Below are 72,089 nucleotides of genomic sequence, written 5' to 3' on the forward strand. Positions count from 1 at the left end.
TCAGTAACAGCACAAAGGAGGGCAATGTAAAGGAGGAGAAAAGTTTTTTATACTATTGAAATTAAGTTGGTATTAATTAATCAAGCATAGATGCTTATACTTAAGATGCTATTTGTAATCCTTAGAGCAAGCATTAAGAATATAATTCAAAAATATAGTAAAAGATAAGGGGATTGAAATTTTACACTAAAAAATATCTCTTTAACAACAGCAACAACAAATGAGTCAGTAATAGAGGAAGAGGAATTAGGGAAAAAAATGTGACTCTTGGAAAATAAATCTCAAATGTTGGACATAAATCCTACATGAATTACATTTAATATAAAAATTACAAAATTAAATATTAATTACATTTAATATAAAAATGTTAAACATTCCATCTAAACACAGAAATTTCAGACTGGATAAAAAAATGAAAAACATGATCCAAACATATGCTGCCTACAAGTGACCCACTTTAGAGTCAAGAAAATATATAGGTGAAGTGTAAAAGGGTTGGAATAGATATACCATAACAGTAACAAAAAAACAAAACAACAACAACAAAGCTGGACTGGCTAAGAAAATATCAGAAAAAAATATATTTTAAGATGAAAATTTTTACTAGAGACAAAGACATTTTAAAATGATAAAATGATTATTCCATCTAGAATGCATAATAATTATAAACTTATATGCACCTAACAACAGAACTTCAAAATATAATGAAGCAAAATCGACACAACGGAAAAGAGAAACAGATAGTTCTACAATAATAGTTGGATACTTGAATACCCTTCTTTCAATAGCAGAACAGACAGAAAATCAACAAGAAAATAAAAACCTAGAACAACACTATCAATCAAGTAGACGTAACAGCCATCTATAAAACATTCCACCCAACAGCATCACAATATACATTCTTTTCAAATGCACATGGATATACTATATGCTAGGCCATAAAACAAATTTCAGTACATTTTAAAGGATATAAACAATACAAAGAGTGCTCTCAGATGACAACAGAATGCAATAAGAAATCGTTAACAGAAAGAAATTTGTTGAAAATCACAAATGGAAATTAAAGAATATATTCCTAAATAATTCATGGGTCAAGTAAGAACTCATAAGGGGAATTAGAAATAATTTGAGATGAATTAAAATGAAAGTATAACATATTAATACTTGATTGGTCCCACATACTCTTCTGAAAAGCAGAGGGGTTAGACAAAGAGATCTAAATTAATTAAAAAATCATTTATTATTCTGGGAATAAAAAGAACTGGGCTTAGTCTCAGTTTTGCCTTTATCTTTGTGTCTGTTGATTATCTTGGAATAGTCATTACATAGTCAAAATACAGTTGCCAGCTCAGGAATCAAATACTGTCATCTCTAGGGCTACCATAACAAGATACCACAAACTTGTTAGCTTAAAAGAACAGAAATTTATTTTATCACAGCTCTAGAGGCCAGAAGTTCAAACTCAAAGTGTTGAGAGGGCCATGTTCTTTCTGACGCCTCAAGGGGAGGATCCTTCTTTGTCTTAACCAGATTCTGGTGGTGGCCATCAATCACTGGTGTTGGCAGTTTTTTGATTTGCAGCTGCATCACTCTGGTCTCTTTCACTGTTGTCACATGGAATTGTCTCTGTGTGTTTCTGTCTCTGGAAACAATTTGAATAGAAATTTCTATTTTAAAAAAACAAACTGTTGATTATTATGCTCTATTTAGATAGTTCCTCTAACCCACACCCACCTCCATTTCCCCATATGTATTTGAGAAGGAAAGAGGAACTCCTCTGAGCTATCATATTGGAAAGAATCAATAATACAATGTTTTACTAGAGATGCCTCTTATCTAAAATATTTGAATTAAATATAAAATCTGGGGAAATTATCGCCCAGTTTCCCTCTTCTAGAGGCATGTTCTAAATGATAGGCAGCAGAATATTTTATACCCATGAGGTTTGCTGACATTATTGATTTGGTCCAGGATCTGTATTTTCTCTCTAAAGAAAACAGTATTCTCTCTTTACTTTCTTTAATATATAATGTTGGTGTCTTAAGTTTATTGTCAGAGAGGATGCTTTTAGTTCAAATGATTTGGCTGTATTTCACCAGTATTATTACAAGATAGTCAAACAATGGCTAGGCTCCAGGATAGACCTCGGTCCCTTTGTTCCACTGGGATACTGATCTGAAAGCCACTGTTTTCTTATATTCCAAAGACCAAATAAATAAAACAAATAAATAAACAAAAAAAAAAACAAGTCAATGTAACTATTTTAAAACCAACTCTCTTTTCTTCCTCATCCATGTTAATTCTCTTCTACCTAAAATTGCTTCCTGGAAGTGATTTTTATGTTTCTTAGACCTTCTTTATGTATATATCCACACTAATGCATATAAAACTGCCTTGTAGATCTTATACTTTTTCCATTTGAATAACTATTTTCACATGTCATATAGAGTTTATCCATTGTCCTAGGTATGCATTTTTCCTGTGTGTTTGAGCATCATAGGAAGATAAATTCTACTCTTGAAAATGTTAACTGGTCACTGAGACACAGAAAGCTATTATTCTTACCAGTTTTAATAGTGAGTAGATTCTGTAGGGGTGGAATTTTAAGATGTAAGTATACTGTTTTTCTACACTCAAATTCCGTTCCCCTTATCATAGAAATCGACCAGTGAAGTGTGCTGCTGACTTTTCAGAATCCATGTACATATAATCCATTAGGGTATTAGATATAACATTGGTCAGAAAAGCATACTGTGAAATGTTGCTTTTATTTAAACTCCCACTATTTTCACTACATGGTTTCAAGATTTTACTTCATTATTGTCCTCTGGTGGTGGGCTCTGTGAACTGCATATTTACGGGTCTGGAGCACATATCTTCCCGGAGGTATACAACTCCTCAGGTACCAGCTAAAGAGTAGATGATAAGAAGCATTCAGATTTATTAAAACTCATTAAGAATATCAGTAGCCTGACTGTTGTTTCTAAAAATATAAAATATTTATCCTTCTGTTGTCAAACAATCATATTTCATGAAAAGAAGTATAAATCCTTTTTTGCTTGCAATAGAAGAACAATAATCAAAGATATTCTTCATTTGGACCAAATACCTTCTCTGAAAATATAAGTTAAAATAGGAGTTGAAATTTCCAAAATATTCTTTAGGAAATAAAACTCCACATATAATTTCAAATTATAATTTAATCTTACCTTAAATTTAAATATCTATATTGAATTTAATTTAAGGAAGGAAGGAAGGAAGGAAGAAAGAAAGAAGAAAAGAAGGAAAGAAGGAAAGGAAGAAAGAAAGGAGGGAGGGAGGGAAGGAGGGACGGGAGGGATGGTGGGAGGAAGGAAGGAAGGAGGGAAGGAAGGAAAAAAGAAATAAAGAAAGAAGATAAAGTAAAATAAATATAATAAAGTTATTAAATTAAAAAATAATTATTAAGAAAAAAATTAAGAAAAAAACGGACGGATAGAACGTTAGGACAAATGGTGGAAGCAAAGCTATGCAGACAAAATCTCATACAGAAGCATACACATACACACTCACAAAAAGAGGAAAAGGGGAAAAAATCATAAATCTTGCTCTCAAAGTCCACCTCCTCAATTTGGGATGATTCTTTGTCTAAATGAGGGAAGGCAGGGAGGGAGGGAGGGAGGGAGGGAGGAAGGAAGGAAGGAAGGAAGGAAGGAAAGAAAGAAAGAAAGAAAGAAGATAAGGTAAAATAAAATAAAGTTATTAAAATAAAAAATAATTATTAAGAAAAAAAAAACGGACAGATAGAACCCTAGGACAAATGGTGGAAGCAAAGCTATGCAGGCAAAATCTCACAAAAAATCATACACATACACACTCACAAAAAGAGGTAAAGGGGAAAAAAATCATAAATCTTGCTCTCAAAGTCCACCTCCTCAATTTGGGATGATTCGCTGTCTATTCATGTATTCCACAGATGCAGGGTACATCAAGTTGATTGTGGAGCTTTAATCCGCTGCTTCTGAGGCTGCTGGGAGAGATTTCCCTTTTTCTTCTTTGTTCTCACAGCTCCCAGGGGCTCAGCTTTGGATTTGGCCCCGCCTCTGCGTGTAGGTCGCTGGAGGGCGTCTGTTTTTCACTCAAACAAGATGGGGTTAAAGGAGCCGCTGATTCGGGGGCTCTGGCTCACTCAGGCCGTGGCGGGGGAGGGGCACGGAGTGCGGGTCAAGCCTGCGGCGGCAAAGGCCGGCGTGACTTTGCACCAGCCTGAGGCTCACCGTGCGTTCTCCCGGGGAAGTTGTCCCTGGATCCCGGGAACCTGGCAGTGGTGGGCTGCACAGGCCCCCCGGAAGTGGGGTGTGGATAGTGACCTGTGCTCGCACACAGGCTTCTTGGTTGAGGCAGCAGCAGCCTTAGCGTCTCATGCGCGTCTCTGGGGTCCGCGCTTTCAGCCGCGCCTCGCGCCCGTCTCTGGAGCTCCTTTAAGCAGCGCTCTTAATTCCCTCTCCTCGCGCAGCAGGAAACAAAGAGGGAAGAAAAAGTCTCTAGCCTCTTCGGCAGCTCCAGACCTTTTCCCGGTCTCCCTCCCGGCTAGCCGTGGTGCACTAACCCCTTCAGGAGGTGTTCACGCCGCCAGCCCCAGTCCTTTCCCTGTGCTCTGACCGAACCCCGAGCCTCAGCTCGCAGCCCCGCCCGCCCCGGCGGGTGAGCAGACAAGCCTCTCGTGCTGGTGAGTTCCGGTCGGCACCGATCCTCTTTGCGGGAATCTCCCCGCTTTGCCCTCCGCACCCCTGTGGCTCCGCTCTCCTCCGCGGCTCCGAAGCTTCCCCCTCCGCCACCCACAGTCTCCGCCCGCGAAGGGTCTTCCTAGTGTGGAAACCTTTCCTCCTTCACAGCTCCCTCCCACTGGTGCAGGTCCCCTCCCTATTCTTTTGTCTGTTTTTTCTTTTTTTCTTTTGCCCTACCCAGGTATGTGGGGAGTTTCTTGCCTTTTGGGAGGTCTGAGGTCTTCTGCCAGCGTTGAGTAGGTGTTCTGTAGGAGTTGTTCCACGTGTAGATGTCTTCTGGTGTATCTGTGGGGAGGAATGTGATCTCCGCGTGTTACCCTTCCGCCATCTTCCCCTCCCAGGTATCCGTTTTTTCTAGACTTTTCTTTCTTCAGCTCACAAAGGGGCCCTTGAGGATTAAGCAGAGGAACGTCAGGGTTTCTTCCAGGCCAGCTTCAGCCCTGGGATGTTCAGGGCAGACTCTCATTACAAACCTCAGTTTCTGAGGCTTCTGGCTTATGGCCATTTAGTATAGAAGGAGGCTCCTGGCTGGGGAAGGCTCAGACAAAAAGATGCAGGTTCTAATCTGTGGCAGTGGGCAGTGGTGGTGGGGAGTGGCGGTCAGTGCAGGAAGAGGCATTCGCTGCCTTAGGCATTTAAACCATTGCCTTCTCTTCAGGATGGATCACCTGCAAGATTCTGTGGGGTCCGCCTCCTGGCACCATGCTACAATCGCCGGATTTTGGGTCCGCAGCAACCCAGGTCTTCGTCCGACATTTCCGGACAGTGCTTTCTCTTCGGAGCACGTCTGGGGACTGGCTTCTCTGCTTCCACCTTAGCTGGCGTGGCCAAAGGAACATCCCCGTAGGCCCGGAAGCCACCAACCAGGCAGTATGTCTCCCCATGCCGGCCTAACTGCGTTTCTCCACACCCGCGGTAGACGACATGGTAGTGACCAGGTGTAGGACGAGAAACGGGAGCCACTGCTGCTGCTAAGAAAATCAGAACTGATCAGTCACTTCTGCTGTGCACAGTCTCCTGCCAGAATTTCCCTCTCTCAGGTCTCTCCCAGTTTCTGGCTGAAGACCTTTAATCTACTTGACGTCCAAAACACAGCCTTGGCCCATCACCTCTATGAGTCCCTAGAGAAGGGACACTGGCTGCGAAAGCAATCCCTAGAGCCTAAGGCTGCAGCACATGAGGAAGTCTCTTCACCGTTTCCAGAGAAAACAGTAGAAACCGAAAGTAATTGCAATCATGATCCACTCCATCTCTCCCTTCCACAACAGAGAAAACATTTCTTGCAGTCTGTCACTTCTGAGGCTTTCATGGAAATGTCTTTCAAGTTTTGGAAAAATATAATCTAATAAAATTGGTTAAGAACACCGCCCACCTTGGCAACTCCTCTTGGGCCCAATTTATACTGCCTGTTTCAAACACACTGAACTCTAGCCTTCTGATGCTTTTTTTTTTTTTTTGTGGTACGCGGGCCTCTCACTGTTTTGGCCTCTCCCGTTGCGGAGCACAGGCTCCGGACGCACAGGCTTAGCGGCCATGTCTCACGGGCCTAGCCGCTCCACGGCATGTGGGATCTTCCCGGACCAGGGCACGAACCCGTGTCCCCTGCATCGGCAGGCGGACTCTCAACCACTGCGCCACCAGGGAAGCCCCGTCTGATACTTTTATGTTGATTAGAACAAGGCCAAATACTGAGGCAGACTGATCAGGAGACTCAGAACCAGGTTCTGGGTACCAAGTCTAGGCTCACATCAACACAGGCTCCGGGACACCATCTTCTCAGCCCTCTAGTCTCATTAGCACTTCATCACCCCCGCTTTATTCTTCCGGTCTTCCCATCAATACGGCACCACCCTCTCCCCTAGTACTCAGCAAGTCAGTAAGGGATGTGTCTGAGGGGACCGATAGAGACGCCTACATGATAGCACAGTGGTGCCTGGGTTTGAAGGTGAGGTTCAAGAGTGGCCCTCTTCCTCAAACTGCTCCATTTACCATTCGCCAACAAAAATGCACTTGTCATTTGCTAAGAGGCCAATCAGGAAAGGGTCTGAATGGAATCATCCTGTAGCCCAAAGGGGAAGGCTATATTTATAAAGCTCATAACCGTCCTGCACACTAATCCAGGAATGACCTTTCACTTGTCTTCAGCAGTGAGCACTGTGGGTCACTGAAGGTGTCCCAGGTCAATGGTATTACTTAGAGCTGGGAAAGTGCTCAGGTGTGTGTGGTGGGCAAGCCCCACAGGAACATGTGGCAGCCAGGGGAGGTTGTGTGTACACCATGCCTCTTGTACAGATGCCCGGTCTCGGTGTACCTGCTGCACTGCCCTCCCAGGGAACAGAGGACAGGTTAGAGTAAATAGAGAAGATCTGGTCAAACATTTTCTCTCAAACAACCAAGGAGATTGGTATCTCGTGGAGAACTTTCTCCAGGGAAAGAAGTTTCCTCCAGGGTAGGGAAGTTTCCCTGAGGGTAGCACATTTGCATAGTTACCCTGCTATGGAAACTCTGAGAAGACCTGTGAGGTCATCACTACCCAGTGAGGTCATATAAGGAACCTGTGATTTGCGGGGCAGTCTTCAGGAGGAGGGGCAGTTTTGTGGAGGAGAGCAGGGTGGAGGAGGAGGTACTCTGCCTGGCCCCTCACACATGGGCTTTCCCACACATGCCCTAGTCTAGTAGATACTCCACGTGGGGCGTGCCGGTGGGCTGGCACAGCCCCAGGGGCCCCAGGAGGGAAAGAGAGACAAACATTCTGAGATTGGCTTGAGAGGCAAGATTAACGTAAAAGACAGCTAGGTTGTATAGCACTGACCGTAAGAGGCAGAGATTTGTGTGGACTGGGGAATCAGGGAAGGCTCCTTGCCAGTGGGCCTGAAGGACAAGTGAGATTTGGACCCATGGGGAAGAGAGGGAAGACATTCTGGTTTGGAAGAATAAAAGCAAAGACACACTCTCCTCAAACCTGTCCTGCCCCAAATATAAATTCATAGCACCTTCATATTTTTACAGCTGAGAACTTAAAAAACCAAGAGGTTAAGGGGCCTACCCAGTGTTACACAGGTAGTGGAGAGGTGTTCCGCTCAATGGTTAGGTTCATGTTCGGGCTCCAGATTTATAGCTGATAGGGATGTGAGGACAAGCTCATGCCATTTCAAACATTTCCAAGTGATACCGAGAGAGATGTTAAAGGTGCAAAATGAGGGTGCTGAATGACTTCACAAAGTGGGAATGGTGGGCCCATTTTAACATGAAATTGAAAACAAATTCATGACAAAAGGACATAATACAAAATGACAACATCATCATTACACTCCCCTCTCCCCTGGAAGTAAAATTCATTAGAATCCGCTCTCTCTCTGCCATGAAAGGATGAGATAAAGGCTCAGCAGCAGCCCCAGTGAAAAACATGGTCAACAGGGTGAAGAGGTGTTACTAAGACGATTTGGTGCTACTCAGGGGAGCAAAGAGAGAACTCTGCCCTTAGCCTGATCAGGCTACGGGAAGGAACCACATCTGGGGCAGCCTTGGATAGTGTGGCAATGTGAGAGAAACTTCTTTAGGAGGGGACTCCCTGCTGCCGACCTTGAGAAAGAAAATATGGGACATTCGTTTACTGTGGCTCTTGCAGAGGCGATGTGCCCAGAGGTTGGGCCACACTGCTTGAGAATCAAAGCACCTTGTATTCCTGTGCTGCTTGAAAGCTCCAATCGCCGGATTTTGGGTCTGGGGCAACACAGGTCTTCGTCCGACCATTCCGGTGAGTGCTTTCTCTTCAGAGCACGTCTGGGCACTGGCTTCTCTGCTTCCACCTTAGCTGGCGTGGCCAAAGGAACATCCCCGTAGAGCCGGTAGCCACCAACCAGGCAGTATGTCTCCCCATGCCAGCCCAACTGCGTTTCTCCACACCCACGGTACAGGACATGGTAGTGACCAGGTGTAGGACGAGAAACGGGAGCCACTGCTGCTGCAAAGAAAATCAGAACTGATCAGTCACTTCTGCTGTGCACAGTCTCCTGCCAGAATTTCCCTCTCTCATGTCTCTCCCAGTTTCTGGCTGAAGACCTTTTAATCTACTTGACGTCCAAAACACAGCCTTGGCCCATCATCTCTATGATTCCCTAGAGAAGGGACACTGGGTGAGAAAGCAATCCCGAGAGCCTAGGGCTGCAGCACATGAGGAAGTCTCTTCACCGGTTCCAGGGAAAACAGTAGAACCCGAAAGTAACTGCAATCATGATCCTCTCCATCTCTCCCTTCCACAACAGAGAAAACATTTCTTGCAGTCTGTCACTTCTGAGGCTTTCATGGAAATGTCTTTCAAGATTTGGAAAAAAATAATCTAATATAAATTGGTTAAGAACCCCGCCCACCTTGGCAACCCCTCTTGGGCCCCATTTATACTGCCTGTTTCAACCACACTGAACTCTAGCTGTCTAATTCTTTTATGTAGATTAGAACAAGGCCAAATACTGAGGCAGAGTGATCAGGAGACTCAGAACCGGGTTCTGGGTCCCAAGTCTAGGCTCATATCAACCCAGCCTCCAATGACACCATCTCCTCAGCCCTCCAGGCTCATTAGCGCTTCATCACCCCCTCTTCGTTCTTCCGGTCTTCCCATCAATATGGCAACACCCTCTCCCTTAGTACTCAGCAACTCTGTAAGGGATGTGTCTGAGGGGACCGATATAGACGTCTACATGACAGCACAGTGGTGCCTGGGTTTGAAGGTGTGTTTCAAGAGTGACCTTTCACTTGTTCTCAGCAGTGAGAACTGTGCGTCCCTGAAGGCGTCGCAGGTCACTGGTATTACTTACATCTGGGAAAGTGCTCAGCTGTTCGTAGTTGGCAACCCCCACAGGAACATGTGCCAGCCAGGTGAGGTTGTGTGTATATCATACCTCCTGTAGAGTTGCCCGGTCTGGGTGTACCTGCTGCACTGCCCACCCAGGAAACAGAGCACAGGTTAGAGTACATATACAGTATCCGGTCACACATTGTCACACAGACATCCAAAGAGATTGGTATCTGGTGGAGAACTGGTAGGGAAGTTTCTCTGAGTGCAGCCCGTTTTTACAGTTATGCTACCATGGAAACGCTGAGAACTCCTGTGAGGGCATCACTACCCAGTGAGGTCATATATGGAATCTTTGACTTGAGGGGCAGGCTTGAGGAGGAGGGGCAGTTTTGTGGAGGAGAACAGGGTAGAGGCAGAGGTACTCTGCCTCGCCCCTCACCCCTGGGCCTCCTCACCCATGCCCTAGTGTAGTAGACACCCCAGATGGGGCATGCCGGTGGGCTGGCACAGCACCAGGGGCCACAGGAGGGCAAGAGAGACCCATATTCTGAGTTTGGCTTGAGAGGCAAGATTAACGTAAGAGATAGCTAGGTTGTATGCCACTGACCCTAAGAGGCAGAGATTTGTGTGGACTGGGGAGTCAGGGAAGGCTCCTTGGCAGTGGGCCTGAAGGACAAGTGAGATTTGGACACATGGGGAAGAGAGGGAAGAGATTCCAGTTTAAAAGAATAAAAGAAAAGACACACTCTTCTCGACCTTATCCTGCCCCAAATATAAATTCATAGCACCCTAACATTTTTACAACTGTGGACTTACAAAATCCAAGAAGTTAAGGGGCCTACCCAGTGTTACACAGGTAGTGGAGAGGTGTTCTGCTCAATGGTTAGGTTCATGTCAGGGCTCCGGATTTACAGCTGATAGGAATGTGAGAACAACCTCATGCCATTTCAAACATTTCCAAGTGATACTGAGAGAGATGTTAAAGGTGCAGAATGAGGGTACTGAATGACCTCACAAAGTGGGAATGGTGGGCTCATTTTAACACGAAATTGAAAAATTCATGACAAAAGGACATAATACAAAATGACAACATAATCATTACACTCCCCTCACCCCTAGAAGTAAAAATCATTAGAATCCTCTCTCTCGCCATAATGAAAGGACGAGATGAAGGCTCAGCAGCAGCCCCCGTGAACAACATGGTCAACAGGGTGAAGAGGTGTTACTAAGACGATTTGGTGCTACTCAGGGGAGCAAAGAGAGAACTCTGCCCTTAGCCTGATCAGGCTACGGGAAGGAACCACATCTGGGGCAGCCTTGGATAGTGTGGCAATGTGAGAGAAACTTCTTTAGGAGGGGACTCCCTGCTGCCGACCTTGAGAAAGAAAATATGGGACATTCGTTTACTGTGGCTCTTGCAGAGGCGATGTGCCCAGAGGTTGGGCCACACTGCTTGAGAATCAAAGCACCTTGTATTCCTGTGCTGCTTGAAAGCTCCAATCGCCGGATTTTGGGTCTGGGGCAACACAGGTCTTCGTCCGACCATTCCGGTGAGTGCTTTCTCTTCAGAGCACGTCTGGGCACTGGCTTCTCTGCTTCCACCTTAGCTGGCGTGGCCAAAGGAACATCCCCGTAGAGCCGGTAGCCACCAACCAGGCAGTATGTCTCCCCATGCCAGCCCAACTGCGTTTCTCCACACCCACGGTACAGGACATGGTAGTGACCAGGTGTAGGACGAGAAACGGGAGCCACTGCTGCTGCAAAGAAAATCAGAACTGATCAGTCACTTCTGCTGTGCACAGTCTCCTGCCAGAATTTCCCTCTCTCATGTCTCTCCCAGTTTCTGGCTGAAAACATTTAAGCTACTTGACATCCAAAACACAGCCTTGGCCCATCACCTCTATGAGTCCCTAGAGAAGGGACACTGGCTGCAAAAGCAATCCTTAGAGCCTAGGGCTGCAGCAGATGAGGAAGTCTCTTCACCGTTTCCAGGGAAAACAGTAGAACCCGAAAGTAACTGCAATCATGATCCTCTCCATCTCTCCCTTCCACCACAGAGAAAACATTTCTTGCAGCCTGTCACTTCTGAGGCTTTAATGGAAATGTCTTTCAAGTTTTGGAAAAGAATAATCAAATATAAATTGCTTAAGAACCCCGGCCACCTTGGCAACCCTTTTTGGGCCCCATTTATACTGCCTGTTTCAAACACACTGAACTCTAGCTGTCTAATTCTTTTATGTAGATTAGAACAAGGCAAAATCCTGAGGCAGAGTGATCAGGAGACTCAGAACCGGGTTCTGGGTACCAAGTCTCGGCTCACATCAACCCAGCCTCCTGGGACACAATCTCTTCAGCCCTCCAATCTCATTAGCACTTCATCAACCCCCCTTCGTTCTTTTGGTCTTCCCATCAATATGGCATCACCCTCTCCCCTAGTACTCTGCATCTCTTTATGGGATGTTTCTGAGGGGACCGATATAGACGCCTACATGATAGCACAGTGGTGCCTGGGTTTGAAGGTGAGGTTCAAGAGTGGCCCTCTTCCTCAAACTGCTCCATTTACCATTTGCCAACAAAAATGCACTTGTCTTTTTCTAAGAGGCCAATCAGGAAAGGGTCTGAATGGAAGCATCCTGTATCCCAAAGGGGAAGGCTACATTTATAAAGCTCAGAACCGTCCTGCACACTTGTCCAGGGATGACCTTTCACTTCTCCTCAACAGTGAGCACTGTGGGTCACTGAAAGTGTCCCAGGTCACTGGTATTACTTAGAGCTGGGAAAGTGTTCAGGTGTATGTGCCACAGGAACACGTGGCAGCCAAGGGAGTTTGTGTGTACACCATGCCTCTTGTACACATGCCCGGTCTCAGTGTACCTGCTTCCCTGCCCTCCCAGGGAATAGAGGACAGGTTAGAGTAAATATAGAAGATGTGGTCAGATATTCTCTCTCAGACAAAAAAAGAGATTGGTATCTGGTGGAGAACTTTCTCCAAGGAAAGAAGTACCCACCAAGGTAGGGAAGTTTCTCTGAGGGAAGCACGTTTGCATAGTTACCTTGCCATGGAAACTGTAAAAAGGCCTATGACGGCATCACTACCCAGTGAGTTCATATGAGGAAACTGTGACTTGAGGGGCAGGCTTCAGGAGGAGGTGCACTTTTGTGGAGGAGAGCAGGGTGGAGGGAGATGTACTCTATCTGGCCCCTCACATCTGGGCCTACCCACCCATGCTCTCGTCTAGTAGACACACTAGGTGTCGTGTGGCAGTGGGGCTGGCACAACCCCAGGGGTGCCAGGAGGGTAAGAGAGTCCCACATTCTGAGTTTGGCTTGAGAGGCAAGATTAACGTAAGAGATAGCTAGGTTGTATGCCACTGACCCTAAGAGGCAGAGATTTGTGTGGCCTGGGGAATCAGGGAAGGCTCCTTGGCAGTGGGCCTGAAGGACAAGTGAGATTTGGACCCATGGGGAAGAGAGGGAAGACATTCCAGTTTAAAAGAATAAAAGAAAAGACACACTCTTCTCGACCATGTCCTTTCCCAAATATAAATTCATAGCACCCTCACATTTTTACAACTGAGGACTTAAAAATACCAAGAGGTTAAGGGGCCTATCCAGTGTTACACAGGTAGTGGAGAGGTGTTCTGTTCAATGGTTAGGTTCATGTCGGGGCTCCAGATTTACAGCTGATAGGAATGTGAGGACAAGCTCATGCCATTTCAAATATTTCCAAGTGATACTAAGAGAGATGTTAAAGGTGCAAAATGAGGGTGCTGAATGACCTCACAAAGTGGAAATGGTGGGCCCATTTTAACATGAAATTGAAAACAAATTCATGACAAAAGGACATAATACAAAATGACAACATAATCATTACAGTCCCCTCACCCCTAGAAGTAAAAATCATTAGATTTCTCTCTCTCTCCACCATGAAAGGATGAGATAAAGGCTCAGCAGTAGCCCCTGTGAAAAACATGGTCAACACTGTGAAGAGGTGTTACTAAGATGATTTGGTCCAACTCAGAGAAGGAAAGAGACAACTCTGCCCTTAGCCTGATCAGGCCCACAGGAAGGAACATTTGGGGCAGCCTTTGATAGTGTGGCAATGAGAGACAACCTTCTTTAGGAGGGAACTCCTTGTTGCTGACCTTGAAAAAGCAAAGATGGGACATTCGTTTAATGGCAGTATTGCAAAGGCGATGTGCCCAGGAGGTAGAGACTGCTTCAACTACCATTTTAGAGGTTGGACCACCCTGGTTGAAAACCACAGCACCTTCTATTCCTAAACTGCTTGAATCAGCGGGTGCACGTTAGGACACGCGAAGTCAGGCCCCATTGGAGCAGACTGCCTTTGGGAGTGGTAGAATGTAAACTGTGAAGGGGAATGCTCTGGAGGAGCTTTGTCATGGCAGGTGGGCCAGCATGAGACCATTCAGATGCTCCAAGGCTCCAGAGATTACTTGGCTGGGAGCATCCCTCTGATGTGGTGGGGGGACTTCTACCTTAATAGGACCTGGCTGGGCATCTGGCGGAGGCAGAATAAATGGTTTATTAACTTACAAGAGTGAGAGACTCACCTGTGGGGTTCCACAAAAGCACTTAAAAAGACTTGTACCTGGATTCTTGGGCCAACCCTAAGAAAACTTATCTAGATGTGGAGTAGGGCTCAGGAAGCTGCACTTTTAATAAGCTTCCTAGGCAGTCCCACCACAGTGGTCCATGGATAGAGTGACCAAATTATTGTGTATTCTCAGTTGCTTTTGGGAATCAAAGTGGGCGATATGAGAAACTGCAGCAGCCCTACGTATAAACAGGGAACATTCAAGGCAAACAGAGGTGTTTAGTTATTCTATGCATGAATCAGATTTCAGAAAAGCTAGCCTGGGTGTTAAAGAGCACAACCCTTATGACAGTCAGACCAGATTCTGTCCTACTTACGTGTGTGATTTTGACCAAGTTCTTTTATCCTTCTGACTGTTTCTTCATATGGAAAAGAGCTATGGCTGTACATTTAGCACAATATTCTCTTTTGGCAAAAGTTGCTCTGGGTCCATTTGTGTTCTCTGCAACTTAATCCCTTCCAGTGTGCAAGTATTTTTAAGTTGTTTGGTGAAGTATTACATTTGACTTTCAACTGTTCATTACTTTGGGCAAAGCTTATGTGGTGCTGCAGAGACTAGAACCTATGCAGAGATAGTGAGAGGATATTATAAGCTTATTCTGCCAGTTTATAAGAAAAGTTTAACTTTTTCTCCTCTTCCTCCACCTGCCACCAAGAGATGAGAAAGCAGGCAGAGCCTGGAAATGCACACCAAGCAATACTTCTGGGGAGCTAGTTGGAGCACGAGGGCTGCCGCCTGAGCGCAGCTCCGCTGAGCGGGGCGGGTCGGCGGCATGTCCAGCAGCTACTGGCGGAGCCCGAGGGTGTGGGGCGCGGCCCCGGGTGGCGGCTGCACTGGAGCGGCGAGTGAGGGCCAGGGGCCGTTCTGGCGCGGCCGCCCCATTACCAGACTGGCCGAAAGCCCTCCTGGTTCCTTCGCCATTCCCCGCTGCCGGGAGCCGGGAGCAGCCCGGAACCGGGCACCTGCGGCCGCAGCCCGGAGATACACCAGAAATACATCTACACGTGGAACAACTCCTACAGAACACCTACTGAACGCTGGCAGAAGACCTCAGACCTTCCAAAAGACAAGAAAGTCCCCACGTACCTGGACATGTGGGTGAAAGGCTCTTGGTGCTGCAGCCAAGAGTCAGTTCTGTGCCTCTGAGGTGGGAGGGCCAACTTCAGGACACTGGTCCACAAGAGACCTCCCAGGTCCACATAATATCAAATGGCGAAAATCTCCCAGAGATCTCCATCTCAACACCAGTACCCAGTTTCACTCAACGACCAGCAAGCTAGAGTGCTGGACACGCTATGCCAAACAACAAGCAAGACAGAAACACAAACCCACTCATTTTAGGAGAGAGACTACCCTAAAATCATAATAACTCCACAGACACCCCAAAACACACCACCAGACGTGGACCTGCCTACCAGAAAGACAAGATCCAGCCACATCCACCAGAACACAGGCACTAGTCCCCTCCACCAGGAAGTCTACACAACCCTCTGAAACAACTTTAGCCACTGGGGACAGACACCAAAAACAACGGGAACTATGAACCGGCAGCCTGCAAAAAGGAGACCCCAAACACAGTAAGATAAGCAAAATGAGAAGACAGAAAAATACACATCAGATGAAGGAGCAAGATAAAAACACACCAGACCTAACAAATGAAGAGGAAATAGGCAGTGTTACTGAAAAAGAATTCAGAATAATGATAGTAAAGATGATCCAAAATCTTGTAAATAGAATAAACTAAATGCAAGAAACATTTAACAAGGACCTAGAAGAACTAAAGATGAAACAAACAATGATGAACACCACCATAAATGAAATGAAAAATACTCTAGATGGGATCAATAGCAGAATAACAGGCAGAAGAACGAATAAGTGACCTGGAAGATAAAATAGTGGAAATAACTACTGCAGAGAAGAATAAAGAAAAAAGAATGAAAAGAACTGAGGACACTCTCAGAGACCTCTGGGACAACATTAAACGCACCAACATTCGAATTATAGGGGTTCCAGAAGAAGAAGAGAAAAAAAAGGGACTGAGAAAATATTTGAAGAGATTATAGTTGAAAACTTCCCTAATATGGGAAAGGAAATAGTTAATCAACTCCAGGAAGCACAGAGAGTCCCATACAGGATAAATCCAAGGAGAAATATGCCAAGACACATATTAATCAAACTGTCAAAAATTAAATTCAAAGAAAACATATTAAAAGCAGTAAGCGAAAAACAACAAATAACACACAAGGGAATCCCCATAAGGTTAACAGCTGATCTTTCAGCAGAAACTCTGCAAGCCAGAAGGGACTGGCAGGACATATTTAAAGTGATGAAGGAGAAAAACCTGCAACAAGGATTACTCTACCCAGCAAGGATCTCATTCAGATTTGGTGGAGAAATTAAAACCTTTACAGACAAGCAAAAGCTGAGAGAGTTCAGCACCACCAAACCAGCTTTACAACAAATGCTAAAGGAACTTCTCTAGGCAAGAAACACAAGAGATGGAAAAGACCTACAATAACGAACCTAAAAAAATTAAGAAACTGGGAATAGGAACATACATATCGATGATTACCTTAAATGTAAATGGACTAAATGCTCCCCCCAAAAGACACAGATTGGCTGAATGGATACGAAAACAAGACCCATATATATGCTGTCTACAATAGACCCACTTCAGACCTAGAGACACATACAGACTAAAAGTAAGGGGATGGAAAAGTTATTCCATGCAAATGGAAACCAAAAGAAAGCTGGAGTAGCACTTCTCATATCAGACAAAATAGATGTTAAAATAAAGACTATTAGAAGAGACAAAGAAGGACACTACATAATGATCAAGGGATCGATCCAAGAAGAAGATATAACAATTGTAAATATTTATGCACCCAACATAGGAGCACCTCAATACATAAGGCAAATACTAACAGCCATAAAAGGGGAAATCGACAGTAACACATTCAGAGTAGGGGACTTTAACACCCCACTTTCACCAATGAACAGATCATCCAAAATGAAAATAAATAAGGAAACACAAGCTTTAAATGATACATTAAATAAGATGGACTTAATTGATATTTATAGGACACTCCATCCAAAAACAACAGAATACACCTTTTTCTCAAGTGCTCATGGAACATTCTCCAGGATAGATCATATCTTGGGTCACAAATCAAGCCTTGGTAAATTTAAGAAAATTGAAATTGTATCAGGTATCTTTTCCGACCACAATGCTAGGAGACTAGACATCAATTACAGGAAACGATCTGTAAAAAATACAAACACATGGAGGCTAAACAATACACTATTTAATAACGAAGTGATCACTGAAGAAATCAAAGAGGAAATAAAAAAATACCTAGAAAAAAATGACAATGGAGACACGACGACCAAAAACCTATGGGATGCAGCAAAAGCAGTTTTAAGAGGGAAGTTTATAGCAATACAATCCTACCTTAAGAAACAGGAAACATCTCGAATAAACAACCTAAACCTGCAACTAAAGCAATTAGAGAAAGAAGAAGCACAACAACAAAAAAACCAAAAATTAGCAGAAGGAAAGAAATCCTAAAGATCAGATCAGAAGTAAATGAAAAAGAAATGAAGGAAACGAGAGCAAAGATCAATAAAACTAAAAGCTGGTTCTTTGAGAAGATAAACAAAATTTATAAACTATTAGCCAGACTCACGAAGAAAAAAAGGGAGAAGACTCAAATCAATAGAATTAGAAATGAAAAAGGAGAAGTAACAACAGACACTGCAGAAATACAAAAGATCATGAGAGATTACTACAAGCAGCTCTATGCCAATAAAATGGACAACCTAGAAGAAATGGGCAAATTCTAGGAAACGCACAACCTGCCAAGACTGAATTAGGAAGAAATAGAAAATATGAACAGACCAATCACAAGCACTGAAATTGAAACTGTGATTTAAAATCTTCCAACAAACAAAAGCCCAGGACCAGGTGGCTTCAGAGGCGAATTCTATCAAACATTTAGAGAAGAGCTAACACCTATCCTTCTCAAACTCTTCCAAAATATAGCAGAGGGAGGAACACTCCCAAATTCATTCTACGAGGCCACCATCAACTTGATACCAAAACCAGACAAGGATGTCAAAAAGAAAGCAAACTACAGGCCAATATCACTGTTGAACACAGATGCAAAAAACCTCAACAAAATACTAGCAAACAGAATCCAACAGCACATTTAAAGGATCATACACCATGATCAAGTGAGGTTTATTCCAGGAATGCAAGGATTCTTCAATATACACAAATCAATCAATGTGATAAACCATATTAACAAATTGAAGGAGAAAAACCATATGATTATCTCAATAGATGCAGAGAAAGTTTTGACAAAATTCAACACCCATTTATGAGAAAAACCTTGCAGAAAGTAGGCATAGAGGGAACTTTCCTCAACATAATAAAGGCCATATATGACAAACCCACAGCCAACACCATCCTCAATGGTGAAAAACTGAAAGCATTTCCACTAAGATCAAGAACAAGACAAGGCTGCCCACTCTCACCACTCTTATTCAACATAGTTTTGGAAGTTTTAGCCACAGAAATCAGAGAAGAAAAGGAAATAAAAGGAATCCAAATCGGAAAAGAAGAAGTAAAGCTGTCACTGTTTGCAGATGACATGATACTATACATAGAGAAACCTAAAGATGCTATCAGAAAACTACTAGAGCTAATCAATGAATTTGGTAAAGTTGCAGGGTACAAAATTAATGCACAGAAATCTCTGGCATTCCTATACACTAATGATGAAAAATCTGAAAGTGAAATCAAGAAAACACTCCCATTTACCAATGCAACAAAAAGAATAAAATATCTAGGAATAAACCTACCTAAGGAGACAAAAGACCTGTATGCAGAAAATTATAGGATACTGATGAAAGAATTAAAGATGATACAAATAGATGGAGAGATATACCATGTTCTTGGATTGGAAGAATCAACATTGTGCAAATGACTCTACTACCCAAAGCAATCTACTGATTCAATGCAATCCCTATCAAACTACCACTGGCATTTTTCACAGAACTAGAACAAAAAATTTCACAATTTGTATGGAAACACAAAAGACCCCGAATACCCAAAGCAATCTTGAGAACGAAAAACGGAGCTGGAGGAATCAGGCTCCCTGACTTCAGACTATATTACAAAGCCACAGTAATCAAGACAGTATGGTACTGGCACAAAAACAGAAAGAGAGGTCAATGGAACAGGATAGAAAGCCCAGAGATAAACCCACGCACATATGGTCACCTTATCCTTGATAAAGGAGGCAGGAATATACAGTGGAGAAAGGACAGCCTCTTCAATAAGTGGTGCTGGGAAAACTGGACAGGTACATGTCAAAGTATGAGATGAGATCACTCCCTAACATCATCTACAAAAATAAGCTCAGAATGGATTAAAGACCTAAATGTAAGGTCAGAAATTATCAAACTCTTAGAGTAAAACATAGGCAGAATACTCTATGACATAAATCACAGCAAGATCCTTTTTGACCCACCTCCTACAGAAATGGAAATAAAAACAAAAATAAACAAATGGGACCTAATGAAACTTAAAAGCTTTTGCACAACAAAGGAAACCATAAACAAGACCAAAAGACAACCCTCAGAATGGGAGAAAATATTTGCAAATGAAGCAACTGACAAAGAATTAATCTCCAAAATTTACAAGCAGCTCATGCAGCTCAATAACAAAAAAACAAACAACCCAATCCAAAAATGGGCAGAAGACCTAAATAGACATTTCTCCAAAGAAAATATACAGACTGCCAACAAACACATGAAAGAATGCTCAACATCATTAATCATTAGAGAAATGCAAATCAAAACTGCAATGAGATATCATCTCACACCAGTCAGAATGGCCATCATCAAAAAATCTAAAAACAATAAATGCTGGACAGGGTGTGGAGAAAAGGGAACACTCCTGCATTGCTGGTGGGAATGTGAGTTGGTACAGCCACTATGGAGAACAGTATGGAGGTTCCTTAAAAAACTACAAATAGAACTACCATATGACCCAGCAATCCCACTACTGGGCATATACCCTGAAAAAACCATAATTCAAAGAGAGTCAAACCATAACTCAAAAACAGTCATGTACCAAAATGTTCATTGCAGCTCTATTTACAATAGCCCGGAGGTGGAAACAACCTAAGTGCCCATCATCAGATGAATGGATAAAGAAGATGTGGCACATATATACAATGGAATATTACTCAGCCATATAAAGAAACGAAATTGAGCTATTTGTAATGAGGTGGATAGACCTAGAGTCTGTCATACAGAGTGAAGTAAGTCACAAAGAGAAAGACAAATACCGTATGCTAACACATATATATGGAATTTAAGGGGAAAAAATGTCATGAAGAACCTAGGAGTAAGACAGGAATAAAGACAAAGAACTACTGGAGAATGGACTTGAAGATATGGGGAGGGGGAAGGGTGAGTTGTGACAAAATGAGAGAGAGGCATGGACATATATACACTACCAAACGTAAGGTAGATTGCTAGTGGGAAGCAGCCGCATAGCACAGGGATATCAGCTTGGGCCTTTGTGACCACCTGGAGGGATGGGATAGGGAGAGTGGGAGGGAGGGAGTTGCAAGAGGGAAGAGATATGGGAACATATGTATATATATAACTGATTCACTTTGTTATAAAGCAGAAACTAACACACCATTGTAAAGCAATTATACCCCAATAAAGATGTAAAAGAAAAAAAAATAACAATACTTCTGTGTCAGTTTGCCTTTTATTCCTCTCCCAGTACTTCACAGAGAGATTTCACCAAAAGTGCCTAAGCTTGCCATGGCCATTGTTGTGAAGAAAGTTTCTCTCTATTGCTAGTTACATCCCCTTTTCCTTCTCCTGGGTGCTTAATGGATGTTTGTGGGCAGGGAATAAAATTTAAACTAAAACATCAAAACAAAAAACAAGAAAACAATTGTTCAAGTGTTATTATTATTTTTTTTACATCTTTATTGGATTTCCTCCTTTACCTGATTCCTTTTAGATGTAAACATTTATACGGTGATCCTATGGTAAAGTTTTTTGTGAGTCACCAGTTTGTTCTATATGTCAAACAACCTAGTGCCTTCCACATATTCTTCTCCTGTAACTCAGAGCAGAACAAGACAGGAAACGTGTACTCTCTCAGAGACAAGACTCTGCCAACATAGGCCAACTTCCTGAGAAGATGAGGGTTCCCATATTTTTAATTTGCTGGTAACTTATTGTAAAGGCAGACTTATTTTGTTCTTTGTTTGTTTTGACGGGACACCTAAGTTAGCTTGAAATTACCTTTGATTTCAAACTCAAGACTAAACTTTATCAGACAGAACAGGAATCTGCCCAGTTCTGCCACTTGCTAACCAGGTAACATTGGGAAAGTAACAGTAACTGAGTGTTTGCTACTAAAGCACCCTTCAAACTGCTTTACTTAGATTCATCCATTTAATCCTCAAAAAAAACCTTTGAGGTGAGACCCAAGGAGACAAAGTAACTGTGTGAGAGAACAAGTAACCCACTCAAGATCACAGAGCTGGTAAGACAAAGAACTAGGATTAAACCAAGTAACCTTTTTGCCAGACCCTGTACTCTTAACCACTTTACTGGTGGGTTTAAAATTTTTTTAATGTAACCCACTATAAGAAATATGTTCTACAGGGCTTCCCTGGTGGCACAGTGGTGGAGAGTCCGCCTGCCGATGCAGGGGACACGGGTCTGGGAAGATCCCACATGCTGCGCAGCAGCTGGGCCCGTGAGCCATGGCCGCTGAGCCTGCGCGTCCAGAGCCTGTGCTCCGCAACGGGCAACGGGAGAGGCCACAAGGGGGAGAGGCCCGCGTACCGCAAAAAAAAAAAAATAAATAAATATGTTCTACAACACAACCCAATACATATATATTTTATCAATGAAGACTCACCTATAACTTGAGAGTCTTTGTTATATGTATAATTGAAACCAAATTTTATGAAAATATATTCATTTCATGCAGTACACTGGTATTTTTCTACTGTATTTTATTGTTTACAATTGCTTGTCAATCCTCACCAAACTGATTTCAATTTCCACTGAGACTCATGACCTGAACTTTGAAAAACAAGGTACTACATTTCTTTTTACCACCATGGGAATTTTGTGAGGATTAAATATGATAATGTGTACAAAACCTTTAGCACAATGCCTGAGACAGACTGTGCACCCAGTGCATGATAGTGATTATTACTGATCTTGTAAATTAGCAGTAAGTAAGGGAGGCAAGGACACTTAGGGGGAAAACCTGACTGGAGTATAGGTGAATTTATGGCCTGTTGGCATCTTTCCCGGGCAGTGAGATAGGGAATTTCCCCGGTATTTTAAATTAATATTGTAATGGAAATCCACATTTAGAAAGAGACCTGGCTTGTAGCTAACTCTGATTTCCTCTTCTTCACTATAAAGGACAATATATAAGTTGCTATGCCTCTCTGCTGGAACCCTCAGTAAACCCAATTTTTTCATTTATGTTCCCATCCCACACTACTCTGGACACTATGAGCTTTACGAAATTGGTCTTCAGCTGGGGAGGTACACTCATTTCCTATTGATGCTTTATTAATTATCACTACCTTAGTGGCTTAAAACAACACAAACTTATTATCTTACAATTCTAGGGCTCACAAATCTGAACCAGATCTTACTGGGCTAAAAGCCTTTCTGCTGGCTCTGGGAGACAATCCCTTTATGTTTTCCAGCTTCTTTTTAGATGCCAGTATTCCTTGGCTCTTCTTCCATCTTTAAAGCCTGCAACAGCAGGTTGACTCCTTCTCACATCAAATCACTCTAACTCTGACACGGATTCTTCTTCCCTGAATCTTCTGCCTTCGTCTTCCATCTATAAAGGATCCTTGTGATTATACTGGGTCTACCTGATAATCCAGAATAAGTTCCCTATTTTAATATCTTTGATTTAATCACATCGGCAAAGTCCCTTTTGCCATGTAAGGTAACATTCAGAGGCTCTGGTGATTAGGATGTGGACATTTGGAGGGGCAAGAGGGTCAACTATTCTGCCCAGCACAGGAGACAAACCTTACAAAATAGCAAATAAGATTTAACAACAACAACAATAACACATAACATTTATTGAACATTTACCATACAGTAGGCGTTGTGCTGAGTGCTTTACTTGCTAACTCATTTCCTTGTTGAGAAACCAAGGTTCCAAAAGATCAGAGTGTCAAACCTAGGTGTGCCTGACTTCAAAGGTCATGCTCTCAACCACTTGACTACATAGTTAGGTACTAGATGTGTGTACAGTTAGTGGTTTGCAACTTCTCCCCAGCAAGTACTCCTTTTTGTCTTTCCCCACAAGAACCATATTTTGAAAAATTCTGTATGTTAATTTTTTTCATTAACCAAAGAATTGTAACAGCTGATAGCTTTGAGCTAACCTCTTTGCCTCTTTGGATTTATATAGTTCCAGCCAAATAATGCAACTTAATATTTTATTTAACATATTTTGGCATCATTTTGGGATACTGAAGCATAACCCACTTTGTAGATGCCTAGGAGTTCAGAGAAGAAGGAGATCAATGGGGGTGGGTGGAGCAGTCAGAAGAAATAGGGTCTGACTTCAGTCTCAAAGAAGCAGAAATTTCAGATAGACTAGAGAAGAGAGAAGATCATGAATGAGAAGTGAGAACAAGTACATGTAGGAATGAGACATAGGGAGCTTGTTAGGATAACTGGAAAAAAGAAATTAAAGAAGAATAAATAAAACATTGAGGCTTTGAAAGATAGGTAAATAAAGTTAAATTTAACCAGACAGGAAAATGCAGAAGCTGGAAAATTTCTGAGCAGGAGCCCTTGGGCTTGGGGAGATTAATCGGCTAGAACAAAGAGCATGAAAGGAGGAAGTGAGAGACTGGCAATTGTAATTCACCTTCCAGGAGGGAAATTGGTGGCTGGGAGGCATAGAGAGGGGTAGAGACTAACTTTTCACTATACCCCTTTTGATTCTCCTAAATTTTATACAATCTACATGTATGAACTAATGTAATATATAGATACACATGTAATACATACACACATGTAATGTATATAATGTATAAGTAACATATAGAAGCAGACATGTATGTAAGACTATCATTACTGACCCAAAATACCATATAATAAAACTACACATCTACTTTTAGCACACTTAAGAATTAAGGATAAACCACTCCTCAGTTGTACTCTGCACCCCGCAACGCCTGCCCTGAGTAGAGCAACTTCAGCGATTTTCTCATTGGTTTAAAAAATTGATCCTTTAGTCTCTGTCTACCTACCTCATCCTAAGCATCAACTCCAGGTTGGGCTGCTGCCCAAGCAATTATATATTGCTCTTACATGTTTGCCCAACTTGAACGAGAACCTACTTCAGAACTGACTCAGAAATCTCACAGGATGTTGTCATTCACCCCCAGGATCAATGATCAATAAGAGAGTTATAAGGTCTATTCCTCCTGACCCAGCTCAACGTCCTGACTCAGACAATGCCTGCTAGCTGGCCTCATCCCCACACCCTAGGCTCCACTTCATCACCAGTGTATTGGCATCAATATTTATCTTTTCAAAGGAAATTTTTTATCTCATAAATCAATAGGTATCCTGTTGTTATCAGTTGTTTTGTTTTTAAGAGCTAATTAATGAAATAACTTCATCAACGATTTTGTGGGAAGATGTTGAACCTTTGTACTTTCTGAATAATCTATGTTTTATTTGTAGTGTTAGAAAGCTCAGCAGTGAAAGCAAGTACCCCATAATGCCCAGGCACACAACCTGCTGCATTAGTGCTCTGAGCAGTAACTGAGACAAATGGAGGACTATAGAATTATTCTAATGTTTTGAGGTTTAGGGAGAGTTGCATTAGAAAACAATTCCTTAGTCATACTGTGACTTCATTACATTCAAAGCCATAGTGGCTAGCTCTTATAGTTTAGAAGTTATACATGAAGATTACATAAATAAATACAAGATACAGCAGGCAGAGGAGAGAGATAATAAACCAAAACTGACTGACACAGCTAGATCCTAAAAGCCAGTTTGGTTACTCTTTGAACATTTTTTTGCAATTTTCATGTGTAAGATAACATGCTATATTGTACGAATGAAAGTGTTACATCTAATTATTTGATCTGCCTGTCTTATGTTAGTCAGTGGAGAAATATTTATTGAGCTCCACACAGATGAGTAATTTTAGAAACCATGTTAGTAGGGAAACATCCAAGGGTGGAATAAGTGCTAAGCCTCTAAAAACTGTTCTCTCTTTTCTTAAAACTCCTGGGAGGCAGGAAATACCCTGTGTTTTTCTATATGTGCCTTGTCCAGTGTTCACCCTCAAATGACACTAAACTAGAATAAAGAAAACCTTAAAGAAGAGCCATGATTCAAAACTAAAATTAATTAGTATGTCACAGTTCATAAAGTACTTCCCTTACGGATGAGGAAAGCAAGTTTCAGTAAGGATAAGCAATGCAGGTACTAAAATAGAGACTGGGGTTAAAACCAAACATGATCTTGTTAACGTGTTTTTATATGTGTGATTAAGGCCAAGCCTTTGCCCATCTACCCACAAATTATAGATAAGATGTTACAAACTCATATTATGGAACCTGACTCTTAAAACATTTTATCGCCCAGAGTGTAGTGAGGTACAGACTTCATTCACCATGCTATTGCTTCTTTGCAACATACACACCCACCAGTTGTCCTGGTGGGACATGGTTCTCATTCTTGGATTTTGTAGCCCTCTCTAAAATGTAACAAAAACTCTCTGGAAACAGCTAAAAATGATTCTCTCCTTTGAACTGACCTTCAGGTCACCTCTTTCTGTAAGTTTTTCTCAATCATTTACACTCTACAAAATAATAGTGATTAAATTCCTCATTCACTAACTCTCTGGTAACCTCCATACTGCAGCATGAATATAATTGAACCTCTTTACTGTGTTTCTGTTAAATATTTGTGTGCATAAACATATGTACACTCTGCTACGTTTCCAATGATAGCTTCTTAATAACAGATATTTCAGGCATTTAATTCAGATGTATGCACCATTTGAGTACTCACTAAATAAAAATATATACAATGCTTTTATTCTAATAAGTTCATTACCTCATCACAAAGCAAATATAAAGAAAGCTGCAAATTTATGATAGTCGGCTCTGACTTTTACATGTATAGGTCCTGGTTTTACTGTGATTCTAGGATACTATATCGTGTACCTCATTAATAAGGGCCCTCTGATAAACCTGAAATAAACCATCTGGTTTACTCCCAGTTCTATCACCTTTTACTTGTAATACTTGAAGCTAGTCAATCTACTCTTAGACTTAGTTTTCCCATCTTTAAAATGGGAATTGTTGGGGAGAACACTTACCACCATCCCCTCATTCCAGGTATTTTCTTCCAGGAGGAGTTCTTTCACTGGAATAACGTACCCAGGCTCTCGCTGTACCATCCATTCCCCTTCCCTCATCAGGCCAGTACTCCTTCCTAGGGGAAGAGAAGTATCTTACCTGACTTGTAGGTTTGGTAACATAGTACCTCATCTTTTTTTCTTTGGAATCTTCCTGCCTTTATAATAGCATTTATTAGCCCCATCATATCTTTGGAATCTTCCTGCCTTTATAATAGCATTTATTAGCCCCATCATATCTCAATAGGGGTAATAGTTACAACACAAGCTTGTCTTAATGATATTGTATTTGGTAGAATGTAAAACATTTTTATGCGTGAGAAGTTAGTATTTCAATTTTAATACTTCTTTCATCTATTTCATAATAAGTTTTTAAAGAAGATTGATATATTCATTCAATCAGATGACTAAGTTTTCACTAAATCTACTAAAAGGAATAAACTTAATACCTAATTATGCTTGAAATAAAATATCTTCCATCCAACATATTCAGTTGTACATGGTTTCTTTAATAATATTTTAATTTTCTAAATAGGTGAAAGAAAATACTACTGCTACTTAGACTACAGTCTAAGAGTTTAGAGATACAGTTTTAGATTTAGAGAGTTATCAGAATATTGGCTGCAAAGATTTTTAAAAATCTGGTACTTTTGTCATAATTTTACCTTTGTGTTGGTGTATTAAGTGAGTTACTCTATGGAAATTGCTTAGAAGAGTCCCTGACACGTAGCAAGCATTATATAAGTGTTAGGTTGTTGTTTGTTTTTTTTTAATTAATTAATTTATTTATTTATTGGCTGCATTGTGTCTTCGTTGCTGTGCGCGGTCTTTCTCTAGTTGCAGTGAGAGGCAGCTACTCTTTGTTGCGGTGTGTGGGCTTCTCATTGCGGTGGCTTCTCTTTGCTGTGGAGCACAGGTACTAGGCACGTGGGCTGCAGTAGTTGTGGCACGTGGGCTCAGTAGTTGTGACTTGCAGGCTCTAGAGAGCTGGCTCAGTAGTTGTAGTGCACGAGCTTAGTTGCTCCACAGCATATGGGATCTTCCCGCACCAGGGCTTGAACCCGTACCCCCTGCATTCGCAGGCGGATTCTTAACCTATAAGTCTTAGTTATTATTGCTGTTGTCGATATTGTTGTTGTTGTTGCTGTTTTAGAAATTCAGTACCTCATGTCCATATCCCCATAATCCACAAAGGACTTGAAGGGTGATATTATGGTCAACCAGAATCTCTTCCTCAGGAGTTCTGGGCTATGAAAAAGAAACTACACCATAGCTAAGTCCCTAGAGAAGTTAGAGGAGCCAGTTCTTTAACTGAAATGCAGACAGTGAGGGCTCCAGGCTGGGTAATAACTGCTCTATGAATCTGCCAATGTCTTCTATCCAAAGATCACCAGGAACACATCTGCAGTTCTATAAATCTGGGTTTACTGACTCATTGCAAGCAGGAGTTATGTGTACCATGAGGAATCAGGACATCTCAGTAAGAGGATGTTAGAAATAATTTATTATAGGATTTGGACTTCTTGTAGGTGATTCTGAGGAGCATTCAAGGAAACGGGTATCTTCCCTGCATTGGATGCTGTCTGGAAGCAGGAGTGATCCTCTGATCAGGTATCTCAATAATTTATATCTAGACAGTGAGAATAATGAAATTGAGATAAAGCTATAATTGGTAAAGAAGAAGCAGGCACTTATTATTAGCCAGGAAAGGGCAATGTTTGCTCATTTTTGTGGTTTGAACAATGTTTTTACCTCTGTCTGTTCAAACATGATAATGAAGTGGTCTTATTTTTTCTTGCTCCACTACAGTGACAAAATAGTCCTATCTGAGGTTGGTGTTCTATGAAAGTGTTTATATTGAACAGGAGAATGCCACAGATTCACTGGGAGTGCCAGGCCAGCTCCCAGCTAATAAGGGCTGCTTTTCTCTTTCTTAAACTAGGTAAGAATGTTGCTTGAAGGGCAGAGATGGCCAGGATAATAACTATTATTATTATTATTTACATAGATTGACAGGTTTATAACTTATAAAGTTCTTTTATATTCATTGCATAACTTGAGTCTCTCAGAACAATCCTGGGAGACAGGTAGGCTATAGGGCCTCCACATCGCACAACTCTCGGGGGCCCATTCATAATGTATTCCACGTGAATGGCACCTCCCCAGTGTGAACAGTGTCCTTGGCAGGAGTTGTGCAACAAGGTTTCCCTGGCAGGGCAGACATTTCTATTCCTTTTTACAATTATAAAAATTAAGTCAAAGAAGCTTCCTGAGTGTTCCTTAGTTCCCAATAAACCTTAGAGTTCTCTCTGGCAACCTGTTCAGCTGCTGACATTGGATCCCTGCTTCAGTCATGTTTCTGATTCCAAATTGCACCAGCTGGCGCTGTTATGACCTAGACCAGTGGTCCCCAACCTTTTTGGCACCAGGTACCGGTTTTGTGAAACATAATTTTTCCCCGGACTGGGTGGGGGGGATGGCGAGCAATGGGGAGCAGCAGATGAAGCTCCGCTCGCTTGCCAGCCGCTCACCTCCTGCTGCGCGGCCCAGGTCCTAAGAGGCCTGTGCACCTGTACCAGTCTGCGGCCCGGGGGTTGGGGACTCCTGAACTAGACTATTGGCTACTACAATAAGAAAAGCTCTGCCTTCTTCCACAACTTTGTCTATGCTTGCCCAAAAAAGGATACTAAAAATGGTACTGAACTTATAATCTCTTTCATATAGCCACTGCCTAAAGCAGAAAAAAAAAAGTGTGTCTTTGTCTGTGTGTGTGTGTGTGTGTGTGTGTGTGTGTGTGTGTATTGCCTAAAAACTATATCTTAGTATATTTTGCCTACAAGCTAGGAGTGACAGATGGAGAAAATGATTTTGAGTTCTGAAGACATTTGAAAAAGCAATATCCTGTTTAATTCAGGAGCTAAAATTTTTAAATGCAGACTGAGCTACTGGTAACACATCTTTCCACACTCTTGGAAACCTGCCAAGTAAAATGTCAAAAGAAAATGGAATTTCCCACGAAATGTCCATTAATAATAAATTTTTGTCCATCACTGTCTTTTTGTAGCTGGGAAATTCCCTCTTGCTACTAAATTCCTCTCCTGAGACATCATATAAAGTGAAACTGAAAATGTAATACCCTAGTGATACAGCAAGCACTTCCCGGAAAGAATATGAGCTTTAATTCAAATAGATTTGTGCAGGAATCATGTCTCTGTAGTTCAAAAACTCTATGACTTTGGGCAGTTTGCCTTACCTCTCTTCATTAAATTACCATGCAGTCTTCTTTCCCCTAATTTCTGAGTGTGCCCTGGACTTCTCTATCAGAACATTTATCACACTCTACTGTAATTGTATGCTTAGGTTCTCTCTCCCTTAGAACATTAAAAGCATTTTAAGGACAGAGACCATGTGTCTTTTGTTATCCCTGTATTTCCAGCACCTAGCATTATGGCACATAATATTTGTTAAATTTATTTATTGTCTTAGGGAAGGTGAACTGGAGATCTGAAGAATCAGGAAGCCTTACTTCTCATTTACATACCTTTTTATAATTCTTGTGGTTCTTTGTTATGGCAGTCCCTGGAAACTAATACACCCAGGTACAGCTTTTTAAAACTTTTTATTTGGAGATAATAATAGACTCACAGGAAGTTGTAAAAATAATACAGAGAGGTCCCACATATCCTTCACCCATTTTCCCCCAATGGTTACCAGATGCTTTCAGACCAAAGAATAGAAAAAACTAGAATATGAGATGTTTTAAATTCTTGCATTTGTACTTTTTTAAGTGGTTTATTTTTCAACTTTTCTGTCTTGTTTCTAATTTAAAAGACTATGAGATATATCCCCTCTTTTTTTGGATTTCCTTCCCATTTAGGTCACCACAGAGCATTGAGTAGAGTTCCTTGAGCTATATACAGTAGGTTCTCATTAGTTATCTATTTTATACATAGTAGTAATAGTGTATATATGTCAATCCCAATCTCCCAATTCATCCCACCCCCCCACTTCCTCCCTTGGTGTCAATACATTTGTCCTCTACATCTGTGTCTCTATTTCTGCTTTGCAAATAAGATCATCTATACCATTTTTCTAGATTCCACATATAAACGTTAATATATGATATCTGTTTTTCTCTTTCTGACTTACTTCACTCTTTATGACAGTCTCTGGCTCCATCCACGTCTCTACAAATGACCCAATTTCATTCCTTTTTATGGCTGAATAATATTCCATTGTATATATATACCACATCTGTTTTATCCATTCCTCTGTCCATGGACATTATATGTATACATATAGCTGATTCACTTTGCTGTACAGTAGAAATTAACACAACATTGTAAAGCAACTATACTCCAATAAAAATTAATTTTTTAAAAAATTAGAAAAATAAATAAATAAAAAGAACTTACAGGAATAAAAGGCATTGAAGTTAAAAAAAACAAGCAAAACAAAAAAAACAGACTATGAGAGATTTCAAGCATGCCATTTCAAGCTACCATGTCCCTAAAACAGCACATGCAGATATAAATAACCTTTATTCTCAGTAAATGGAAAATATGACTTAATATGATTCTACAGAATTTTGAATAGATGAATTCAACATATAGGTGTGAGGCTTGTTTTTTAGCCTGATTTGCATAATTATTCTCATGTTTTTTGTTTCTCATTTAGTTGATGTAGTTTAGCATCAGTAATCTTTAGGTTTCCTGTCATTAGCCATTCATTATGGGCATTAATTAAACAATGTACATATCACTAAGAATACATATTTTTTAAGCTGTATAATGGTGAAACTATCATGAAAGCTAAAGTTTGAGGTTGTGATAAAAAAATTGAAGCCAGATATTTAGAAGGTCTGCAATAAAAAGAATCTTAGCATTTAAATGAGTTTAGAAGCACTGAAATACAGGAATCAGCAGATCAATATTATACTATCTATCTCGAAAAGAAATGAAAGAAGGTGTGTGGAAAAACAGCACTCTCATTTGTCTGCAGAAAAAGAAAACTGGAACAACCTCAGTGAAGGTCAATTCAACAATACAAACCAAAATTACAAATGAACATAACTCTTTTGTCCAGCAGTTCAGCTTCTAGGGCATATATATGGATACACTTACACATGTATGAAATGACATATGTAATGATTACTTATTGCAGCATAATTTGTAACAGTAAATATGTGGAAACCAGCTAAGTGTCCACCAATGAGGGGTAAATTATGGCATATCCATCATTTAAAAAAAAAAAAAAGTTGAGAAAGCTTTTTATGCATTTGTATGGAAAGATATCTGAAATAGATTACTAAGTGAAAGACAAGCAAGTTGAACAGGTATATACTGTAATACTAATTAAATAAAAGTAAGAGACATAATATACACCCACATGTATTATTTATTTTGTATTTAAACCTATTAACCTTTTATTGAAGTATAACATATATATATATACAGAAAAGTGCACATTGTGTAACCTCAAAGAATTTTCATAACTGAACATACCCATGCAACTGGCACCAAGAGTCTAGGTCCTAGATAAAGAAACAGAACATTTCTATCACCCCAGAGGCCTCATCCTGTCCCTTCTAGTCACTATGACCACTCTACAAGAGTAGACATTATCCGGATTTCTAAAAGCATAGGCTAGTTTTGCTTGTTTTTGTACTTAATAGGAATTGACTCATAAAATGTATACTCTTCTGTGTCTAGCTTTTTCATCCAGTATTGTATTTGTGCAATTCATCAATATTGCACACTGCTCAATATCATTGCTGTTTAGTATCCCACTGTGTAAAAAAATGGGCCACAAATCATTTACCCATTCTACTATTTATGGATATTTGGGTAATTTCCAGTTTGAAGCTATTATAAATAGCACTACTATGAACTTTCTAGTATATGCATATGCATGTCCATATACCTAGGCAAGGAATTGCTGAGGATCTGCATATCTGCAATTTTAATAGTACTGCCATACAGTTTGCAAAATTGATTGTACCAATTGACACTCCCACCAGCAATGTGCAAGAGCTCCAATTGTTACAAAACCTCACCCACACTTGCTATATTCTGTCTTTTTAATTTTAATTATTCTTGTATTTGTGTAGTGATACTGCACTGTGGTTTTAACTTGCAGTTCTCTAATGACTGATGAGGTCGAGCACCTTTTCACATTCATTTACTATTTGCTATTTAGATATACCCTTGTGTGAAGTATCTAGGTGTTTTGCCTAATTTTCTATTGAATTATCTGTCTGTTACACTTTTAAATTTTGAACCATGTGAATACTAATTTTCAAAAATTTTAAAGTAATGTAATTAAAAATATATATAAATTTTATAGTGCTCTATGCTGCATGTTCTCTCCTTCGAGATTTATAATATACTAGTATTTCAGAAGCTCTAAAAAGTCTTAAAATTTTCACCACACAACAGTCGGAGAAACGCTGTTTCCATGCTTGTCTAATTTTTAGTTTTCATGGAATTAATAATTGCTTTCTTTTTTTACTTGCTTATATTTTTAAGTTCTCTCGAATTTTATCACGTATTTCATTAGATCTATCAAACATCTATCAATATAACTACCCAAATACTCAAAATTAGTAATCTAAATAAATTCAATTACACTAACCAGTCTTTCTTCTTGGAGTCTGCCATCTTCCTTCTCCGGTGAAAATGACTGCTCTCTAATTCTGCCACATATCTTTCACCCTGGAATTTCCCTTCACATTCTCCTGGTCCTTTTTTCTGGGTCCCACGTCTTTCTCTTTCTTGTCTTGCTCTCATGTTTCGTTGGAGCACATCCTCTAGTAACTTTCCCTTAAAAAAAAAAAAAAAAAGGCGGATGGATGGATGGAAAATAAATGTTTTCATCCTTGTATATGTGAAAATGTTTTTATTCTACTCTTACTCTTGATGGGTAGTTTGACTATAGGATTCTAGGTTGGAAGTTATTGTCTTACAAAACTTGAAATTTCACTGTAGTGTTTTAGCATAAAAGTGTTATTGTTGAGAAACCCAATGCCATTCTAATTCTCATCCGTTTATTCCTGCTTCTTCCCTCTGAAAACTTTTATTCTTAGTTTTCTGATCTTTTTAATGGTGTGCTTTAACATAGGTCCTTTTTCAGTCACTGTGGGTAGCTGGTGGGTCCTTTAAATATGAAGGATTTTATTTATTCATTATTCTCTTTATTCTTAGTGTTCTCTTTATTCTTAGTGTTCTGATCTTTTTTTTTTTTTTTTTTTTTTTGCAGTACTCGGGCCTCTCACTGTTGTGGCCTACTCCCGTTGTGGAGCACAGGCTCCGGACGCGCAGGCTCAGCGGCCATGGCTCACGGGCCCAGCCGCTCCGCGGCATGTGGGATCCTCCCGGACCGGAGCACGAACCCGTATCCCCTGCATCGGCAGGCGGACTCCCAACCACTGCGCCACCAGGGAAGCCCTGTTCTGATCTTTTTAATGGTGTGCTTTAACATAGGTCCTTTTTCAGTCACTGTGGGTAGCTGGTGGGTCCTTTAAATATGAACATCTTTGTCTTTTGGTCCTGGAAGAAATTCTTGAATTATTATTTTGATCATTTCCTCCCTTCTTAATTTTTGTTCTCTTTCTCTAGAATTCTGTTTGTAAACTGACTGGATGAATGAATGGGAAAAGTTTTCTGAGCACTCTGTAGCAAAAAGCTTATTAAGGAATGAACCACAGATTATCAGACCATATCTTTAAAGCTAAGTATTTTATTTTAAATTATCAAATTTTAAAACACACTCTTTCATTACAGCTTCCATTTATTGTAAAATGTAACACTGCTACTCTCATTTCAGGCAATACAAAAATACAGGAAGCACTGATTTTCTGTAGGCAGAAATCCCTGATTGAAGTCAGGCATTCCCTATTACTTTTGCTTTAGAATTCATTAAATGCCTAGCATGGACTTGGTATTGTGTATAATATTTGCACCACACTTTGCAAAATAGCCATTTCAGGTGTAGAAAAGTGTTTGTTTAAGGTAAAAAGATCTTTGCAGTCTTTTTTGGTTGGCATTAAACACCGCATTCTTCCCAGATCTATAAGAAAGAAATGTTTGCAGTCTTACCTGGAATCAAGGGAGGGACTCTCTCAAGGTTACTTTTCAATCTCTGTCTGTAATTATGGACGTCAGGAGAGAAAAAAAAAAGTCAGAAAAATAGGTCCCTAGTAGAGAAGCACTCAACAGGAACTAAACATCTGAACGTTTAGACAGGATTAAACTCTGACAGGGCTTATCAGCCACCCCCACACGACTGAAGTAGTTGGAAGTGAGGTTAGACTGGAGTCCAGATAAGCAAGTGAATCTACACCCCTACCTGACTCACCGGGCTGAGAAGCGCGGAGCCCTAGTAAGTCACCACCGCACGTCCTCAAAGGGCTTTCCGCGCAGGAAATGGCAGCTGCCACACCCACCCCGCTACCTCTGTCTGGTGTTTGGCGACTCCCGGAAGACGCGCCGATGGGACCAGGGGAGATTCCTCCTGGGTGGGAGGGTCCGCTGACTGGGTGTGAAGCTGCGGAGAGGAAATTTCCCCACAAGAAAACCTTTCCAACCTTGTGGGTTGGGGGGAGAGAAGAGAGCGCCCCTGGCTCACTTCCCCACTCCCAAGCCCCCGCCCGAGCCCCGCCGGTGTGGCACACGTCGTCTGGTCGCCACAAGGCGGAGATCTCGGGCCTGAGGCCGAGGCCGGAGCCTTGCTGGCAGGATCGCGGGCCAGTGGCCCTCATCCCCGCCTCGGCATCCGCCGCTGACGTCGCGTGAGAAGCCTGGGGAGGGAGGAGCTCCGAAAGGCGGGCTCGGGTGGCTGGCAGCGCCTGGGAGGGCCAGGTCGGAGAGAGGAAGCTCCTCCCCTGTGCGCCCCGCCGCCGCAGAGTTGACCAGTCTCTAGAAGAGAAGAGTCCGCTCCGGCTCCGGATAAGCAGCGGCTTGGCGTGCGCTGCGCGGAGAATGGACGGCCTCGTGACCTCATGTCCGGCAGGCTGTAGTGCCTGCCGAGCCGGCTCGCGCAGGGGGTGGAGCCGCGGGAGCGGCGGGCACTTCCGGAATCGATCGGCTGCTTGAGTGCCCGCGCCACCCGCTACCATGAACGAGGAGGCCATCTGCAGCGTCCTGCCCACCATCCCGTACCACAAGCTCGCCGACTTGCGCTACCTGAGCCGCGGCGCGTCCGGCACCGTGTCTTCTGCCCGCCACGCAGACTGGCGCGTTCGGGTGGCCGTGAAACACCTGCACATTCACAGCCCGCTGCTCGACAGGTAGGGCGCCCTGGCGGCTCCACCGCGGAGCCCCGAAATCTGCGTTCCCCACCCCACTGGCTCTAACCCCCGGCAAGCGGGCTCTGAAGCCCAAGCGACGGTGACCACTTGGGATCGGCCGCACACCTCGTCACCTCTAGGCAGCCGTTCAACGCTTGGGCTAACATGTTGGGGAGAGCAGGCTTCTCTGGAGATGCAGCAATCACGCTTCTTTTCACTGCCCTCTCCTTTTTTTCTTACTCCTGGGCCTCCTTTCTCCAGACACCAAAAATCAGCAATCACAGCCCAACTCTAAACGTCCTCTTTATTGAAGTTGGGTTCTGTTTGCTTTGTTTTTCCCTTTTTTTTTTTCTTTTTTGAAGTCGAATTCTAGGGCTGCACTGCCCAATAGGTAGCTCTTAGCCATAGGTGGCTATTAACTTTTTTTAAAAGTGGCTATTAGAAAATTTCAAATTGTATATGTGGTTCACATTATATTTTTATTGAACAGCACTGCTGTAGAGTCTGGGACACTTTGGTTTGGGCTTTTTGTTGTTTTTGGTTTACACATGTAGGCATGAAAGTTTAGATATCAGACTCAATTTAGTTTCTCCTCTTACCGTCACAGGGAAGGAAGCCTGTCTCTAGAGGAAACTTGTATTATTTTTGCTAACAATAAACTGAAATCAGAAAGCTGTTAAATGACCAAAACTTTTGAATGTCTCTCCCATCCTGGACCAAGTTTAGTGCAATGTCCAGATTTCAAGGGAAGGCTAGATTAGTTCCTGTTTCCAGAAAAACCTTTCAACCATATATATTAATCAGTGAGTCTAGTCACTAGTCTTGTGTATTTTCCTTCCAATAGGAATTTAACTAGGCCCTGCATTCAATTCTTAGTGAGTTAACATCCATGACTGCAACATTCTCCTCTCCTCCCCCTATATCTAAAGTGAAAATACATCATGCTAGATGCCTGATTAGCCAGAGGCTGTCAGTATCCAACAGCAGATAAATTCCTCAGCTTCAGCCCTGCTAATGGTATTGACTTTCATCTGCCTGTGGCTTTTACTTGCTCTCTTGCTATCAGGCTTGGATGGGCTAGATCTCACAGTATGTTTGAGACACCTCTAGAAATTGTTCCCGCTTCTTGTGTACCATAATCCTGATTTAGTGATATACAGGGTATATTTACCCTGGGTCTTGAATTCTGTGGAGCAATTACTGGGAAATTATGTGTATGTAGTCAACTTTGAAGGGTGGTGGTTGATTAGAGAGGGTAGATGTATTTTAGAATCAACTATTAAAATATGTGGAAATCTAGCACTGATGGACTCCTTAGGTATTTTAAAGGAGATTGATCCTCCCATTTTGGATGCTGCTTCTCAAGATTTTAATTTATCTAAGTTTTGTGCCATTTGGGGCCAAGAAATGAAGGGAGTTCCCTCTCGTGCTCATTAACAATTTCATCATCTAAAATTCTTCACTAAATCGGGTAGGAAATTAATTCTGCCGTCAAAGACGCCATAAGGACCAGTGCAACACTCTGGCATTACTGCATCACATTTTTTCTTCCACTTGTTTCCTAGAATGTTAACATTAGCTGTATTTATGTAGTCTGAGCATAGGACTGGGCTCTGCAGTTGACTCACAGGATGTCTTATGTCCTCACTTAATGAAGTGGGAATAACAGATACATGTACTTCTTGGGCTCTGGTGTGGATAATGTTTGCATTGTTCTTTGAGATCACAAAAGAAAACTAAGTTTATGTGCTGTAACATGTTCTTATTTTAGTGATTGGTGAATTATTCTCTGTAACCTGACTTCTGCCCATGAGAGGACCTTCCCCAGCAATCTCCCAACGCCTCATGAATAGGTGAGTCTGATAGGTTGTTCAAATACCTTGTGTAAACAGTGTAACTGTTTTGTAACTGAAATTTGTTATGGGTAATTTTGGTAATATGTCTGTAAAAGCTGTTTTACATTTTTATTTTTTTAATATAAAAACCTAGTTTTAAAGTGTTCTGGCTTTTTCTGTTTTCCCACTCATTCTTCCTGAAATCTGACTTCAAGAATTTTCCTTCTCTGATTAAGCAGTGAGTGGAAAAAACAAAGGCTTTAGCGGCCCACAATTGCAATTCAAATCTGACTCCAAATCTGCCACTTATTGTTGGCATGACCAATAGAAATTATTAATTTATGTGAGCCTTCGTGCTCTCATATATAAAGTAGGGATAATGAAACCAACTGTAGTAAAGTGGCCAACAAATAATAGGATCACAAGAGAAGGAAGAATGCATCATACTCTTCATGGGAGGGGGAATTAGTACATTAAGTATCAATAAGATATCCCCTAGCATGCCCTCTCTATAATTCTTTCTCAGAGTATCCAGGAACCTTCCCAGCAAAGGTGCTACTCAATAACTGTCTTGTTGACCTACATTTCATGAGGCAAATACAGACCTGTTTCAGCTTAGGAAATATAAATTTAATTAAAGCAGGTCTCACAAACTGGTAAAATGGGTTGCCTCACAGTTGGGATATTAAGTGGCTGAAGAGCAGGGAGAAGAAGAGAAACTCTTTATGCATTCTTGAAATTCTTGAATTTTGAAACATGTAAGTATATTACCTCTTCAAAACATAGATGACTAAGATGTTTTTGCTTTATTTTGCTTATTGTTTGTTTTTAAAGGAGGCTTCATAGTCTGGTCTGGAATGTCTGTTGCTTTTCTTATTTCAGCAGCCATTCATCAAGAGCTTGGGTGGTTTAAGCACCAACTAATCATCATTGTTTACCTAATAAGCTTCTCCTAGAGACAGTTCTCTTTCTATCACTGCTGCTACCAATACCAAATCATCCATGGAAAAAAATTGGTGACAAATGCAGTTCCCTTCATATATATGTACACACACACATACGTACACACACACATACATACACACACATATACACATATATATATGTATATACCTCCCTTAGTCAATCAGGTCAATCAGTCAGCCACCAGAGCCTGGGTATTCTATTCAGCTAGTGTTTTTCTTTCTATTTACACTGCAACCTTTATAGTTTCAGACTCTCATTGCTTCACATCTTAACTAGTATTATAATCTTCTAATACCTGGCTTTCAAACTCTACCTCCTTCTGCTGATCCTACACCTTGCTGCCAAGTTAATCATCCTAAAAGTTTGTTCCACTCCTGTCACTCCTGTGCTCAATAACCTGTAGTCACAACTCAGTGACTACCAAATCAAGTGTAAATGCTCTCACCTGGCTTTAAGGCTCTGAGATGAGGCCCTACCCTACCCTATTCACCTTCACTCCCTTTACACACGCTGTTACACATCCTGATTCATATTAAACAATTTGTCATTTTCCAGATATAGCCTGTACTTTAACTTCCTTGAGTTAATTTGATACACATCTATTAGACAAATTCTGTGTGCCAGGTACTGTTCCAGATCCTGGGGAGACACAGATGAAAAAGAAAGGCAAAATCTCTCCCAGCTTGGAGAGGGACCACATATCTTGGATGCCCTTTTTCCAGTGGTTGAAATTCTATCCATCCTTAAGATACTGTTGACATCTCTCTCTAAAGGCTGTAGCAACTCCCTTAGCCCAGATTTACTAGTTCTCTGAGCTCCCTATATTTATTTATTTATTTGCTTGCTTATTTACTTGTTTTTGATGGCGCTTATCATATTCTGCCTTATATTTTAAGTATTTGGTTTTCTTTTTTTATTTGCTTTTCTTATTTTTTAACTTTATTGAGGAATAATTGACAAATATAATCGTATATATTTAAAGTGCAAAACATGATTATTTGCTATACATATACATCATCATGGAATAATTACCAATATCAATATAATTAACACATCCAAAGACATACAAGTGACCAATAGGTATATGAAAAGGTGCTCAACATCACTAATCATTGGAGAAGTGTAAATCAAGACCACAGTGAGTACTTATTTTTCTTAAAACGATTTCTGGACAGTTTGAGGTCACAGACTATGTGTTTTGTTTTTTGGTTTTTTTAAACTTACTAGTCTCCATAATGCTGAGCACAGTTCTTTATTCATAATAAATGTTCAATATTTATTTGTTTTATGAATGAAAAATCAAATGAACCTGGGATCCAGAGTTAGCCCAGGGATCCATTATAAGCATTTACCTGTTCTCAGTGTCCTTTTCCTGTGTTCCAGTATATAATTTCTAAGCATTATTGACCCTTATGCAACTATTATCATCTAGTCATTAAAATCTACAACATTTAAGTGTTTTAATATTCAGGATATTTAGAAAATTTTTACATGGTATGCAACCATAAAATTTAATATAATAGTCTAATCAAATGTGATCATTTTAATACAACATAAACTTAATGTAATTAGTTCAAGCACCTATCATTCTAATATAGACTTTATAAACTTAAACATGGTATTCTTTCCCTTTCCTGAGAAGAGTACAATAATAATCTGTATGTAGCACTTTTTTCTGTCAGTGGCTTATACAGGTATTTTGGTCTCTAAACAGACCTATGGAATATATAGGGTAGATATTATCCCAACTTTAAACACGAAGAAACTAAGAGAAGCTGCATAATTTACATGAGGTCAAAAGCTAATGAATGAAAAAATCCAGGATTAATTAATATTTATGGGCTTGATAATTGTGTATTTTTCCTTACTTTGAAATAATTACACATTTTCTTTCTTTAGTGAAAGAAATGATGTCTTAAGAGAAGCTGAAATTTTACACAAAGCTAGATTTAGTTACATTCTTCCAATTTTGGGAATTTGCAATGAGCCTGAATTTTGGGGAATAGTTACTGAATACATGCCAAATGGGTCATTAAATGAACTCCTACATAGGGTAAGTATTATACATTTTCAGTCGTTATAATTCTGTTATTCAACCTATATAGTACTTTCGTTTTACAAATGATCAGATTATTTGGGGATATATAGATGAATCAAAATAAGAATAATGAAAAACTTCACCATTTATGGCTTCTTTTGTGTTGTTAAAAATACTGTGGGGCTTCCCTGGTGGCACAGTGGTTGAGAGTCCGCCTGCGGATGCAGGGGACATGGGTTCGTGCCCCAGTCCGGGAGGATCCCACATGCCGCGGAGCGGCTGGGCCCGTGAGCCATGGCCGCTGAGCCTGCGCGTCCGGAGCCTGTGCTCCGCAACGGGAGAGGCCGCAACGGTGAAAGGCCCGGGTACCGCAAAAACAAAACAAAACAAAAAAATACTGTGGAGTCAGACCCTGCATTCTAAGTGACCTAGATTATTTTGCTTAGGTTACTGTTCCTGAGGTTTACATTGAATTCGAATATCCACATGTATATATATGTAAGAGAGGAACAGGAGAGAGAAAAGAAAAACTCTGCACACCATACAATTTATTGTTAGTTTAAGCCAGATTTCATTTTATGTTAAAGACAATGTAGGGTTCAAATTAAATGTTAATAATACCAGTTCATAAAGTTCTGAATTAATAGACCAAATAAATCTGAGTATCAAATACATGAGCTTTTCCAATAATAGACAATGGCATGAGCCATGTACCTTTTTCCCAAGGTATCAGTTATCTGGCTTTAATTGTGAATCCCATCAGTAAATAGATACGGCCCGGTTGTGGGGGGTGTCCAAAATATGTGTATCCATCTATTGTTGTTTGCTTGCTCTCATATTACTAAGATTATCTCTAGCCTGCAGTTTCTGTCAAGAAATATTTTTAAAGAACTCGGTCTCTTTTGTGAGGGGTGCTTTAGTTAAAACTGAGTAGTAACATAATCTGTAAAATCTAGTCACTGAACACTCCTAAATTCTGATACATCACAGTGATCTATAAGCAAACAAGAGAGAATGGGTGCCACTGTCACCACTCATGGAGTGACTTCCTCTTTATTTCGGGATACAACACATTCTGTTTGTGACAGGACCATCTGAAACAAGGGCAGAGTAAAGTAACTAGTGTCAGTGTATAAGATTTGTGTAACCAACGCAGCAAGTAAGATACAAATACTAATTAAACACAGTTTCCTTTTGTTAAATGGGTATAAGCATAAATTCTACTGTTGTCTTCCCATACCCCAGCACCACAGTAGATGCTCTGGTACCCAAATTTGGAGCCCATTAGAAATTCTAGAGCCTCCTACAGGGGGATTGCTGACTCCTGGAAGGAATCATAAAATACATAGTGAGCACTCATCTACCTTCCTCTCCATGATCAAAAGCTTCCATATAGCACTATACTGCAGAGAGGCCTTGTTACTTCTTTAAACTATATAATTTTCAGAAAAAGTTACCTTTTTAAAGATTAAAAGATTCAGTTACTCAAGGGGATGGGAATCTGTGTATACAAGAGGAAGTAATGTTGAACATTTGTGTTTTGTGTTTCTTTCGGTGTCCTGTATTATTAGGTCAGGATTTATCTTGAAGCACGTTCCCCCAACCTCACAAAAGATTATTGAAAAAAATCAAAATACTATGTAAAGACAAGTATTTTGAGCCACTCCCCTGCCAAGTTAGTTAATCAATGAACTATAAGCTGACCCATTTGCAGAAAAAAAATTCTTAACAACAGTTTTGAGCTCAGTGGAAGCATACTTTTTCATATTATTTAGTAAAATGTACCCAGTGGCATGGTCCCTGATGATTCATAGTTGGATATTCCCAAATTATCTAATTTTTCTGAGTATGTTCATTCTCCTGGGAAGCTGTATTAACTTTTATGTTCAGAAAACATTTAAGAAAGTTCAGATGACTGTCACTTGTAAGTACCAGGAAATAGAAAACATTACATTTTTAATGTTTCTATGTTATATATACTTAGAAATGAAGATGATTTTTGTCTCCTTCACAAAAGCAAAACTCCCAAATGCTAATTTTTCAAGCTGAAATGCAAGTAAATATATGATTTAAAAATATGAAGTATTAATGCTTAGTAAGTAAATATATTATGGTCATAATTTTAATTGATGCAGTGGTTATCATCGTAATAAAGTATGGTTTTATATTAATAGGAAACTTAAAATATAAATTTTGAATAGAAACAAAGTGTGTGTGTGTGTGTGTGTGTGTGTACACATTCATGGGCACAAGTTATTTGATAAGAAGCCATAGAATGGGAAGATGGGTATGAGTATAAATATATGTCTGGGTATTATACAGATAAAAAATAATTTAAAACTGTCTCAACTGAAGAAAGACCCCATACCATGTAGTTGCATTACCAGTATAAACTAAAAGGAAATATCAGTACTGTAAAGTCATTATTTTCTCTAATAATTGAGGAAAGTAAGATACAAGGATGTTAAATAACGTCAAATTGATAATATAAGAAAATGAGTATTTTTTGCCCTGAATTTAATTATACCAGATATTTAGTTTAATACTATATTTCCTCATGGAATATTTCATTTTCTAAGTGGAAATAAATTTGGCCACTAATTTTAGTTTTGTTTCTTTCCACATATATGAAGAAAAATGAATATCCTGATGTTCCTTGGCCATTAGGATTTCGTATTCTGCATGAAATTGCACTAGGTGTAAATGACCTGCACAATATGAATCCTCCTCTACTTCATCATGACCTGAAGACTCAGAATATCTTATTAGATAATGAATTTCACGTTAAGGTAGTTACTTTTTTAAAAAAAAAAAGCTTATCTGCATCCTTGTGTTTAATAGTTTTAAAGACTTTTTAGTTATTTCTTCTATCTTACCAATTTAATATCTCTGCCTTTTCCATAGCCCCTAATTCAGTGCCACTTCTTCCTGCTGCAGTGAGTTAGTTATTCCTAGACTACAGACATTGGTAAAATTATGGTTCAAAATACAGTCATTCTATTCTTAATTTAAATTGTCGATTATACCTTTGTTAACTTTTTATTTTGAAATTATTATAGATTCATAGATGGTTGCAAAGATAATACAAAGGAGTCCCATGTACCCTTCACCCAATTTCTGCCAGTGGTTACATCACATATAATTATAGTACTATTTCAGGACCAGGAATTTGGCATTAGTACAATGCATGTATATAGTTCTGTATCACTTTATCATGTGTAAATTTGTGTAACCACCACAGCAATCAAGATATAGCACTACTCTGTCACAAGAAAGATATCACTTATGCTACCCCTTTATAGTCATACCTTCTCCCCTCCATCATACCTAACTACTGTCAACCACTAACCTGTCTTCCATCTCTATAATTTTGTCATTTCGAGAATACTACATGAATGGAATCATACAGTGTGTGATATTGTGAGACTGCTTTGTTCACTTAGCATAATGCCTTTGAGATCCATTTAAGTTGTTGCTTGTGTCAACAGTTGGTTCCTTTTTCATTGGTGAATAGTATTCCATGGTATGGGTGTACAAAAGTTGTTTAACCATTCAGCTGTTGAGAGATATTTTGGTTATTTTTAGTCTTTGGCAATTACAATAAAGCTCCTATGAACAGTCCTGTGCAACTTTTTGAACAAACGTAAGTTTTCATTCCTCCTAGATGAATGCCCAAGAGTGTAACTGCTTGGTCATATGGTAAGCATATGTTTAGCTTTTTAAGAAACTACCTAGCTACTTTCCACAGTGGCTGTACCGTTGTATATTCCACCAGCAATGTATGAAAGACCCAGCTTTTCTGCACCCTCACCAGCATTTGGTATTATCATAGTTTTTTATTCTAGCATTCTAATAGATGTATAGTGATATAGCACCATGGTCTTAATTTTCATTTTCCTATAATGTTGAATATTGTTATTTATTTATTTGCCATCTCTATATCCTTTTCAGTGAAACATCTCTTCATATCTTAAGACCATTTTCTACTTGGATTCTTTGCTTTTATACTATTGGGTTTTAAGAGTTCTGTATATTTTTTAGATATAAGTCCTTAATCAGATATGTAGTTTGCAAAAATTTTCTGCCAATCCAAAGTTTGTTCTTTTCATCCTTTTAACAGGGTCTTTCACAGAGCAAAAGTTGTAATTTATTTCTTTTATGATCATGCTTCTGCTGTCGTGTCTAAGCACTCTTCACGAAGCCACAGGTATTGCAGATTTACTTCTATGTTATCTTCTAAAAGTTCCATAGATTTATGTTTTACATTTAAATCTGTGATCTGTTTTGAATTAATTTTTTGCATAAAGCATAAGATTTAGATACCTAAAGGCACCAGAGCAGTAGTGATTTCAGTTACCCTATATGTAACTGATGACAGCAAATAAAAAGTAGTTGCTGAGAAATTAATACTAAATGTAACTCACTTTATTTTTACATAGTATTTTGCTACACTTCAAATAATATACATAATTGAAGATTATTATAAGTATCCAAAAATGTTCAAATAAGTAATAAGGAAGTTGGAACAATAGAAAAATAAATATAAAAAGTGTGAGAAAAGTTAAGTGAAAAAATAAACCTTTATTGAAGGCACTCCCTCTGCCTAGAATAAAATGGAAGGAAAAGGAAGAGAGAAGCAAGCTGCTGCCTCAATACTACTTAAAAAAAAAAGACAAATCTATTACATCAGTTATAGAACCATACAGGTAGAAGTGACCTATTCTAGTCCCCTAATCAGCTGGTCCTCTGAATCCTCACTACAACAATCCCTCATCTCCCAAGGCAGTTACCCTGTGACAAGAGAGTGTTTAAGCTCCGTAACTGAATGACTGTGACATTTTTTTATGCGATCAGTCAAAACTCCTTCTCTGTTGCTTCCACTCATCGGTCCTAGTGATAAAGTGAGTTCAAAGTCCAATTTTATTTCCACCTGACAGTCCTTCTGAGATTTGAAGTTAGCTATAATCCCCTTACTTCTCACATACACTTTTCCCTTATACACATCTTTAGTTTCTTCAGCCAATTTCCTTATTACATAGGTTTTAATCCCAGGTGCTATCTAGATGCATCTGTGTTTAAATCTCTCTTAAATTTTGATCCTCAAAACTAATCAAAGTACCCATATATACCTAACACAAGTTTGTGTGGCCAACACATTAGTGAGGTCAAACAAACCAAAATGTCAGAGTTTGGAGCAGAGAAAGGTTTATTGCAGGGCCAAGCAAGGAGAAGAGGTAGCTCATGCTGAAAAAACCCTAACTACCCAAAGGGTTTCAGCAAAGCATTTTTAAAGGCAAGGTGAGGAAGGGACACACCTTGGGTATGTGGTCAGCTCTTGCACAAATTCTCTGATTGGTTGATGGTGGTCAATCCTTAGGTGCTAGAAGGTCTGGGGATTACGTGCCCATGATCATCAAGTAGTTAATTTCTTCCATTTGTTGGTGGTTTTAGCATCTGAAAAAAATCAGGAAATATGCATCAGATACTATTATCTAGGTACTTTAGAGAGGAGCTAAAGCAGTAGATATGTGGGGGGAGGTCTGTCCCAGGAAGGCCTCATAGGGTCCTGGTCAGTTACACCCTTGATGTGGTGTGATAAATGTAGAATCGTCCTTAAATACTTTACTTCGTATTCATAGTTCCTTACTAATTCGTCTTTTGGGGGGCAGTCCTATAACAACATTCAAGTTGGGCTCAGTGTCAACAAGAAACACTGAGAGGTTTTCTTTCTTTTTTTTTTTTTAATGTATTGTTAATTAAGTCATGTCTCCTTGTCATGTACTTCACAGGATATTTTCTGGACATCATCAAAGTTTATCTTGTTAGATTTGGGTGATAACTTCAGCTCTTAAGACCTCTTTGAACGTTTTTTCTGTAGCCCAAGGATTTTTAACTTTGTCCTCCAGCTTTGTGTCATCTTCAAATTTAATTAGCTGCTTTTTTGTATCTTCAAGTCATGATTAACTATTAAGCAGTACAGAGCTCAAATCAGAGCTACACAACATGGTCTGAAAACCTCCTTTCAGGTCAATATCAATCCTTTTATTAATTAGGGCTTTTGGAGAATAAGCATTCATTTTGTTTGGAATATTCCTAAAAGAGCTGTTATACAGCCCATATTTCTCCATTTTTTCCCATTAGAATATTACAAAAGTCCTTGCTTGACTGCTTTCCCAGGTGTCCTTGTTACCAAGTCCAAGTTCATACTGCTCACTGCAGGACAGGGCCAGTAAATCAACAGACGAGGTGTTGGGGCAAGGAATAGCAACTTTATTCAGAAAGCCGGTAGACCAAGAAGATGGTGGACTAGTGTCCCAAAGAACCACCTTACCCCAGCTAGAATTCAGACTAAAAGGGGAGAGGGTGTGGTTGGTTGTTGCAAATTTCTTGGACTCCTTTGTTTTTGCAGCAGTCCATGTAGGTCAGATCTTGATGTTCCTGTAAACGTCCAACAAGACAAATGTAATTGTCTGTTCTGTAACTTTTTATCTCTGTATGAATAGAAAAGTGTTATACCCTTAAAGGTCAGAGCCTTGAGAATGGGCTGTCTTGTATATTTCAGGCTATAGGCAACCTTCTTAACTTGTAGCAAAAGCAATAGAATACGAAGGTTAAAGTAAAAGAAACAGATCCAATATGGAGTCAGATTTATTCTTCCTTGTTACATACTCATGACTTACTCCCTTTCCTTTTCTTCCTCATTATCAGAGTGGCTTTCCCTGACAACCTGCCTAGTTCCTCTGTATCCTCATACCTTGATTAATGCTTCTCCATAGTATTTTTCACCATCTTACAGAACATTTTTTATTAATATGTTTATTGACCGTCTTCCCCAATTATAATATAATAAGCTTCACAAAGACTAAAATGTAGTCTGTTTTATTCACTGCCACCTGCTTAGCATATGCCGTATAGAAGCATTCAATAAGTAGTTGTTGAATGAACAAATGAATGAATTCCAGATCTTCTATATATACCCGATAGGTCTGATAATTTAATAGTCAAGGATATTATTAAAGTACCTCAGAATGTTTTATAATATACAAACTGTTTTAACGTTTACTCTTTGACAGTAGTACTACTGACAAAAAAGGAAATGAAGTCTGTCATTCCTTTATTAAGTATTTGTGGAGCAACAGTGTTGTGCTAGACATCCCAAGTACTTGGGATATGTCGCATGAGGTCTGAAATTGATCACTGGGCTAATATAATTTTTCATTAGTTCTTTCTGGCTCTTTTATCAATTACTCATAAAGTAACCCTTTCATTAAATTTTTAAACCTGGGATTAAGGGTAGTCTCTGCCAATATATAGATTTGCAAAATCAATATTATTTTCCCTTTTTAAAAATCAGAATGACATTTGCTTTTCTCGTATCCTGTAATACCTTTCCATCACCATGGAGGTATTTGCGAGTATTCTAACTAAACCTGAAATATATGTAAAATGACCTGAGATTTGTACTTTATAAACTTTTCAACCTCCTTGGACTTTATTTTCTTCATCTCAGTCCAGAAACTATTCTTGATACAGAAAACAGAAGCAAAGTAATAGGTGATGATGATCCCTACTTTCTCTTTTTCATTGATCAGTAGGGTACCCATGGTCTTTCTTTGAAATAAATAGAATTTAAAATAGTTTGGCTTTGTGTGTTTTTTTTTAACTTTTATTAGCTTTAACACATACAAAACTGTGACCTTTCTAATACTATTCTTACAAATTATGATACTCTTTTATATGCATCTTCTGTGTCTCTACTTTTTATTTTATAAATGTCCCTTAAAAGTCAAAGTTTATCAGTGATTCATGAAAAAGTAACAGTTACCTGATCTACCTATCTTCTTGGAAGGGCCTTTAAATGAAGTGCAAAAAATCTTTTAAAATACTTAATGAAATGAAATGGAAACACACCTTGCTACAGTTTTTTGAAGTAAATTTTTATACTGGAATGCTAACCAGAAACATAGTATCTAAAAGAAAAACATATACTACCAATTAAGATCAACCAGGACTTTTCTACTTTAAAAAGAATACATTCAATTTGTTTATCTGCTGGTCAGTATCAATTAGTGCACCTTAAATACAAATGAACCTGTGGTAGGCTTATTTGAAATAAATGTTTATATGTACCATGTTTGATTTCTCAGCTATTCTGTCCATCATGTGTGGAACTTCTAAGAATACTTAAAGTTATTCCTCATAGCTTCTTACTGATAACTTTATAAATTTACAGACATGGATAGTATTATATAAATGAAAATAGCTATTCTGGTAGGGTAATAAGATTATGGATGAGTTTTATGAATAGTGTGTTTTAATTTCCTCTAGTTTTTTAATCTTTTTTTAAATTGAAGTATAGTTGATTTACAATATTATGTTAGTTTCAGGTGTACAGCAAAGTGATTCAGTTTTATATTTTTTTCAGATTATTTTCCTTTATAGGTTATTTTGAGATACTAAATATAGTTTCCTGTGCTAATACAGTAAATTCTTGTTGCTTTTATCATCTTTTTTAGCTAAAAAGAACCTTTACCTTTGAAATGCATGTTAATATCTTGTATAGAATAGAAAAGTTCCTATCCTCTGTCTTCATTGCTGAATGATACCAGGACCCTCAAGAAATCGTGGAACTTGTATTCCTCTCATCATATTCTTCACTTTTTTTTCTTCTCTGGAAGATCCAAATTTAATGAATCGTGTCTTTGGTATATGGTGTTTGTAATAGAGAAGGGGGACAAATATGGTTCCATGTGAAAGCCAAACTAAATTAGCTGATAAAGGGAATTCTGATTAAGTTTTCTAGGTGAGATTTAAGAACATAGATGAAGACCTTAGGTGAAGTGAAAGGAGCACATAAGGAAGCAAGCTCAGAATACATTTTCTCCAGCACTGTATTCAAACCAGTATTTAGCCCAGTAGTTTGCAATTTGTGGGTCAGGTATAAGATGGACCACATCCCAGTTTTTGGGTTTTTTTTTAACATTTCTCACTGTGGCACAGAAATAAACTTTGCTTCTCATAGTAATGCTTATTATCCTAGCAGATGTGCAGCTGGAGGACTGTTTTTGCTTTTAGAGAATGAGTGGGAGGAATAAGAGTTTGTAGTGGCAAGTAGAAGTAAGTAGGATATACGGTTCCCCAGAGTCTTAATACCACCTCAAAGTGTATTAAAGGCCCTGAAACTATGTACTGTGCTTATTAGTATTGTATGAATAAGAGCAATCTTTAGAGGCTTATTCCCATGTACAAAACATTAATAATACTAACACACAGGGGTCATTTACTATGTGTCAGATACTGTTCTGAGTGCTTCACTTAGAATAACTAGTTTAATATCCTCAGTACAACCCTGTGTTATGTTATTATCCCCAGTTTAAAGATGGGTAATCTGAGGCACAGAGAAATTAGAAAACTTGTCCAAGGTTGCACAGCTAATTAAGGGGTAGAAGTGGAATGTAAATCTAAGTAATCAAGGCTCTAGAACCCATGTTCCAGAACACATATTATATTGCCTTTAGAAATCAATCCAGCTTATCTTCATGTAGTGGCACCATGTTTCCTCTTGGTCTTTTCTAATTATTTTTCTTAGACTTACCCTTTTATTATGATAATGTATGAAAGATTCATATAGGCTACCCCCTCCCTTTTTGGAGTGGAGCCATAATTTTTTTTAATCTCAAATTCATCTAAACACTAAATAACTTATTTCTTCTCTTAAAGCTAGTGAACATTTTAAGAGTTAAATGATTGAACCACAAATGGTGTGCTGGATAGAGCTCGAGCTATTCCACTCTGTTGACTCCTAAATTGTGCCGTGTGAAGGTCTAAGTGATTTAAATGTCTTCAGAGTTTTCCTATACTCTTTTGTTCACTAAATATTGTTTCTGTTCTTACATTTTTGTCTCCCTTTTAAAAAAAACATTGGAACGTTTTAGATAGTTATAAGATATTGTGTATTGATAGCATCTGCACAAAATTTACAAGTGAAGTAAAACTGTAAAGGACATATCAAAAGTACAGAATGTTTGTCACTGATAATGCTTTAGGCACTCCTTGTCATGGACATAAATATGTTTTTTTACTCTTTTTTTTTTTTTTTTTTTTTTGGTGGTACGCCAGCCTCTCACTGTCGTGGCCTCTCCCCTTGCAGAGCACAGGCTCCGGACGCGCAGGCCCAGCGGCCATGGCTCACGTGCCCAGCCGCTCCGCGGCACGTGGGATCCTCCCGGACCGGGGCACGAACCCGCGTCCCCCGCATCAGCAGGAGGACTCTCAACCACTGCGCCACCAGGGAAGCCCATAAATATGTTTTATATGCTAACTATACTATTGTTAACAGATATTCTTTTAGTGGTAGGCATAAATCATATAATAATGAGTTATACTATATTGGAATTTTACTTATTTCAAAATTTAAGGATACTATTTTTAGCACATTATAAATAAGAACATATAAACCTGAGTTGTAAACAATACCCAGTGACAATCGTATTAGATATGACTAGTTTAGCAGTTTTGTGAGGCATAGGTAAATTTTGAAAGCACATGATATAAAGCTACTTGTCACAAAAAGTGAAGTGTATATACTCATTCAGAATAAAAGGCAAAAATACTCCTGTTTAAGTTTCCAAAACTTAGTCTCTTAAAATTTGTAATATTATGCTGAACTTCAAGTCAGTTTATATTGCTTTTAGAGTTGTTGGGTTCAGCACTATGGAATCCAATTTGTTAAGAAACTAATAGACTATTATAGAAATAAAATATTAATATATATAGCATTTACTCTGGTCTCATGTCTAAATATAATAAATATAAACAAAAACAATTCTTGAATTTTTTTAAAGAGAAAATTTAAAAATTCAATTACTCTTTTCCCTTCCAGATTGCAGATCTTGGCTTATCAAAATGGCGCATGATGTCCCTCTCACAATCACGAAGTAGTAAATCTGCACCAGAAGGAGGGACAATTATCTATATGCCACCTGAAAACTATGAACCTGGACAAAAATCAAGGGCTACTATCAAGCATGATATATACAGGTACAGCATGTTACTTTTGCTCAGAGTTAACCTTGTCTAAAAAACAAGATTAATCAATCCGAATTTTGAAGCTACATTTTAAAAGTATGATTTTTATGCTTCTCTCATAAGCGTGGTGAAAATAAATTAGAGACAGTGGTTAATGTTTTTCATATTAAAGATGCCTTGCTTTGGGAGTTCCCTGGTGGCCTAGTGGTTAGGATCCCGGTTTTCACTGCCGTGGCCCAGGTTCAGTCCCTGGTCAGGGAACTGAGATCCCACAAGCTGTGTGGTGCAGCCAAAAAAAAAAATTAAAAATTAAAAATGTGAAAATAAAGATGCCTTACTTTTTTTTTTAATATTTATTTACTTATTTATTTGGTTGCGGCGGTGGGCTCCTTAGTTGCGGCACATGGGCTCCTGGGTTGCAGCATGCAGGCTCCTCAGTTGCAGAATGCATGTGGGATCTGGTTCTCTGACCAGGGATCAAACTCGTACCCCCTGCATTGGGAGCATGGAGTCTTAACCACTGCGCCACCAGGGAAGTCCTGATGCCTCGCCTTAAGCTACTTTTACATCCTTAAAAATTATTAAAGCATATCTTGTTGTCCTATCAATTTATAATATTCAAGGGTTTTTATCATATGTGACCTTGATAGGGGGAGGGAAACAGTGCAGTTAACATTTAACACTACCAAAAGAGACAGTACTTACACCAGAAAAAGAGTCAATAGAATAGGGCTACATGAGACAGCCTTTTTTATTGCTCTTTATTTTGTGTGAATAATAGAATCATGTAATTAAAGGGCATAGCTTATCTAGGTGTTAAAGAATCATCCACAAGTTATCCTTGCCTATAACTTCAAGTTCTTATTACAGTAATTTCCTAATTTTTCAAATTGAATTAATTCCCTTTCAAAACAAAACTGTATATGAATATTCATCATCTTGGTTCTATATAGTGATTCTTTAAGCAGCATTTCACTACATTATTACTTTAAAAAATGGTATCTCACAGTCAGCTTTTAAAATCAGTACCATTTTAGTTTATTATGAATAGTTTATAAAGTACTATATGTATATTTTTATCTTAAACAGCTATGCAGTTATCACATGGGAAGTCTTATCTAGAAAACAGCCTTTTGAAGGTAAGTGTACTTTGACTTCCTTATTCTAGGTGACATCATATTGGTAAGTCATACTCAGAACTATCTGAATAAAGATCACTTATTTTAAATCTGCCTAACAGTCATTTTGTGGAAAACACACTAGAAAAACAACAATTTGTCACTGTGAATCCACTGTATGATGGAAAGTACTGGATTAAGGATCAGAAAAATGTGTAGATTCTTCTTGTTCTGATAGTAATTAACTCTATTATAAGCCACTAAATCTCTTAAGTCCTCATTTTTTTTATCTGCAAAATAAGAATTTTGAATTCTTATTTCTAAGATTCATTCCAGCTATAAAATCGTTTGTATGAAAATTTAACTAGTGCTTCTTCTAAAGACCAGCAAATACTGAAGAATACTTTTAAAATTTTCTGATAATATTGTCTCTTTCTTTATTTTGAGGTTCATTTAGGTCAGTTTGCTGTGTAACAACCTCAGAATCTCAGTAGTTTACAAACTAAATATTTATTTTTCATTCACGTTGGGTTATTAGTTGCTATGGCCCTTCTTGGCTCTGCTAGGTTCTGCTCAGCTCTGCTGAGCTCTGTTTTACTCTGCTCTCTTCATACTCCATTGGCCAAATCAAATCACATGGCCAAGCCCAGAATTAAAGAGGTGAAGATATAAACTCCTCCCACGAGAGGCAGCAAGTCTGGCAATAGCTGGGATCTAAATATTCCTTTGACAGAAAGGGAAGTAATGAATTATTCCTAAGCTTTTAAGATTCCCTCATGTTCATTTGGTTGGCTTTAGAATGTATTTAATATATTAAATCATAATATATTTCTAATGAATGAAATATATTTGTTTTGACAGAAGTCACCAATCCTTTGCAGATTATGTATAGTGTGTCACAAGGACATCGACCTGACACTAATGAAGAAAGTTTGCCATTTGATATACCTCATCGAGCACTTATGATCTCTCTAATAGAAAGTGGATGGGCACAAAATCCAGATAAAAGACCGTCTTTCTTAAGTTAGTGTACAGTTTTAATCTGGGCCTTTTGAATTACAAAAATAACAAATACACTGTAAATAAAATATTCCTTGAACAACTACGAAAGTTAGCTGACAAGCTCAAAGTTTTTTTTTTCTAATTCAAAGTTGTTTTTATTTTATGAGATGAGATTGAAGTGGTAAGGAGAGACTGTTGACTATCATCATAAAAAGGTTAGAAATTTATTCCAAGTACAATGGAAAGCCATTAAAGTGAGTTTTTCAGGGAAATAACATGATTAAATTTAAGTTTAGGAGATATCACTCACTGCTATGTATAAAATTGATTGGAGAAGGGCAAGAGTAGAATTTCCAGACCAATCCTGGAGATCGAAAAATCAGATAGAATTAAGATTTATTTCAGAAGTAGAATGAATCATCACCTAAATGTAAACATAGAAGAAAATCTTCATGATCTTGGGTTAAGCAAAGAGCTCTTATATATGACATCAGAAACAAGACCTATTAAAAAAATTCTTTGATAATTGAACTTCAAAAAAATTGAAAAATTTTACACTTCAGAAGATGCTATAGAAAATGAAAAGACAAGCTGTAGACTGGGAATCTTCTTTCCAACTAAAAAAAGAAAACCAAATATATTTTCCATTCAAAACTTATGTCTAGTGCTCATCAGCATTGTATTTAAAAAAAATCAAAAGTTGCTATAATAATGGACTAACATCTTATCTCTTATCTCCCAGAACCATGTAATAGGGTGTGTGTGTGTGTGTGTGTGTGTGTGTGTGTGTGTATGTGTATATATATGTACATATATGTGTGTATGTATTGGCTTGGCCAAAAAGTTTGTTTGGCTTCTTCTATAAGATCTTACAAAAACCTGTACGAACTTTTTGGCCATCCCAATACATATCTCCTTTGTCCCCAGTGCCACTTCCAAACTATAATTTCTTCTCCATTCCCTAAAGACTCTAGCTCTTCTGAAGATCATGCCATTAGGCAGTACTTCTCTACAAACTTCCTGGTTTTTCCCTATTGTTCATTGCAGAACAATGGCTTTTGGCTTACTTACTTCTACATCCTGCATTGATCAGTGCTGCTGAATATTTGAGAGGAGCGCTCTGCGGATCTCTGGAGTTCTCTGTCTGTGTACTTCTCCTCTTCGGTGCTCTGTCCTATAAACTCTATCTGCCTCCGTCTACCCTAACTCCCAGCCCTGTCTCTTCAACTCTGAGCTTCCTCTGGGCCCCACCTTACTTCTCTACCCTGTAGTATAGCTGGAAACTCTCCGAAGGCAGTAAGCTTGGGTAGTCAGGCTGTCATAAGGCTGACCTCAGTTGTTTCCTATCACTTAGAGATCACTGTCCTTTGTTGCCTGATATCTAGTGTCTTGAAAACCACTGTTTCATGCATTTTGTCTGGCTAATGGTTGCTTAAGGCAGGAGGGTGAATTGGTCCTTGTTTCTTCATCTTGGCCAGAAATGGAATTCATTGGTTTCTCTTTAAATTAATGGCTAAAACTAGGCACTAAACTCTACTTAGCAATTCTGTTATGTTTCTCAAATACATCTACTATTCCATTCTCATATATCACCTGTTGTTAAGTTGTGGTGCAGAGACCTCTGGAGGTGGGGTTGGTTCCTGAGACTTTTCTAAGTGGTTCACAAAATCAAAACTTTTCAAAATAATAAATATTAAGGTATTATTTTCCCTTTTTACTCTCATCCTCTGGAAAAATCTTTCCAGAGACTAAATTAAGTATGATGATATCATTGCTCCAACGGATAATGGAATGTGTTTTCATTTACTCTGATGTGTTAAAATTTTCTGTTTTAATCTAATGTAGTAAATATCAATAGATATGACCAACGTATACAACAGCTCTTAATAATTTTGAAGAGTTCTGAGACCCAAAAGTTTGCAAATTACAGACTTAGATGATCATCTTGTACTACTGTAGGAGATGCATAAGTCCCATACTTCATGTTTCCAAAGTGAAGGTGAAATTCCATTTCAATCCCTAAGAAGGAAAGCATGGGAGGAACATTTCTAGTCCTATCTGCCCCTCAGCACTCCTCCTCCTCATTTGTTAGTTTTAGAGAAAAAGCAAGCGTACTCATCTAGTCCCTTCTCAGTTTTCTCCTCCTTTTAGAAGTAAGCTTGTCTAAAGGATGCACACATTTTGTGCTTCCCCATATGGAAGCAGGTGAGGCCTGTAGCTGAGTGAGTAAAACTGTCAACTGAAGGGACAAAGTGTTACTAAGCCCATATGCTACAGATCTAAAAAGGGACAGATTCCAATTAGCTTTATCAGTAATAAAGGTGATGTTTTGATCATCATCTCTCATTATTGTGTGGCTTTTCTTAATAGATTCTGAACTTAGGAAGACAAGACAGGGGTAATGCATATTGTACCTTATCTTCCCTTCTTAAACCTCCTACACCCTATGTTCTGTATTTCTTTTGAGCATTGAGAAAGTAGAAACCATGAGAGAGAACTCCCTTGTAGTTCCACTACCAGATCTATAAACTTAGTTGTACTTGACCTGTCTTTCCTGCTTTATCTCTTTTACAGTGGGAAAAAAGTGTTCTTACACAATTGTAAACAGTATTACTTGTGCTCTGGATGCCATTCCCTTACTCTCTTCAGCATTCTGTTCTTTATATTCTCTCTCTGCTCTTGCATTGCCAATCTCTGCCTGTCTACTGGATCGTTCATCTGTCATACAGATCTATGCTATTATTATATCCTGTCTTTATATAGGAAAAAAATTCTTGACCCCATATCATCCTTCAGCTACCACCTCATTTTTCTACTCCCATTTAGATCTAAACACCTTGTAGGAATTGTCCATACTTATTGTCTCTACTTCTTCACCTCTAATTCAATTTTTAACAAACTTACATCAGTCTTCTGTTTTCATATCTCCACTAAAGCTGCATTTGTTCAAGTTACCAAGGATGGCAATTTTGGAAAATACTGCTTATCTTACTTGGCCTCTCAGCAGATTAGATATGGCTGACTCTTCCCTCCTTGAAACGTTCCCTCTGATACCTTAAAAGACACAAGAGACCATACTCCCTATTATCCTCTCTTCCTCTACCTCTTTTTTTCTTCCTCTGCTCAATTTCTAACTGTTGGAATGCCTCAGAGCTCTAATATGGGTCCTTTACTGTTTGCCATCTGTACTTTCCCCCTAGATGATCCAGACCAGATCATGGCTTTTATACCATCTATATGTTAGTGATGCTCAGTTTTATATCTAGAGCCCTGGCCTCTCCCTTAAGCAACAGGTCCATATATTATTGTAGTAATAGTGGTAATTATGATTGTTTCTACTCATTGGCTATTATGAATCATGCTGCTATGACTGTTCATGTGCAAGTCTGTGTGTGAACATATATGTTTTCATTTCTCTCAGGTAACTACCTGAGTGGAATTGCTTGGTGGTATGGTTGTATGGGGACTAGTGCCTGTGTTCTGGTGGATGAGGCTGGATCTTGTCTTTCTGGTGGGCAGGTCCACGTCTGGTGGTGTGTTTTGGCGTGTCTGTGGACTCATTATTATTTGAGGCAGCCTCTGTGCTAATGGGTGGGGTTGTGTTCCTGTCTTGCTAGTTGTTTGGCATAGAATGTCCAGCACTGTAGCTTGGTAGTCATTGAGTGAAGCTGGGTGCTTGTGTTCAGATGGAGATCTCTGGGAGATTTTTGCCATTTGATATTATGTGGAGCTGGGAGGTCTCTTGTGGACCAGTGTCCTGAAGTTGGCTCTCCCACCTCAGAGGCACAGCACTGACTCCTGGCTGCAGCACCAAGAGCCTTTCATCCACGCAGCTCACAAGAAAAGGGAGAAAAATTAGAAAGAAAGAATTAGTAGAAGTACAAAGAAAGGAGGGAGGGAGGAAGGAAGGAAGAAAGGAAGAAAAAAGAAAGAAGATAAAATGAAATAAAATAAGATAAAATATAATAAAGTTATTAAAATAAAAAAAATTATTAAGAGAAAAAAAAACGGACGGATACAACCCTAGGACAAATGGTGGAAGCAAAGCTATACAGACAAAATCTCACACAGAAGCATACACATACACACTCACAAAAAGAGGAAAAGTGGAAAAAATCATAAATCATGCTCTCAAAGTCCACCTCCTGAATTTGGGATGATTGGTTGTCTAAAGGAGGGAAGGAAGGAAACAAAGAATGAAGATAAAGTAAAATAAAGTTATTAAAATAAAAAGTAATTATTAAGAATAAAATTTAAAAAAAAAACAGACGGATAGAACCCTAGGACAAATGGTGGAAGCAAAGCTATACAGGCAAAATCTCACAGAGAAGCATACACATACACACTCACAAAAAGAGGTAAAGGGGAAAAAAATGATAAATCTTGCTCTCAAAGTCCACCTCCTCAATTTGGAATGATTCGTTTTCTATTCATGTATTCCACAGATGCAGGGTACATCAAGTTGATTGTGGAGCTTTAATCCGCTGCTTCTGAGGCTGCTGGGAGAGATTTCCCTTTCTCTTCTTTGTTCTCACAGCTCCCAGGTGCTCATATTTGGATTTGGCCCCGCATCTACATGTAGGTCGCCGGAGGACATCTGTTCTTCGCTCAGACAGGACGGGGTTAAAGGAGGAGCTGATTCGGGGGCTCTGGCTCTCTCAGGCCGGGGGGAGGGAGGGGCACCGAGGGCAGGGCGAGCCTGTGGCGCCACAGGCCGACGTGACGTTGCACCAGCCTGAGGCGCGCCGTGCGTTCTCCCGGGAAGTTGTCCCTGGATCCCGGGAACCTGGCAGTGGCGGGCTGCACAGGCTCCCCGGAAGAGGGGTGTGGATAGTGACCTGTGCTCACACACAGGCTTCTTGGTGGCGGCAGCAACAGCCTTAGCGTCTCATGCCCGTCTCTGGGTTCCGCGCTTTCATCTGCAGCTCGCGCCCGTCTCTGGAGCTCCTTTAAGCAGCGCTCTTAATCCCCGCACCAGGAAACAAAGAGGGAAGAAAAAGTCTCTTGCCTCTTCGGCAGCTCCAGACTTTGCCCCAGACTCCCTCCAGGCCAGCCGTGGCATGCTAAATCCCTGCAGGCTGTGTTCACGCAGCCAAACCCAGTCCTCTCCCTGCGCTCCAACCAAAGCCCGAGCCTCAGCTCCCAGCCCCACCCACCCCGGCCGGGGAGAAGAGAAACCTCTCGGGCTGGTTAGTGCCAGTCGGCACTGATCTTCTGTGCGGGAATCTCTCCACTTTGCCCCCCGCACCCCTGTTGCTGTGCTCTCCTCCGTGGCTCCGAAGGTTTCCCCCTCCACCACCCACAGTCTCTGCCCTCGAAGGGGCTTCCTAGTGTGTGGAAACCTTTCCTCCTTCACAGCTCCCTCCCACTGGTGCAGGTCCCGTTCCTATCCTTTTGTCTCTGTTTATTCTTTTTTCTTGTGCCCTACCCAGGTACGTGGGGGGTTTCTTGCCTTTTGGGAGGTCTGAGGTCTTCTGCCAGCGTTCAGTAGGTGTTCTGTAGGAGTTGTTCCACGTGTAGATGTATTTCTGGTGTATCTGTGGTGAGGAAGGTGATCTCCCCATCTTACCATTCCACCATATTCCCGGAAGCCCTTTGGCAACTTTTAAAAGTGAAAAAGACAACTGCGGTTGAACACAAAAGGAAAAAATGGGACTTCCCTGTTGGCGCAGTGGTTGAGAGTCCGCCTGCTGATGCAGGGGACATGGGTTCGTGCCCCGGTCTGGGTAGATCCCACATGCCGTGGAGTGGCTGGTCCTGTGAGGCATGGCCACTAAGCCTGCGCATTCGGTGCCTGTGCTCCACAATGGGAGAGGTCACAACAGTGAGAGGCCCACGTACTGCAAAAAAAAACCAAAAAACAAAATGGATGAATAGCAGAATAACTGAGGCAGAAGAATGGATAAGTGACCTGGAAGATAAAGTAGTGGAAATAACTACTACAGAGCAGAATAAAGAAAAAACAATGAAAATAACTTAGGACAGTCCCAGACACCTCTGGGACAACATTAAATTCACTAACATTCGAATTATAGGGGTTCAAGAAGTAGAAGAGAAAAAGAAAGGGACTGAGAAAGTATTTGAAGAGATTATAGTTGAAAACTTCCCTAATGTGGGAAAGGAAATAGTTAATCAACTCTAGGAAGCACAGAGAGTCTCATGCAGGATAAATCCAAGGAGAAATACGCCAAGACACGTATTAATCAAACTGCCAAAAATTAAATATAAAGAAAAATTATTGAAAGCAGCAAGGGAAAAGCAAAAATAACATACAAGGGAATCCCAATAAGGTTAACAGCTGATCTTTCAGCAGAAACTCTGCAAGCCAGAAGGGACTGGCAGGACATATTTAAAGTGATGAAGGAGAAAAACCTGCAACCAAGATTACTCTACCCTGCAAGGATCTCATTCAGGTTTGATGGAGAAATGAAAACATTTACAGACAAGCAAAAGCTGAGAGAGTTCAGCACTACCAAACCAGCTTTACAACAAATGCTAAAGGAACTTCTCTAGGCAAGAGAAGGAAAAGACCTATAATACCCAACGCAAAACAATTAAGTAAATGGGAATAGGAACATGCATATCGATAACTACCTTAAATGTAAATGGATTAAATCCTCCAACCAAAAGACACAGACTGGATGAATGGATACAAAAATAAGACCCATATATATGCTGTCTACAAGAGACCCGCTTCAGACCTAGAGACTCACACAGACTGAAAGTAAACGGATGAAAAAAGATATTCCATGCAAATGGGAATCCAAAAAAAGCTGGAGTAGCAATTGTCATATCAGACAAAATAGACTTTAAAATAAAGACTATTAGAAGAGACAAAGAAGGACACTACATAATGATCAAGGGATCGATCCAAGAAGAAGATATAACAATTGTAAATATTTATGCACCCAACATAGGAGCACCTCAATACATAAGGCAAATACTAACAGCCATAAAAGGGGAAATCGACAGTAACACATTGATAGTAGGGGACTTCAACACCCCAGTTGCACTAATGGACAGATCATCCAAAATGAAAATAAATAAGGAAACACAAGCTTTAAATGATACATTAAACAAGATGGACTTAATTGATATTTATAGGACATTCCATCCAAAACAACAGAATACACATTTTTCTCAAGTGCTCATGGAACATTCTCCAGGATAGATCATATCTTGGGTCACAAATCAAGCCTAGGTAAATTTAAGGAAATTGAAATTGTGTCAAGTATCTTTTCCGACCACAACGCTGTGAGAATAGATATCAATTACAGGAAAAGATCTGTAAAAAATACAAGCACATGGAGGCTAAACAATACACTAATTAATAACGAAGTGATCAATGAAGAAATCAAAGAGGAAATCAAAAATACCGGAAACAAATGACAATGGAGACACTGTGATCTAAAACCTATGGGATGCAGCAAAAGCAGTTTTAAGAGGGAGAGGGAAGTTTATAGCAATACAATCCTACCTTAAGAAACAGGAAACATCTCGAATAAACAACCTAACCTTGCACCTAATGCAATTAGAGAAAGAAGGACAAAAAATACCCCAAAGTTAGCAGAAGGACAGAAATCATAAAGATCAGATCAGAAATAAATGATAAAGAAATGAAGGAAATGATAGCAAAGATCAATAAAACTAAAAGCTGGTCCTTTGAGACAATAAACAAAATTGATAAACCATTAGCCAGACTCATCAAGAAAAAAAGGGAGAAGACTCAAATCAATAGAATTAGAAATGAAAAAGGAGAAGTAACAACAGACACTGCAGAAATACAAAAGATCATGAGAGATTACTACAAGCAACTCTATGCCAATAAAATGGACAACCTGGAAGACATGGACAAATTCTTAGAAATGCACAACCTGCCAAGAGTGAATCAGGAAGAAATAGAAAATATGAACAGACCAATCACAAGCACTGAAATTGAAACTGTGATTAACAATCTTCCAACAAACCAAAGCCCAGGACCAGATGGCTTCACAGGCGAATTCTATCAAACATTTAGAGAAGAGCTAACACCTAATCCTTCTCAAACTCTTCCAAAATATAGCAGAGGGAGGAGCACTCCCAAATTCATTCTACGAGGCCACCATCACCTTGATTCCAATACCAGACAAGGATGTCACAAAGAAAGAAAACTACAGGCCAATATCACTGATGATCATAGATGCACAAATCCTCAACAAAATACTAGCAGACACAATCCGACAGCTCATTCAAAGGATCATACACCACGATCAAGTGGGGTTTATTCCAGGAATGCAAGGATTCTTCAATATACACAAATCTATCAATGTGATTAACCATAATAACAAATTGAAGGAGATAAACCATATGATCATTTCAATACATGCAGAGAAAGCTTTTGACAAAATTCAACACCCATTTATGATAAAAACCCTGCAGAAAGTAGGCATAGAGGGAACTTTCCTCAACATAATAAAGGCCGTATATGACAAACCCACAGCCAACATCATCCTCAATGGTGAAAAATTGAAACCGTTTCCACTAAGATCAGGAACAAGACAAGGTTGCGCACTGTCACCACTCTTACTCAATATAGTTTTGGAAGTTTTAGCCCCAGCAATCAGAGAAGAAAAGGAAATAAAAGGAATCCAAATTGGAAAAAAAGAAGTAAAGCTGTCACTGTTTGCAGAGGACATGATACTATACATAGAGAATCCTAAAGATGCTACCAGAAAACTACTAGAACTAATCAATGAATTTGGTAAAGTTGCAGGATACAAAATTAATGCACAGAAATCTCTTGCATACCTATACACTAATGATGAAAAATCTGAAAGTGAAATCAAGAAAACACTCCCATTTACCATTGCAACAAAAAGAATAAAATATCTAGGAATAAACCTACCTAAGGAGACAAAAGACCTGTATGCAGAAAATTATAGGATACTGATGAAAGAATTAAAGATGATACAAATAGATGGAGAGATATACCATGTTCTTGGATTGGAAGAATCAACATTGTGCAAATGATTCTACTACCCAAAGCAATCTACTGATTCAATGCAATCCCTATCAAACTACCACTGGCATTTTTCACAGAACTAGAACAAAAAATTTCACAATTTGTATGGAAACACAAAAGACCCCGAATACCCAAAGCAATCTTGAGAATGAAACACGGAGCTGGAGGAATTAGGCTCCCTGACTTCAGACTATACTACACAGCTACAGTAATCAAGACAGTATGGTACTGGCACAAAAACAGAAAGATAGATGAATGGAACAGGATAGAAAGCCCAGAGATAAACCCACGCACATATGGTCACCTTATCTTTGATAAAGGAGGCAGGAATGTACAGTGGAGAAAGGACAGCCTCTTCAGTAAGTGGTGCTGGGAAAACTGGACAGGTACATGTAAAAGTATGAGATTAGATCACTCCCTAACACCATACACAAAAATAAGCTCAAAATGGATTAAAGACCTACATGTAAGCCCAGAAACTATGAAACTCTTAGAGGAAAACATAGGCAGAACACTCTATGACATAAATCACAACAAGATCCTTTTTGACCCACCTCCTAGAGAAATGGAAATAAAAACAAAAATAAACAAATGGAACCTAATGAAACTTCAAAGCTTTTGCACAACAAAGGAAACCATAAACAAGACCAAAAGACAACCCTCAGAATGGGAGAAAATATTTGCAAATGAAGCAACTGACAAAGGATTAATTTCCAAAATTTACAAGCAGCTCATGCAGCTCAATAACAAAAAAAGAAAACAAGCCAATCCAAAAATGGGCAGAAGACCTAAATAGACATTTCTCCAAAGAAAATATACAGACTGCCAACAAACACATGAAAGGATGCTCAACATCATTAATCATTAGAGAAATGCAAATCAAAACTACAATGAGATATCATCTCACACCAGTCAGAATGGCCATCATCAAAAATGTAGAAACCATAAATGCTGGAGAGGGTGTGGAGAAAAGGGAACACTCTTGCACTTCTGGTGGGAATGTGAATTGGTTCAGCCACTATGGAGAACAGTATGGAGGTTCCTTAAAAAACTACAAATAGAACTACTGTACGACCCAGCAATCCCACTACTGGGCATATACCCTGAGAAAACCATAATTTAAAAAGAGTCATGTACCAAAATGTTCATTGCAGCTCTATTTACAATAGCCAGGAGATGGAAACAACCTAAGTGCCCATCGTCGGATGAATGGATAAAGAAGATGTGGCACATATATACAATGGAATATTACTCAGCCATAAAAAGAAACGAAACTGAGCTATTTGTAATGAGGTGGATAGACCTAGAGTCTGTCATACAGAGTGAAGTAAGTCAGAAAGAAAAAGACAAATACCGTATGCTAACACATATATATGGAATTTAAGGGGAAAAAATGTCATGAAGAACCTAGGGGTAAGGCAGGAATAAAGACGCAGACCTCCTAGAGAACGGACTTGAGGTTATGGGGAGGGGGAAGGGTGAGCTGTGACAGGGCAAGAGAGAGTCATGGGCATATACACACTAACAAACGTAGTAAGGTAGCTAGTGGGAAGCAGCCGCATGGCACAGGGATATTGACTCGGTGCTTTGTGACAGCCTGGAGGGGTGGGATAAGGAGGGTGGGAGGGAGGGAGACGCAAGAGGGAAGACATATGGGAACATATGTTTATGTATGACTGATTCACTTTGTTATAAAGCAGAAACTAACACACCATTGTAAAGCAATTATACCCCAATAAAGCTGTTAAAAAAAAAAAAACCTACCAAAAACAAAAAAGGCAACAAAAATGTACTGGCTTTAAAATAGAAAGAAAATTGCAAAGTAGGAATTAATAAATGATATTATTATATCTAAAAAAAAAAACAAAACAAACCAAAAAACAACAACAACAACAAAAAAAAAACTACAAATAGAACTACCATATGACCCAGCAATCCCACTACTGGGCATATACCCTGAGAAAACCAAAATTCAAAAAGAGTCATGTACCAAAATGTTCATTGCAGGCCTATTTACAATAGGCCGAAGATGGAAACAACCTAAGTGCCCATCATCGGATGAATGGATAAAGAAGATGTGGCACATATATACAATGGAATATTACTCAGACATAAAAAGAAACGAAATTGAGCTATTTGTAATGAGGTGGATAGACCTAGAGCCTGTCATAGAGTGAAGTAAGTCAGAAAGAGAAAGACAAATACCGTATGCTAACACATATATATGGAATTTAAGAAAAAGAAATGTCATGAAGAACCTAGGGGTAAGACAGGAATAAAGACACAGACCTACAGGTGAACGGACTTGAGGATATGGGGAGGGGGAAGGGTGATTTGTGACAAAGCGGGAGAGAGGCATAGACATATATACACTAACAAACGTAAGGTAGATAACTAGGGGGAAGCAGCCGCATAGCACAGGGATATCAGCTCGGTGCTTTGTGACCACCTAGAGGGGTGGGATAGGGAGGGTGGGAGGGAGGGAGACGCAAGCGGGAAGAGATATGGGAACATATGTATGTATGTAACTGATTCACTTTGTTATAAAGCGGAAACTAACACACCTTTGTAAAGCAATTATACCCCAATAAAGATGTTACCGAAAAAAAAAAAGAAAATATATAGGTGAAGTGTAAAAGGGTTGGAATAGATATACCATAACAGTAAAAACAAAACAAAACAACAACGACAAAACTGGAGTGGCTAAGAAAATATCAGAAAAAAATTACATTTTAAGACGAAAATTTTTACTAGCGACAAAGACATTTTAAAATGATAAAATGATTATTCCATTCCACGCTCAGAAAAAGAGGTAAAGGGGAAAAAATGATAAATCTTGCTCTCAAAGTCCACCTCCTCAATTTGGGATGATTCGTTGTCTATTCATGTATTCCACAGATGCAGGGTACATCAAGTTGATTGTGGAGCTTTAATCCGCTGCTTCTGAGGCTGCTGGGAGAGATTTCCCTTTCTCTTCTTTGTTTTCACAGCTCCCAGGGGCTCAGCTTTGGATTTGGCCCCGCCTCTGCATGTAGGTCGCTGGAGGGCGTCTGTTTTTCACTCAGACAAGACGGGGTTAAAGAAGCCGCTGATTCGGGGGCTCTGGCTCACTCAGGCCGGGGGGAGGGAGGGGCACGGAGTGCGGGGCGAGCCTGCGGCGCCAGAGGCTGGCGTGACTTTGCACCAGCCTGTGGCTCACCATGCGTTCTCCCGGGGAAGTTGTCCCTGGATCCCGGGAACCTGGCTGTGGCGGGCTGCACAGGCTCCCCGGAGGCGGGGTGTGGATAGTGACCTGTGCTCGCACACAGGCTTCTTGGTGGCGGCAGCAGCAGCCTTAGCGTCTCATGCCCGTCTCTGGGGTCCGCGCTTTTAGCCACGACTTGCGCCCGTCTCTGGAGCTCCTTTAAGCAGCGCTCTTAATCCCCTCTCCTCGCGCAGCAGGAAACAAAGAGGGAAGTAAAAGTCTCTTGCCTCTTCGGGAGCTCCAGATCTTTTCCCGGACTCCCCCCCCCCCCACGCTAGCCGTGGTGTACTAACCCCTTCAGGCTATGTTCACTCCACCAACCCTAGTCCTCTCCCTGCGCTCCGACTAAAGCCCGATCCTCAGCTTGCAGCCCCGCCCGCCCCCGCGGCTGAGCAGACAAACCTCTCGGGCTGGGGAGTGCCAGTTGGCACCTATCCTCACGGGCTTAGTTGCTCCACGGCATGTGGGATCTTCCCGGACCAGGGCTCGAACCCGTGTTCCCTGCACTGGCAGGAAGATTCTTAACCACTGCACCGCCAGGGAAGTCCCTAAAGCAATTATTTTTTTAACTCTATGGCTTTAAATAATCCTTGGCTCTGAAATTCCCTGTACCCCTCAGCTATGTAACCACAGGCCCCTCTGCCCTAAATCCTTTTCTTACACTTTGTAGCTTTTTAAGCAACGCCCCTCTTTAGGAAGGCATAATCCCTTCTCTGTAGAAAACATGAAAGACTTGAACAAATCAAGATTTCTCCATGGAGAATTCAGCTAGTCCTGTGCTTAGCTCCAAACAAGGAAATCCATGTCTACACCAAGCACGCCATTACCCGGACTAATGCCTGACTTGAATAACAAGCAAATTATTGTGCTTTTAATTGTACCCTGCTCGGTCACAAAGCACGTGTGAGAGAGGAATGTGCCCAGCTTCTCCAGGAGAAACAGGTCAGGCCTCTAATCCTCCTTTTCTGTCACCTTCCCCTCCCCCTTTCCAATCCTTTCTCTTCTCAGCAGAGCAGAGGGAAAAAAAAGAGACAGCTAAATTATGTTTAAAATGAAAGAGTCTAAAAGAAGAAAAACGGCGGTCAGTACTGACTTGGGAGAGGATGCATTATCTATCCACAGCCTCTGCAGTGTGGGCCATTTGAGGACAATCAGTGTTCCAACCGGCTTGCTGGAGGGTGATATCTGCGAGCCTAAACCAGGCTTTCTCAGCCTCAGCACTGGGTGGGGTTGGATGCTTCTTTGCTGTGGGCCTGTCCTGTGATGGAAGGACTTTTAGCCTCGCGTAAGCTGTGACCATCCAAAGTGTCCCAAGACACTTTCAAATGTCTCCTGGGTGCAAAATTGCCCCTGGTGGAGAACCACGGCCCCAAGCCCTTCCATATTGGAATGTACTTGCTCTCTCTCCCATTCTCTCCCCCCCCCCCACATACACAAAACCCAAGAAAATCATGGTTCCTGTGTTAAAACTGGGGAGATCAACGTGCTCTTCATGTAGGTAGAATGAGTGGAAAGGAAAAAGACGCTGACTTGTGTGTAGTCAGGGGACAGAGTGGGAACCCCCTCAACGCCAAGACTGAAAAGAGTCTTAGGATGTGGGTGTGTTTCTGGCTCCCTCTGGGAAGTGGCAATGCCCCTCGTTGAACAAGCCAACTTTCGAACGCCTCTACCCTGTGCACTTTGGAATCGGGCTTGCTGTGGGCGAGATGAGGAGTGATGGCGAGGCTGCAGAGATGAAGGCGTCTGTGAAGGTGCTGACTGTCTCCTCCCACACTACTTGGGACAGGGGAGAACTAGCCAGCTTCGGAGAGATACCCATTGCTCAGACAATGACGATCCTGTCTTGGACCTAAACATCGGGATGAAAGAGGGCTACTGACAAGACAGACGTTGTGCAAGCATGGGGTTGCACTTTCATTACAGACATTGAGGCAAACATTTCACTCCTGGTGATATAAGACCTCCCCTATTTTTAGGAACTTACAAGAAGCGTTATTGCTTGTTCTTACCGGCCAGAAGGAAAGGCGGGAGAGCGAGCACACTGCAGTGAGCCCCCATATCCACTAGATGGCGGTGTACATCTTCCTCAGAAGCCAGGCGGGCAGCGCTCTGGGCAGCTCGTTGGCCTAAGCAAGACAAGGGCCACTTTTCTTTCCGGAGACAGGCGTCTCTTCTCATTGTCGGCACAAACAGCCCCAAACAATTGCACTGACCACACAGCTCTAAGCCACGTTCCAGGGCACTGCCGTCTGTTCAGGAGTGAAGGCTGGGAAAATGAACCACGCTGCTAATTTGCTTGATTGGGGGGAAAATAAGATCTCAAGTGACAGTGGGTGTAATTTATTTTTCCAACAAGAATAGGGGCAAAGCCATTTCATCCACCACCCCCCCACACAACTGCTACCATAAATGAAAGCAATCACCTAATTAGTCCTGAATTACTAACTGGCAGGGTAAAGATCTGCTGGAAGTCAAGCTGAAGTGGGGAGTCTGGAGAAAAGGATGTGATTTCTGCAGGGGAAGAGGGGAGGGGTAGGGCGGGGTGGGAGGGGCGGGAGGGGAGGGGAAGGCCTGAAGCCCATTGTGAGGTCCTGCGCCCCTGTGGTCTGGGGGCCGTGCTGGCCCTGACCCTGGGAGAAAAAGAGGCTCAGTGATGTCTTCAGGCCGTTCATTTTGTGCAGGAGAATCACTTTATAAAGTGAAGGAAAAAGAACCTGTTGGAGGAAACCTATCCGAGAGTTTCTCTGAAAATGCTACAGATGGAGATGAACTGGCTTGGGAAGGAGAGCACAGCCCTGTGGCGCCTGGCCACCCCGCTGCTTGTGGACCCCCCCCCCCCCCCGGGAAGGTTCTGTCACGGAAACGACAGGCAGATCTGAAACCAAGTTGGGCTTTACGTCATTAAGAAATCCTCCAAAGGAATGGAATAAAGGACTCCTTTCACACTTTGGGTTTTGCATGTGTCCTTAGGAAGCGCTTCTTCCCCAGCTGAGACAGCGCGCTGTCCCCGCGACCCAGTGAGCGGCCCTCGTCCTGCGGGGAAAGCAAAACAGCAGCGGGGTGGGTGCGCGCCCAGAGCTGCCCCTCTCGCAATTGATTTGTTCAGGGATGACTTCTTGCGTTCTAGTTAGATGTGACTTTAATCGAAGTGCTTTCCTAAGGCGATTTATCACAACTGTGAACAGTCAGTCTGCACAGCTGCTGCTCTTTTAGGGAAACGCACAGGCTCGGGAGGCGGAGGGGCCGGCGCGGGCTCCCCTCTTTCCCACGGACCGGCCCGCGTGCCCCTCCCCACCAGAAATATGTGCGCCGCGTCCTCAGAGGCCGCCGCTTCTGTGCTCTGGCTCCTCTGCTGTTTCTGGCTGCTGAACAGCCATCTCCTCTCTCCTGGGAGGGGCAGCTGGTTTCCTTTTGGGGCGCTCCCCTTCTCCCCGTCTCAGCTCCTGCAGCGGAGACGAGGCTGCCCCTCTCTCCCTGCACGCTGTGGGCTGGGTGTGCAACCCGGCTCGGGCCACAGTCCCCCACCGTCCCCGCCGACCCAGCGCGGCGCCCACCACAGCCGGCAAAGCCCACACGGGGTGCCCAGTTAAAGCTGAACCGCAGATGAAAACCACGACTTTTTAGGGTGTCTTCAACATTGCATGCAACATACTTCTACTAAAAAAATTACTGTTTATCTGAAGTTCAGCTTTAACGAGGCGGGCATCCTGTATTTTGTCTGGCAGCCTTCTTGGTTCTAAAGAAAATGTTTGTCCAGAGCAGGTCAAATTGGAATCAGCCTAGGACTTTAAACTGGAGCTTTGGGGAAAAAATACTTAAAAGGTATCTTTTGGGACTGCTAGCCTGGTAGGATTCATGCTTGCAACTGCTGGGAGCCAGCTTTGCTATCATGTGGGGAGAGCTGCTTGAACTAGAAGCCAACACCACAGAGAGCAGACCTGTTTCATTTGAACAGGTGGATCCAGCTGTTCTTGAAGCTGGCCCGGTGGGTGGTAGAGGTCAGGGTGCTGATGGCCAGGAGGGATAATAATTTCCTACCCCTCAAATCTGGGAAGTGAAAACAGCAGGGCTGAATGTGCCCACGGGGCATGGCGTCTGTTCAACTGGAAGAGTGGTGAATGGCTATTGGGTGACAAAAACAGTCGGTCTACTATATTCTTACTTTGTTTGCTAATTGTTTTGCTGCATGTAAACTCTTTGTTGCATTAGCTCTTGTTCATGACATCATGTCTGGAGACAGGGTCTGATAGACTTACATGTGGAATTGGAGACTTAAATTTCAAATCTGCCTCTGCCTGGTTGAGTGGCTTTAGGGTTCTCGTAACCTCTACAAAGTTGAGTTTCTGGGTCTGAAACCTAAGGACAGAGGTGATCGTAATCCATTTGGGCTGCTATAACAAAATACCAGAGCCTGGGTAGCTTATGAACAACAGAAATTTATTTCTCATAGTTCTGGAGGTTGGAAGTCTAAGATCAGGGTGCGAGCAGATTCACAGTCCGGTGAGTATCCTCTTCCTGGGTCACAGTTGGCGTGTTTTCTCTGTAACCTCCCATGGCAGAAAGGTCGAGGGACCTCTGCGGGGTCTCTTTTATGAGGGCACTAATTTTGTTCATGAGGGCTCTACCCTCATGACCTTATCACCTCCCAAATGCCACACCTCCTGATACCATCACTTTGGGGGTTAGGATTTCAACATATGAATTTTGGGGGAGGCAACTGTTAAATCTATAGCAGAGGTACTTTCCCCATAGGATGGGGGAGAGGGAAAGTATGTAAGCACCTGTCATAGGGCCTGGTGTGGAGCAGGTGCCCCATACAGATGTTATTCCAAAATATTGAGTATAGTTCCCTGTGCCATAGAGGAGATCCTTCTATCTATTCTATGCCTTCTTTGAATGACCGTAGCACTTGTTGTATCATTTTTATGTCTGTTGTTGCTTTGTGACTGAAAATGAAAAATTTCTATTTGTCCATGTCCTGGCCCTTACATAAAAATGTGTTCATTTATCTATTTCATATTTATTGACTACATCTTAGACACCGTGTTAACTGCTGGTTCTAGATGTTAGTAAAATATAGACCTTCCTGCTCAAAGGGTCACAGTATTTGTGGGAAAACAAAAAAATGAACCACCTATGTCTCAAAGAGCTTTGTACTTCCCAAAGAGAACACACCTCGTAGGTACAATAAATCCATGTATCATACGTAAATGTATAAATAGTTAATGGGATTATACACCTGAGATAACTGCTTTTCGATTCTGAGGAAATGATGATTATATTTCACCAGGAGCTCAATACCACTCTGAGAATGAGGGCTTAACCCCCGACTTGACTCACTGCATCGCTTTCCTATATAAAAATACACAAGTCTGTACATACACTCTAGAAAAAGGCTTATCTGGCATGAATTTCAGATAGCAAGAAGAAAACTTCAAGAGGTTCAGAGAAGCATCCAGAAGCTCAGATGATTGTCTGGCACTAATACAACATGCCTGACAGGAAAATAGAGCTGTAAATCTCACAAAATTAGATGATCTTTTAAGAATTTCAAAACCTCCTGCTATTAATTGGAAATCCTAGAAGAATAGCTTCTTTTAAAATGTACTGATAATATGCTTTACAGCTTAATATTCAGAAGCCTATGTTTTGGCTAAGTGAGCTTCAGGAAGGAAGGACATTTGCGGTTTACCTCCACTTACTTTGGAACCACTGGTTCCAAACATCTACTTCTATGCACAGTCATCTTATCATCTGTAAAATGGAGGCAACTCTAAGACAACAGAGTTACAGAGATGTTGCACAGCTCCATGTGTCATTGTCTTCATTTGTTTCAGAATACCAATAACATCTAAGCGACTACTGAAAGAGGGCTATATTATTTGGGGTCATCTAGTGCAGCTCTGTCAA

The 72,089-nt window shown here is 40.5% G+C and overlaps 2 protein-coding genes across 6 annotated transcripts; one reads left to right on the top strand and one right to left on the bottom strand.

Moving 5' to 3' along the window:
• Positions 1-1,267: 1,267 nt before the first annotated feature.
• Positions 1,268-35,653, bottom strand: LOC115850684 (DPEP2 neighbor protein-like). 4 transcript variants are annotated; one of them, XM_070044052.1, is made up of 9 exons: positions 34,758-35,653; positions 30,811-33,482; positions 26,623-26,738; positions 11,031-11,318; positions 9,581-9,702; positions 8,443-8,730; positions 5,435-5,737; positions 3,861-5,154; positions 1,268-2,909 (listed from the first exon to the last, which is right to left on the bottom strand). In XM_070044052.1, the coding sequence occupies exons 4-7, from the start codon at positions 11,105-11,107 to the stop codon at positions 5,472-5,474; spliced, it is 753 nt and encodes a 250-aa protein (XP_069900153.1). In that variant the 5' UTR covers positions 11,108-11,318; positions 26,623-26,738; positions 30,811-33,482; positions 34,758-35,653; the 3' UTR covers positions 1,268-2,909; positions 3,861-5,154; positions 5,435-5,471. The 4 variants fall into 4 exon arrangements, with proteins under 4 accessions (XP_069900153.1, XP_069900155.1, XP_069900152.1 ...); XM_070044054.1 differs by lacking the exons at positions 3,861-5,154; positions 5,435-5,737 and having other exon boundaries at positions 1,268-1,642; positions 2,814-2,909; XM_070044051.1 differs by having other exon boundaries at positions 3,861-5,737.
• Positions 35,480-59,794, top strand: LOC132593696 (receptor-interacting serine/threonine-protein kinase 2-like). 2 transcript variants are annotated; one of them, XM_060286917.1, is made up of 7 exons: positions 35,480-35,947; positions 40,648-40,801; positions 43,420-43,575; positions 51,669-51,826; positions 52,904-52,953; positions 53,794-53,955; positions 58,380-58,605. In XM_060286917.1, exons 1-7 carry the CDS (start codon positions 35,775-35,777, stop codon positions 58,412-58,414), a joined length of 888 nt encoding a protein of 295 aa, XP_060142900.1. In that variant the 5' UTR covers positions 35,480-35,774; the 3' UTR covers positions 58,415-58,605. The 2 variants fall into 2 exon arrangements, with proteins under 2 accessions (XP_060142900.1, XP_060142899.1); XM_060286916.2 differs by lacking the exons at positions 35,480-35,947; positions 43,420-43,575; positions 53,794-53,955 and adding an exon at positions 37,719-37,800 and having other exon boundaries at positions 58,472-59,794.
• The last annotated feature ends 12,295 nt before the right edge of the window (positions 59,795-72,089 follow it).

This window comes from Globicephala melas, chromosome 17 (assembly GCF_963455315.2).
Source record: "Globicephala melas chromosome 17, mGloMel1.2, whole genome shotgun sequence".
NCBI lineage: Eukaryota > Metazoa > Chordata > Mammalia > Artiodactyla > Delphinidae > Globicephala > Globicephala melas.

Coding starts and splice junctions, on each gene's coding strand:
- LOC115850684 (XM_070044052.1), bottom strand. CDS start 11,107: ATGGTCGGACGAAGACCTGTGTTGCCCCAGACCCAAAATCCGGCGATT. Junction 9,703..11,030: donor AAGCAGCACAGGAATACAAG/GTGCTTTGATTC, acceptor CTGGGTGGGCAG/TGCAGCAGGTACACCCAGAC. Junction 5,738..8,442: donor AAGCAGCACAGGAATACAAG/GTGCTTTGATTC, acceptor TGATTTTCTTAG/CAGCAGCAGTGGCTCCCGTT.
- LOC132593696 (XM_060286917.1), top strand. CDS start 35,775: ATGAACGAGGAGGCCATCTGCAGCGTCCTGCCCACCATCCCGTACCAC. Junction 35,948..40,647: donor CACAGCCCGCTGCTCGACAG/GTAGGGCGCCCT, acceptor TTCTTTCTTTAG/TGAAAGAAATGATGTCTTAA. Junction 51,827..52,903: donor ATCAAGCATGATATATACAG/GTACAGCATGTT, acceptor TATCTTAAACAG/CTATGCAGTTATCACATGGG.